The sequence below is a fragment of the Tachypleus tridentatus genome, chromosome 7 (assembly GCF_004210375.1).
Source record: "Tachypleus tridentatus isolate NWPU-2018 chromosome 7, ASM421037v1, whole genome shotgun sequence".
Taxonomy (NCBI): Eukaryota; Metazoa; Arthropoda; class Merostomata; order Xiphosura; family Limulidae; genus Tachypleus; species Tachypleus tridentatus.
Genome location: NC_134831.1, coordinates 149348039 through 149420127, shown reverse-complemented (window position 1 = coordinate 149420127; position 72089 = coordinate 149348039). Strand labels below are relative to the sequence as shown.

General features: G+C 34.5%; 2 protein-coding genes across 5 annotated transcripts; one reads left to right on the top strand and one right to left on the bottom strand.

Annotated features, from left to right (window-relative positions):
- Positions 1-7964: 7964 nt before the first annotated feature.
- On the bottom strand, positions 7965-10318 carry LOC143256887 (mid1-interacting protein 1-B-like). The gene has a single exon (XM_076514704.1). It carries the CDS (start codon positions 9872-9874, stop codon positions 9221-9223), a length of 654 nt encoding a protein of 217 aa, XP_076370819.1. The 5' UTR covers positions 9875-10318; the 3' UTR covers positions 7965-9220.
- A 15134-nt stretch (positions 10319-25452) lies between these two features.
- On the top strand, positions 25453-71140 carry LOC143256886 (UBX domain-containing protein 7-like). 4 transcript variants are annotated; one of them, XM_076514703.1, is made up of 13 exons: positions 25678-25779; positions 40096-40244; positions 54742-54883; positions 57446-57510; positions 62203-62271; positions 64765-64883; positions 65978-66124; positions 67306-67396; positions 68469-68522; positions 69177-69250; positions 69990-70356; positions 70592-70671; positions 70837-71140. In XM_076514703.1, the coding sequence occupies exons 3-13, from the start codon at positions 54768-54770 to the stop codon at positions 70999-71001; spliced, it is 1347 nt and encodes a 448-aa protein (XP_076370818.1). In that variant the 5' UTR covers positions 25678-25779; positions 40096-40244; positions 54742-54767; the 3' UTR covers positions 71002-71140. The 4 variants fall into 4 exon arrangements, with proteins under 4 accessions (XP_076370815.1, XP_076370817.1, XP_076370818.1 ...); XM_076514700.1 differs by lacking the exon at positions 40096-40244 and having other exon boundaries at positions 25453-25779; XM_076514701.1 differs by lacking the exons at positions 25678-25779; positions 40096-40244 and adding an exon at positions 28978-29011.
- The last annotated feature ends 949 nt before the right edge of the window (positions 71141-72089 follow it).

The window sequence follows — 72089 nt, the reverse complement described above, 5'->3', positions numbered from 1 at the left end:
ACATAAAATCTTATTCACCAATATTTCCATACTTTTTTTACAATTGTAAACATGTACGTCCATGTGAAGTTAGATGTGCAGCCCACATGAAATGACTTTTGAATACCTAAAAATAGTCATTGAAAAGTAATGGAAACGTCATAAAATTTAATTTCTTTATAGACCTCATTTATGTTCAGTTTCAGGCATGATGATGGGTAAAACAAAATGTACAGTCTATTTAACTAATGAATGAATATTTTCTAAAAAATATATATATATAGCTCCCACTTTGGACGCCAAGTCGTCAGTTGAATCCTTTTTTGGCCACACCTTTTCTCACATCTAAGGCGTTTTTGATTAGCTATCAGTGCCTTTCGTCAATACACGCCAACAAACCACAACACGTAAGAAAATGACATTCAATTGTAGCCAATATTAGCTTTAGGATTGCAACCCTATTATTCGGAACAGGTTTATACTTTACAGAAACAACCAGAAACTTTAAAATATATGGTGGAAGTTTTCTTATCTAAAACAGTGTTAATAATTTATTTTATAGTAACGCTACGGAATCTAGATTAACACTTTCTTGTCATCATTCGCATGCACTCGGTAGAATCGTATCAAGTATCACTAATTACGCTAACCGCTTAAGCAAATATCACGTGACGCTAAACACTTTTTAATTGGGAAAAATTCGTAAAATTTCATATGTATACTTAACAAGTGGCAGTAAATAATCAATAACAACTGTCCTTCCGCATGATTCTTTGGAAAACTTGAGCTAGAAACTAATAATATACTTTGCTTGGCCTAGCCAATACTTGTATACCTACACATCCTTTCACCCTGTGCTTTTACTGTTCGAAATAAGTAATCTTTGTTCCAAATGAAGAAAATTAATAATGGTCCACTTTTATTCTTAGGTGAAGCTGTAAAAAATTCAAACCAATAGCCTACGTGACTTTTTGCGTAGACGTACGCAAACATTTTGGACAATATTGAGAGGGTTTCGTTGAATAACTTTGCACGTGTTATATTTAAATCAAATCTGACACCTTATGGTAGGTTGTAATAATCTATTACTGTACGAAATTTGAAAAAAAATCCATAAAATTAAGTACATTTTTCTATTAAATAAAATTCCCGCATTTTCAGTACGAAAAAAAGGAAAAATTCAATCAAAATTGGAGATTTTATATATATGTGGTTCTTAAGAGACTGCCTTGAAATTTGTTATGTGAAGTTAGGGTCTAGTAAAGTACATCCACATATAGTAAATGTAGTTTGTATTACAACAGTCCGAGCTACAGAAAGTGGAAAATCACTAAACTATCAGTCCTATTAATAACACAGTGTTTCATGCAGGTTGTTTTGGCTGCATGACACACACTATCCTGTGTCTTCTGATATACATTTTTAATATGCCTTGTATGAAATAGTTATCGCGTGCAAAAAAAAACAAAACAAATCAGGCAATGTTCCTCTGCATTCACAGCTGTCGACAGTCATGTGGCGTGACTCTTTCGAACCAATCATATCCAACAAGAAGTTTGCGTCACAATTACCATGACAATAAATATAATGTTTATACAGCTAAGAATAGAGTTGATTGCAGTGTTCGCTAACATTCGTTTTTATTTAGCGAACTAAAGCATAACAGTGGTAAGCCTTTAGGATGAGAAATATTCACATACTAAAAACAATCATGGCAACTGTTGTTAAGAATGATTTTAAGATACCGAGTCCCTAAATAAGATATGCTCTTAAATCTGAATATCTTTGTTATCTCCCTCATTAAACCATGCACACCAAGACAGTTTGATCACCGTTTGTCTTTTACTTGGTGGATATTTTATTTTCTAAACATTTCTCCATATTCTTAGAAATGAGAACGGGAAATATGAAATACGACCTATTTTAGTCCTGTACATAACTCTAGATTTAAGTTGTACTAAACTTTAGCGTAATTTCAATACGGTTAATATCACTAAATATAGAAGGAAACACAGACGAAAGTTGTTTTTTTCTCTTTATTAACGTGGTGACATAAACTTAAATTTGTTAAATGAATGCCAAGTTGCCTGTACTTAATGGATTCAGCAGCAGTTTTCACTTACATCTATTCTATCAACAAGGCAATGTCTTAGAGGTTTATCAGCGAAGAATTAGAAACATACATTATAAAAGTTGACAAAGTACTTTTATTCCAAAACTATCCTCAGTTGCCCATCGATCAGCTTGTGAATATAATGCTAAAATTGTTGGTACAATCCCTGCAGTAGGTACTTTATACCTAGAAACGAACAAGAAAAAATACATTTTTAGTTTTGTATTTTTCGTCCGTATTTTGACGCGGTATATCGGCTCAAAGAATGGATCTGAGTTGTTTTTTTTGAAGTACAAACTATTAGATCATAGCTCCATCTCTTGACCGATTTGAAATCCATATATAGCCGCGGCTATTCAGGGCTCCCTATTATTTTTCATTGCTCTTAATTTTGGATTTGTGTTTATGAACCAATGCTGTTTTGGTCAGAGTTTTTTATACTAAATAATGATTTTTCCAGATACTTATTAGCACAATTATCCACGTTGGAATGATTTGGATCCCTCTTCGCAGCTCATTTACTCCACAGTTTTCAATAACTAAAAATTCACTCAACAGATAATTTCATAATAGTCTCCCTCATTAAAAATGTTCTGTAAAGTTAATTCTCAAATTACCAACTTTCATTTATATCGTTCACTACCGATGGGGTCCACATATTACATCATGTTGAGGAGGCACTTTAAACCTCTGCCAGTTACAACACTCGGTGCAAAAACTGCTTCCCCCCAGAAAAAAAGAAACTGAAATGGCCTATTTTCTTTACAAAATATATAGGTAGGTCCCAGCAGTAAATCAGTGAGACTTACTGCTGTACTGATATTTTTTATAAATTATTTGTTTGACTGATATATGTTATTAGCGTTATGTAACAATGCAGTCTTGGGCCTACAAGCATTTTAATGCATAAATCTTTAAAGAATGCCTCTGGAGAACTATTAATTTTAGACTAAACATACTTTCACACTTATAAATAAAAGTTAAAGCAGAGAACGTTTTAAAAAATTGTAATTTATTATTGTCTTTTTAGGTAAGTGCCCACAAACATTGCGACCTGGCATGGCCAGGTGAGTTAAGGCGTTCGACTAGTAGTCTGAAGGTCGCGGGTTCGAATCCCCCTCGCACCATACATGCTCGCCCTTTTAGCCGTAGGGGCGTTATAATGTTCGATCAATCCCACTATTCGTTAATAAAAAAAGAGTAGCCCAAGAGATAGCGGCGGATGGTGATGACAAGCTGCCTTCCCTCTAGTTTTACACTGCTAAATTAGGGACGGCTAGCGCAGATAGCCCTTGAGTAGCTTCGTGCGAACGTCAAACCAACGTACATTGCGTATTGCTTAATAATAAAATCTACAGTACCGCCCAGTTGAGGCATGTGCCACGGCTTACGTAACAACTATGTAACACGTGCTCAAGTGATATCGTTCCTTATCTCTCTGCCAGGTCTATCCTTTCTGTTTCAGACACGATATGTATTTTGAATTTCAACGTGTGAGCCAAGTTTAAGGTCGGTCTAGCACCGAATTGGAACAAGTGTGTGATTTGGGTCACACATGCTTGTCTCTTCTAGTGTAATGTCAAATAAAACTGTACAGGAACTTTCACTACACAACAAACTGATAAAGTCGAGGAAATAACCGAGTGCATTTGTATCGTGAAACTTCCTGCCTTCAGAGAAATTTAAATCACAACTATACGAAAAACTGTCACTGTTAAATGTAAAACGTTTTAAAATAACGAATAAACAAACAGGCGATTTTTTCTTTTACATCTTCGCTGTAAAAGCGAAGTGTCATCGATTTTTATTTTTAATAAAAGATCCGTCGAACCCAGGAGAAAAAGTAACAAGACAAGTCACATATATGTAAGAAAGGTGGGGAATTTCTTGAAAACATTATTATAGTTATATTTAATTTTTGTTCTTTTATTTGCATACCTACAATTCATAAATTAGATCTACAAAAAGAAACAAAACCTAACAGAATATCGTTGAAGTTATGGTGGTACAATAACGTCAATATTATTAAAACAAATTATTATTTATTATTAAAAATAAGTTTTTAAATGCTCCATTTTTTCACACTAATGTATGTGCGATACCATCACACATAATTTGTGTTGTTATTGTGAAGAAGTCATGTATTGTCATTTATAACTAATTTAATTTTTGTATTACTTTATTTAAATACCATAAATAACATACCGCTCTACCACTGGTATGCCTGTAGACTTTCATCGCTACAATCCGGGTTTCGACATCCGTGGTGGACAGAGCACGGATAGCCCATTGTATAGCTTTGTGTTTAATTACAAACAAAAAGTATATAACTTAGTTTTTAATGGGTTATTTAGTATGATACAGCGTAAATGTTTATTTCCAGTTTTCAACTCGCTTCACTATTAATAAACAGTAATTGTACGAAAGCATTAAACTGTTAGCAGTTTCTTTGTGTTGTGCCTTCTTTCTTATTTGTCTTGTATGACTAAAGCGTTGAAGATCCATATGTGCACATGCCCTTGTATTGTTTTTGTGGTTGACCAGCCAGAACAGTCATCGTCGAGTGACCGCCTCTCATGTTTGAATGACCAACACACAGCAGATGGGTAGTGCAGTGGTATGTGGATGTTTCATTACAACAGCTGGGAGGTAAATTTTTCTGATGTATTCTCGAGAATGTTTACAACGAGATACGGGTTAAGGCCAAATAAGGCTATCCCAGGGAAGAGTGTGTGTGTTTTCTTATAGCATAGCCACATCAGGCTACCTTCTGAGTCCGCAGAGGAGAATCGAACCCCTGATTTTAGCGTTGTAAATCCGTAGACTTGCCGCTGTACCAGCTGGGAACCCAAGGAAGAGAGAGTGAGGTGAAACTTAAGAAATGTATTAATGTAGAAGTTTCACAGTTTTTAGTTAAATGTAATCATTGTGAGTGTCAACATTTCAGATATTGTCAGTTTATTTTCGTGAGTACTTCCGTCACCTCCACCATCGTTCACGTAATGTGCAAAAAGGCATAAGCTGCTGTAATCATACCAGCAATATTTAATAAGCCACGGTAACCACGTTGTCTTTTAACCAACCACGTTAAAAATACAGTAATGTTATCAGTGTTGTTTTTGTATAAATTTCAAAACAATATGAAAGTTAAATGAATGAATGGAAGAAGCTACACTGTTCATTTGAAGAAACAAATACTATACTGTAATTCTCCGTTGGTTCCTTCATACTACGACTAACAGTGAACGACAAATTAAAAAAAGGTAGTGTCATAACAGAGAACAGTGATAAGAAAAAAACAATATTGAAATTCTTTTAGGCAGTATTAGAGTATATTAATTTATAATAAATGATTTTTCTTTTTTTATTTACTACATTTTTGTTCTCCAGCAATACCAAGCGTGGAGCGCGCGTATACCGAATTCTATTTTATTACACTTCAGAATCTCTACCATCCTACCCTCAATTTGAAAATCCTTTCAGGCAGGATTAAACTAATTTATGATACCTTGGGCATGGTCAAATATATCAATCGAAATGTTTGACTTCCCGAGCCCAAAACTGTTATTAGGTCTCAAATCGGTGAAGAAATGGAGGAGCTACGAGCAAAACGTTTGTACTTGTAAACAATAACAACAAAAAGCAAACTCAGAGCTGTTCTGTGAGCCGTTATGCCGCGGCTAAAAACTAGAACAGAATCAGTTGTAGTTCTTTCAAGCTCCTTTCTTCGAATAATTTTAACACTCTTTATATACTATTTATGTTTTGTAACAAGATACAATTAAAATATAATTTTCATACTTAAGTGTCTAAACGCATAAAAAAGACGCTATCCGTATTCGTGTATCCAGAAAAAGATCAATTGCCAATGAACGTAATTACATCACAAGAAAGGATCAGTTATTTACACATCGCAAACAGATATACGTATGAAAGAATACATAAACACCCAAAAGTGCTGAATATAGGTTAGTGTTAAAATCTGATAGGTTCGTCATTTGCTTAAAGTTGTTCTAATTTAGCGATTTTTAATGCTACCAGCAGAAAAAGCTACCTTTTAAATCTTTCATTGGTCACGAATCACTAACATAATATCCTATACGTTTTCATTTATTTTTTGATGATCACCATAAACGTTCACGTGAAAACACGTGCCAGAGCAGTAATCATCAGCTAAACTAATATTCAAATTAGTAATAACCATCTGTAATTATAGTTATATATATAACCCGATGTAAGGAAGCTCTGAGTACGACAAAAAAAAAGTAGATTTCGAAAAAATTACTGGTATTTCAAAACATTTTCAAACCTCAGTAATAAAATATTTTAATTTTTAATATAACAGGGTATTTAGCACAATATTAACGACATGTGGTAGTAAAGACAATCACCTAAGAATTTGGAGTCACAATAGTGGTAGTAGCTCGAACTACATTTCCAATATGTGTCACGAATTGTTTGATTTCGCGCAATCCTACTCAAAGGCTATCTGCGTTAGTCGTCCCCGATTTTAAAATGACAGGCCAGAGTGACTGCAGCCTGCCAACACGAACCAGCGGAATCTCTTGTCAGACTTAATGGTGTAGTTTCACTGTCACTCTAATAACGCACCCACAACTTCAGTGTTAGCTTTTTTATATTTGTTTATATTTTGCGGTATCTGGACACATTAACCACTGGCCGCAGTCGTCCCAAATGTTAAAAACTAGGAAATACAGTATTACAGATGAAGTACTAACTAATTTACTATTAACAATATCATTAAATTATTTAACACTGCAATTGAAATGTGTTATTTCTTACTTCCTATTATAAAATATTCCAACTGTTTATTCTCTCGTGCATTCAGCTGGGTTTTACTGGTTTCCATAGTAACATTATCCTTTGATACACACAAATTGAAGTCGTATTTACGTCTAAAAGGTATAATTTGGATAGGAACGCGAATTGTTCATTTATATTTATTGAATACAAAGCGAGGTATTTTTTCATTTATTTAACATAGTTCTCTTTATTTTCTAAAATATGTGCTTTAAAGTAATCCCAATAATAATGTTCACCACGTTCTTTTCGCCTCCCAACAGCAGCCTATCATTTTTAGAGTAACTACGTAGTTTTTCTGCCACCCTTCCCCCATCAAAATAATTTACTTATAACACTTAATTCTCATCATGGTCCTTGTTAGGCTGTTATTTTAACAATTTTGTTTTTTTAATTTATCCTTCGTTTTCTTTTATTTGTAGATTTTTATTTTTAGTTGTTGTATTTTATTATATATATATATATATCAACTTTATGGAGATGTGGAAAGAAATCAACTCTTTTCTTCGTGAGGTTTACTGTGTGTAATTGGCAAGACTAATTAAGAGCTTACCATTTGATATGCAAATACATGATACGAATTAATACTGATGTATAAAAATAAAAAAATGTTGCTAAATTATTACGTCTGTATGAATTGCTATAAAACATGTTTGTTTTATATGTTGAACATTTGAATTTCTTAATATTTTTAAATTATGTTTCACTCGTATAAACTCTCTACAACACACTCCATCAAGATCACAGAACCGCCAAAGCACAGTAACGTCACCGCGACAAGCCGCACAAACAAGACTAGACGTCTGTGCGCATAATCCTCCAGCCCATGCCAATAACCTTCCTAGATGCAGCACTCTGCTTAAACCAAGTGCACGAGCACCCAATCAGCACCATCCCTTCTTTTGCAATGACGCATAAGATGGCGTCTTTACGTTTAATAAAAGAATCATTTTAAATTACAATAATTTCTACCTTTACTGTATAACTGACAATATTATTACTGGGAAGGGTATGTTTCAATAACCGATATTACAGTCAATAAAATAATATATTTTTCCGATCATGTGAGACTCCGATTTTAATAGAACAATAACTAATACCAGATACATTACACTAATTTTCAATGAGCAAATAGAAGATCACATTAGTTTAAAAGTGCTCACTCGACATACTTAAAGAAATAACACAAGTTTAGCGTTACACATGTACAGTTGTATCTTCTGATTATGGAAATGCGAATTAATCGAGTAAATCGCAATCAGATGAGGAGTTAACGTTTAGAAAAGGATGTTTTACCTCAAAATATACTAGTGTGACTAAACCCAAATGCTTAGTTGTTTACACACACTCAACGAAGATATTGTTAAACTTGCTTTGTGACATCCTTATTGATACATTTTTTCAACGTCTTATGCATAACTATTTTGAAAATTCAAATACGAAAATACATACACACAAAACAAAAAACTGTGTAAGATGCAGTTTTGCAAAAGGAAAAACTCACTGAAATACCCCGCACCCACACGCACACAAAAGGAAAAATATCAGCTCGCTATTTTAGTATAGCGTCTCGATGAGTGATTTAATAAAATATTTGTGTTCCCTCTTAGAAGTCAGGCGCGAAAAATTGCAGTAAAACTCTAAAAAGTGCATTTCTAACCGAGTTGTAATAAATTTAAACTGTTAAGTTGAAATTCACAATTTAAATTACAATATACCTTTGTAAATATAGTTCTAATGTAATCAATTTGAACTCAACACAAATGGTCACCTAAAAATTTACCGTAATAAAATACTTATAGCATTTCACCTAGAAAACTCAAAATGCAAGCATCAAATGACGTTTGTTTATCTTTGGGCTTAATTTAAATGCATGTCTTTGGTAATGACAGTAGCGTCTTATTAATTTGGATCACAAAATGAAACTGGATCTTACATCCTTACTTTTATCAAATAACCTAAATACAACAGTAGATTTTATTTTCAACTTCTACGCTAACAACGCAAACTAACATTACTCAAAACACATCTAACAATTCTCTCTTCAACATTAATTAGTCTTTGAAACCGTTAATGTATTAAAATGTTTATAATAAATATAATGAAGAAGAAAAAATCTTTACGAATTTAAAAGAAATTTCTTAAGTGGAAATTAATGCACGTAAAACAAAGCATTAACAATTTCAGTCACTTTAAGTACTTTAATAAAAGTTTAAGCTGCCATAACATTAAGTAGGATACAGACACAAAACAGGGGCAGGAAGTGAGATTTTCTACAGTTATTATTAACTAGATTTATATTTCACTCTATAACACCGATGAGTCGACTTCCTCCTGATATCTTGACGACAAATAGTCGGCAGAATCGGCAAGTTGATGTAAAATGGTCTGGAGACTCTGCAGGTGGTAGCGGTAGGCTGTTGCAAGGTGAGTTGTCTGTGAGTCTCGATTAGCAGAGTCAGGATCATTAGTGACACTGTCTATGTCGCTGTCTCCCTGGCTATCGGAGTCTGAAATACAACTTCCACTGATAATTCCGGTACTTTCTGCAGAGGAATGCCGCGTATGCTTCGTGGTTTCTGTACCCGATCCTATCACCGACGGTAAACTGGTACTGGTACCACAAGTGCCATTATTGGCAGGTCCCCACAACAGTTCGTTTTTAATATCGTTTAGGGTTAAATAAAAGCTAAATAAATCAGAACTGGATATAAAGGGAGGAGGTCGTTTTTCTACGTTACCTCCATCAGTTTCCATATCTCGTAATCGAGAAGGAACCAGAACGGTGGAATCCATACTACTAACAGAGGTCACGAACCGATCCATTGCGCTAAGAATAGACTGCTGAGAACAGGTAAATGCGTCTTCGCCGGCTTGACGTCTTTTATGTCGAATATGCCTTCCCGACTCATTATGTTGCAGAGTCGTTGTTGGTCTAATATCACATATATTGTGTAACATATTTGCTCTTTTATATAGACTTGTGTAATATACAACAACGTGAACACCAATTCAACATACACTACTTTAAATATTCGCTTGATATCTTCACCACAACCCAACACTGTTCCCAATCTAAACAACACAATAACCTACTTTACCATACATCATCACAGTAAATAGCATTAGAACCGGTTCCCTCTTGTTACCATTACTAAGCGGTATTTCGTCACAATATGGGATCTACCATTACGGAAAACGAGGTGAAGATAATACGACTAATATATTGATATTTGAAAGTTAAACTGAAAACTTACATTTACACATAAAAGTATGTGTATTACACACTACTACACTTTACTTTGATCGCAGCATTTACGAAATTATGGCACTCATGGACTAAATAATGAGAAAATTACTTCATCACCCCTACACTTAAAACTTTGGAATCATCCACTTCCTTTTAACATGAGGTGATATCAGTATTAATGTTCTGATTGGACAGCGTATAACTATGGGTATTGCCAAAGTAAAGCAGCAAAACGTGTTCTTATGCGGCGGTGGGGATATCAAATACTGCTAACTGTGTGAAAAAAAAACAATATCACATATTTCTGAAACTTAACGTTTCGTTTGTATATCTGGAAAAAACGACCTACTATTCACACTTCCAGGTGGGTATAGGAACAATACGTTAAGTGAAATAAATACAACTTTGTTCTGGGGTCAAGTTTTTGTTTTCATTTTAGTCAAGCAAGAAGAGAGAATTGAATGTTACTGTTGTCAAATAATAAAAAGTGATTAAAAACACAGAGTTAAGCCAGTTTCTCAAACAATCAGGACAGAAAAACAAGCAACAGTTAATACTTAAATTTAGTCATTCACATTCCTGAGCTGCACACTCAACGTACATACCAAATCATAAAATAGATCCATATTAGAGTTAGATTGGTACATTAAATTAGCAGTATTAATTGTTGGTTGTTTAGTTAATTGGTTCTAAGACATAAATCTCCATAGAAACTACCTCACATTTTCCCACCGTGAATATCAAAACCCGATTTCTAGCGTTATAAGCCTCAAACTGACTGGTGTGTTTTGAATTTTGTGCAAAGCTGCACGAGGGCTATCTGCACTAGCCGTCCCTGGTTTAGCAGTGTAAGACTAGAGAGAAGGCAACTAGTCATCACCACCCACCGCCAACTCTTGGGCTACTCTTTTACCAACGAACAGTGGAATTGACCATTAAATTATAACGTCCCCTCGGCTGAAAGGACGAGCATGTTTGGTGTGACAGGGATTTGAACCCGCTACTTTCGGATTACGAGTCGAGTGCCTTAACTACCGGGCCATAATGCTAGATTATTTAGACGAAAGTCTTTGAATTACTTGGCTTCCAGATTCATAATTACTATCCATGGGCACCTCCCGCTAGTACAGCGGTAAGTCTACGGATTTACAACGCTAAAATTAGAGGTTCAATTCCTCGCGTCGGACAAAGCAGACAGTCCGATGTAGTTTTGCTATAAGAAACACACACATTGCACGTAGACTAACAAGAGTCCATAAGTATGCAGATAATTCTTTAGTAAAAAATTTCCTTTTTCTCTACGAAAAACTGTAATGTTTGCTAAGATCTCGCCAAATTTCGTGAAGATACACTTGGCACATTGAAACTTATAGTATATATACTTTCAGGGTTATCTGATGATTGTAGGCATGTCAAAATGACCAAACAGTCAATGAAATGTTAATTTATCACATGATCATTACAGTTGCATGAAGATCAAACGGTTAATTCCAGCTGTATCAGTAGGGAAGCCATTATCGGCACTTCGACTTGTTGCAAAAGTTGTCTTGTGTCTCACTGGTTTATTGTGATTGGTCAGGTAAGGACCTTTAGGTCTTCCCTCTTCTTTTACTGGGTAGGGGTGGTTTAAAACAACACTATCCTCTTCCTATAACTTATTAACCTCCTCCTCTGACTACTTCTCAAGTCAGTTTACCAAAGGTTTATCAGTAACGTACAGATACAGTTGATCAAAAAACACTGCACGCTTTTATGCATTTTGATTGTTAAAAATTATATATATATCAAACGGTCAACATATGGAACCATGAGGTAAGATTCTATCCAACAAGAGCAAAGCTGCTAACATCGTGCACCAAAAACACACTCAATCTAAATGCCTGTATATCAATTTCTTCAAGGTTTCATCACAACTCGTCTTTTTTTACGTGGTAATCTTTTCTAGCTGTTGACTTGCAAATTCTTGTGCATCAGCTAACACAGAAATCAATCACTTCACATAGTCTTGTGAACATTATGAGATGTCCATGGTAGGACCAAACATTACATTTACATGAAGCAAGATCTCCTTTTTTAAGATGAGCACGTTCAACAAACAAACTGTTTATTTCTGCTTAGTTACATGGTATATCATCAAGATGTGTGGCAAATGCTTGTCCCAGTTAGTATGTTCAGAATTAACAAAACTAGATAGAATATGTTTTCCGTCAAATACAACCAGTAAAACCGCTGATAGCTTTTAACATAAATGTGGGTAATATTTTGGTGCCATCCAGTCTTTGTGTAATGCAAAGATTAGAGAATCTTGCAATGCAAAACTCTGGCAACCACTGATTCCAATAAATGTTGAGAACAACAGTACTGTGATTGATAACGATTATACCATACACCTTCCACGTTGCAAGCCTGGGCAGTAATGTGTTACTAAATCACACTACTGCAATGCTATTCTACAGCATACTATTATATATTCTGGATTTTTAAAGTTCATTAACCATTTTAGCAATATATGGTACACTTGAATATTGAACTTGCTGTTACACGCAGTGTAAGTAGTTTTACAAAGACTACAGTAGAAAACAGTTGCTTCTCCATCATAAAGTATATGCATTAAGAAGCTGGAAATGTATGACTAATACATGCAATTACAAATTCCACTCTGTACTGCAATTTCAAGAATTCTACTTTCACTAGCATCAATATACAAAAAGAATTCATGACCATTTTGTTGATATGCTGCTAGCAGTGAGTCTTCTGCTAAAGCACGCATCAGTGACTTGCTTTTTCGCATTTCTCACTCCATCTGAAGGGACTATCAATTTTAATGATAACTGATAACAGTGTCGTGCTCTTGGATGTATGATGTTATACAGAAGAAACTGTGAATTTCTTGCTTGGTCACTGGTTGAGCTCAGTTTTGTATTGCTGATATTTTAGCAGATACACGGAAATACCATTTCTACTCATGACATGGCTGAAAAATTCCACTTCCATTTTCATGAATGCATATTTTCTGGTGTTCATTTCAAGCCAATCTTTTTTATTTACTGGAATACTATTTTCAGGTTCACAGCTACAGAATCAAATGAGTGATCAAATACGATGATGGTTGTTGACATAAGTCAGTCATTTAACCTATTGCAGTTTCTACAATGTAGGCTTTATTAGTCTCTCTAAAGTGGTGGACACAGGCTAAATGACATGGCATAAAATTAATACAAACCATCTGCATGTTACAAGAGTCTTAGGTCTGCTTTTGTCATTCATCTAAACTCGCCAGTATCTGGATGCCAGGTATAATATGTTGAGCCAATGAATTTTTCCCAACGTTGTTTGGTTTGTTGAATATGTCCACACATTCATCTTTTTTCATGATTACTGTGTTCACTCACCTTAGAACAATGCAGAACTTTAAGCATTTCCTCCTTCTTTCTGACAATCATTGTTAGAGGCAGCCAAGTACTCTTTGAACAATAATGATATTATCCATTAACATCTTCTGGACTGTAGCACTAGTTACATCTTTAAAGTACCAGAAGTAATTCTGCAGTGGTTTTAATTAGATGTGCATCAACTGCGTCTATGTGATGTTATTTTTTGAAATAATTGATCAACTAGTCTCACAGACACATTGACATACCCAGCCAATAAGCCACTGAGATGCTGCCACTACACTGAGTTAAGACTGTTAAATCCACAGCAAGTTATTAATTAATCAGTAACTGTGTATTTATTTTTAAAAATAACACGATGGTTACAACTCTAGTATTACCATTAGGTTTAGTTACTTTCACTTAATGTACCATACCAATGACACTGCAGCAGGAGCTGAATAACTGATTGTTGATAGCCGCAGAATAACACTGAGCTGATGCTGCTTTTTTCTGGAGATAAAATAACTAACTTATTCAATGAGCTCTGTAATTATGTTACACAACACCAATACCAAGATTTTGTCCATAGAAATCAACAAAACACACTATTTACATAAGTGGAAGCACTGTGACTTCCTGCAGTATGTTCATCTAAATGATACCAGTGCTAGATTTAGGATTGATGATGACTTCCCTCATTATGTGAGCAGTACTTCATAGACATAATTACATATTTAGTTATTCATTCTCTTCTATTTTAATAACACTCACCAGTAACAAAGAGTACGTCGATTGGCTTAAGTGTTGATTTTGCTTGTAATACCTTATATACCATGAGATCTGCTATAGTTCTGAATGCTCCTACATCAGCCAGGAACTTATTTCATGTTTTAGCATTCTGAGAGACATGTAAAAGATTTGTAAAGCCCTGAAACAGCTGGGTTGGCCACTCATCTTTTCACTTTTCACAAATCTAGTACACTTCTCCAAGTCAGCGACCAGGCCTAACTCAAACTTTGTTAGCGTTCCAGAGCTGTTGTGGCATTTTCACCACCTATTGTTGACTCTCTTGTGCCTTCAAAATCATCATTCGTTACTGACAGTATTTGCTACCCAGTTGCTCAGAAAAACTGAGGCAGCTCAATCAAAAGTGAATCAACACTTTGTAGGCAAAGTAATTGCTTGTCTCTTTTAGGATGATATCTCCCAGTGATATAGTAATATGTTTGCAGACTTATAATGATAGGGACCGGGTTTCGATATCCATGGGGGGCAGAGCATACGTAGACCAATGTGTAACTTTGTGCTTAGCTTAAAAAGAACAAACAAATAAATCTACGATAATGCCTGATTATTACTGGCATAGGCTGCAGCAGGTAAACCAAAGAAGAACCAGGATAGCCCTGCCCATTCACTGGGTACCAGTGTGGTTGCACTACAGCACTGATATGTATGGGTAGATGGTTAACTCTCAGCTGAAGTTCCTGGATAAAATTATTTGTTTGAGATGCTACCACTGCAGACTCTTTGTTTTCTCTTAAGACCAGTTCAAATCTACTACTTCATACAGATTGCTACAGAAACTATCTTGGTAAGAGTGAAAAGATCTGTCACAAAAAAGATGGTTGTTACCTTATTGCCTCATTGAGTATCCTTTCCTTGAACTTATCAATTAAGATATTTTTGTAATCTACCAAAGCCATTGTTTGGTAGGGTTTATCATGCAAATAAAATAAGTCATATTCATAGGCAGTAATACTCTCTGAGATACCAATGCCTAGAACATTGAACTTAGCCCAAAGGATTGCTCAATTTTCCACTGGATCAATCAAAACTTTGGTGTAATATGGCAATGACTGTCTTGCAGTTACAAAATTTGCCACACTAAAGTATTCAATTGATTCAGTTGTGTGCATAAAACACTTTAGAAAATGGTCCAAATCTTCCTTTGCTTCACCTTTGAAATTCTAAATGAATATCTGCTTTGCCTCACTCACAGCGACCAGAGAGTTTCTGACCAGCATATGAATAAAATGTTCTCGACATTGTAAGCAAAGTATGATAAACATACTCAGGGGGTCTTACTTTCTTGAAAGCAGCTAATCTCTAGTCCAAGGTGGCAAAGCTATTAGTTACTGTCAGAATCTTGTCTGTTGGCTCCACATAATGTTAGGGCTCTTTGCGATCCATTGTGGCCCTGGCAAGATACATTTTAATTCAGAGAGCTAACAGTAGTCCTATATTTTACCTTTTCACTAGATGATGTCTGCCGTCCACCAACAACACCATTCTCTAGACAGTTTTGACCAGAATTTGGACCTGGGTTATTCTAGCTACTAAAGGTCAGGGAAGCCTACATAGATTACCCCATTAATGTCTTGGACTTTCCATATGCCATACCATTATGACAACCTTCAGTTATTTGTGCTTTTCTTACATTTGGTCAGTATTAACAGGAGTAGTTGGGTTACTCTGGCTAGCAAATGTCTAGGAGTTATACATAAATTGCCTTATTAAGGTCTTGGACTCCCTACGGACCACATCACTGTGTTGATTGCCAGTTGTCTGTGCTTCTCTTACAATGTGGTCATTCTTCAGGGGAAAGCATGCATAGTCGTGTTGGGTGTTCTGAACATAAACAGTTCTTATTCCTGAGCCATTGGTTACTATGAGATCGAAATCACAGACCTTTACTCTATTGCCAAAAGTCCAATGTTCATCAAAATACTTCTGGAACCAACAACTTTCATTTCAGTGATATACTCTTTCTCTTCTTATAAGTTATTCTAATGAAATATTTTTGAACTTAAATACAAAAATGAAAGTAAAAGACAATGCACACTTCACTAGATAATAGAAATCCTACAACAAGATTTATTGTGATAATAATGTCAAAATTGATTATTTCCTATCCATTCTGTGGTATCCTCAGATATATCTGATTTCTTTCTGAGCAACAAAATAAGTTCACAGAACATTAGTATATTTGAGAAGATATAAAGTAAGTCTAGGTCCCTGAATAAGTGTGTTCATGGGAATGAAAAAGACTAAATCCAGTTATATAGAAATACAAAGAATAGTCTTTATCTACAACACAGACGCTGTTTGTGTACTTAGTTTGAATGCGTGACAGTTACTTGTACTGGATTTTAGCAGTTATGATCCCAAAGAACACTTGATAATAACTTTAACCAGACTCTCTGAGTCTAGTGTTACTCAAATAACTCAATAATATTGGAATTACGCAGAGTTACTAGTAGTAATACACAAGTGATTGTTCATTCCCATTTAAATATAAAATGGGTTGTAGCCTTAGGGGACCACCTAACCTACCATTGAAGGACACTGTCGTTTACACCCTTGCCCAAGGTGTTGATTTTACAACCATGTCTCCCATGAGCAAACAAGTATTACTCAAGAGAATGAGAAACAACAAAGGCATTTATAATGAAAGTAGCTTAATGACATTTTGACTCTAAGTTATGTAAAAACTGTGTATATTCAGAATAACTAATAAATTTCGCATTCTAACAATGGGGTAGAAAGTGCACAATATTCTTTCATACTATGCAGAGAAATTACCAAAACTTATGTCATCATAAATACGATAGTTTGAACAGCTATAATGTAGTTACATATATAGACTTACAACTGATACTTAACATTGTTTTTCTGAAAGTTCACTTTTATCATTTAGTTACGTTTTTTCCTTATTTTAATTATATTGCAATTTATCATAATTCAACCTATATATTTTGACACATGATTTGACTTTAAGTAAGAAAGTCATAAAAATCAAAAAGGTGTTTTTATTACACTCTACAGTTGTGTATTTTCTTATGGCAAAACCACATCATGCTCTCTGCTGAGCCTATCGAGGGGAATCGAACCCCTTATTTTAGCGTTGTAAATCCGGAGACATACCGCTGTACTAGTGGGGGAAAAATATATTTTTATTAATATGTAACAAGATATATTATAATACAGTTCAAGTTTAATGTTGCAATGTGATGAAAATTAATTATTTTCTGCTCAGATTATAATGAATTGCAACAAGATTTCGATTTAGAATGTAAAATAATGACAATAGCAGTCAGTAATCTAATCTTATTTATAATTATGTTGGCTACTGTTAACAGTGTCTTTAGCCATAATAAGCTAATATTAGTAGGTGGATATGATTCTAATAAAAATTTGTTTGTTTCATTATTTTTAAGTAACGCAACACGAAGGGCCATCCAATTATTAATTGAACTGATTGACTACATAAAATACAGCTAACCGACAACACCCATTGTTAACTCTTTGGTTAGTCAGTCCAACTCAGTCATTGGTCGGATTCGACTACCAGTCCTTTAAGACACCCACTGCTCCAAAAAACTAAATGGTTTGTGCAGTAATAATGGGAACCGCAATCCAACCACAATCCATTGAATTCATCATCTCGAAGACACAAAAAATATTGACTAGGCTCAAAAGAGATTTTTTTTTGTTTGGGAATTTCGCACAAAGCTACTCGAGGGCAATCTGTGCTAGCCGTCCCTAATTTAGCAGTGTAAGACTAGAGAGAAGAAATCATCACCACCCACCGCCAACTCTTGGGCTACTCTTTTACCAACGAATAGTGGGATTGACCGTCACATTATACACCCCCACGGCTGGGAGGGCGAGCATGTTTAACGCGACGCGGGCGCGAACCCGCGACCCTCGGATTACGAGTCGCACGCCTTACGCGCTAGGCCATGCCGGGCCCTCAAAAGAGGTATTTGAGAGTTAAGGAAGAATGTGACCTACAACCACAGAGACTGCTGTCACCATCACTGGTCAGGTGACAACTCGAAGCACAATAACTGGCTTGATAACACTGATAAATAATAACTGGCTTGATAAATAATATGATTTACACATTACCAGTTAAGCTTTGCTCTTCAAGTGACCCCGAGATTTGACGGCCAAGGTTTAATCTACCAATAGCATCCATCTGTCACTTACCTTTGATACAATGAGGATAAGTGATGTGAAAGAAGAAAAGCCCACACTTCCAACTAGAAGAGGAAGCCTTGTTCAGAGGTAGTACATAATTTTTGTAAGTGATATAATTCATTCCCTGTACTTATTTCTATGCGTCATTAGGCATACCTGGAGGTGTTGTATGACGTCATCATTAATTCTGTATAGTTGGGTGAATGAGGTCACACAACATATCTGTAGGTACACCTATTCATACGTAGAAGAGTGTAAAGAGGAGAAAATATTTCCTGTACATCCAATATTCATTCATGTTTTTGTTATCATCATTTTCACCAACAGCATTGACTCAGATCTGCAGAATGCCTTTCTATAAAAGCTGAAAAGTCATTCTTTTCTAGGTAAAACCAAAATTTTACCATGTCTAAATACGTGAAATACTCTTTGAAAAACAGCTCATTGTGTAGATTTTTATTTAAAAACAAACAAGTTACATTCTAGAATTTTGTATGACTGTGATGAACAAGGTGTATCTATACTTGGAATGTTTTCTTTTTTATTATAACATCCATCTAATTTTGAATATCAAATTACAAAAAAGTCGGTAGAATTATTATTTTTGAAACGATTGTCTAGTTTCATAGAAGACGTGATTCTTAATCCATTATGATATCAATTGACACCATTGATATACTGAAGTGACTTTTTTACGTCAATTCGTTTTAGGGGTTATTTATACAAACATATCTTACTAATGACAAACTAATACTCTCAAACTATTTTATCACAACAAGAAATATTAATATTACTCAATTTCTTTATTGTGACACTAAAGTCATTTCGAAATATTATATAGTTTTTAAAGAAAGTCTTAAGCACTCTTTTATATTCCACTAAGCTTCAAAGAAGACAAAGTGCTTCTCTCTTTTAAAGATCGAGAACTAAATTTAACGTTAAAGTCGTAACGTGGGAATGCTATACTAGGGCTTATTTTGTTACGATGTTCCTATTTAACTCACAGTTATTATGTTACTTTTCATGTTCCTATTTACGATAAATATATAGATTTTTCAAGGATGTGTATATATATTCTTTTACTATAAATCCCTTTTCTTCTAAGGAATTTTTCCTTATATATATATATATAATAGTTTGGCTACATGATTACTCTATTTTTACACCCGGGACATATCGAAATGCTCTAAGCTCCAAAAATAAATAAATAAACAGGTACAGGAAACTAGATGAAGAAACTGAGGAAAGCAAAGACAACTCTACGTTTCACAAATATTTCAATTATTATTACCATTGTTTCATCAGTGTAAATCGTCAGGTACAGATAGAAGAAGCTTGTAAAGTTACACACATATACATATAATTATAGAACGGTTGGGAACCATGATATTCACCTCGAGGCGAGTGGAGTGGGAAGGAGCTAAAATCGATTTGAACATGAAAACTTTGTCTGTATTCGTTTTCAAACTTTTATTTATTTTTGAGATTTTCATATGTTTACTTTTTATATCCTTTTCACAGACATGTAAAAAAACTGCAATTTTTTACGGATGAAATTAGTTTTTAGTTTCCGTAAGGTACGTAGTTTCTTGAATGTTCTTTGATTCTTGTTTCTACCGAGCGTCCTATCTGTACTATTTATACATTACTGTAGCCTTAACATGTTAACCAATAAAAAACCACATTGGCTATAGTGTTTAAATTTGTCTTTCTTGTTACACAACATATTCAGTTTCTTTGTTCAGTAGAAGGTCAGTCTATGTATTTCTTTGTTCAGTGTATTATATATTTCTTGAGAAGTTTTCCAATACAGCTTATATCATTTCTTTCTGTGTTTGTTGTCATTTATTACGATATATGGATATGTTTATTAAACAATAAATAAACTTATATTTTCTAAATAACAATGTGTAAGTTAACTTTCCTGTATAATCATTATTGACAGTAATTTATGTTATTGTTTTAAATTCACTTTTATAATAATCCGTGAAGACGAGAAAAACTCACTTGTAGGGAAAAATATATATGTAGAAACGACTGGTATGGATAGAGAAAGCACTATGTAGAGGAACGAACAACGATGACCGAAAAAGGTCAAAACGTTGTTCGCTCTTCTATATAGTGCTTTTTCTACCAATACCATCCATTTTTACTCATATATCATTTTTATAATGTTCACTCCCTAGTGTATGTCTGCCGACTTACAACGCTAGAAACTAGGTTTCTGTATCCGTGGTACGCAGATCACAGACAGTCCATTGAGTAGCTTTATGCTGCTATCAAATTTAACAAAGTGTTCAGACGACAATGATACAACGTAAAAAACTATGGAAAACAGCTAGTTTGTGAGAAATTTAATATCTTGAAGCAGCATTTATGATATTGTCTTTAAGAGCCGGATTTTAGCAATCCAAAAAACATATACCTATTTATACTGTTTTGATAGTTATATATTAATTTAATCGCCAAATAACTCCTTTTCTAAGATGTCCATAAAAACTTCTACATGAAAAGAGAGAGGAGATAAACCACAACTAACCTGTCATTCTGTTTATATATTTGGTTGCCTCCAGTAGCACAGCGGCATAACTGAGAACTATTTGTGCTTAGTTTTAAACAAACAAATATACCTGGTTATTAAATTTGTAATGTTAGTATAGTTTTGATTTACGTAAATGGTTATTGTTGTTTATAAGTCCTGGAGTCTTAAGGGTTTACTTTTACTTTACCCAATAAATCACTAACAATTTGTTTAAACCCTTTTACAAGAATAGTGGTGAAAGAAGTAAAAACATCAAATGAAACAATTTTCACGTTATTTATTATATTTACATCTCAACATTTTTATTAAAAGTGGCAGAAAACTTTTATATTGCACTTAAGTTTGAAAAAGGTTAGGTATTTAAAAGTACTGTGTGTTTTCTGTGCTAGTTTGTAAGCGGAACTATGAATAAAGGAAACAACAAGCCTGATAAGAATATTCGCTTTGTGCAGTTTAGGAAGTTTATACAAATATGAGCCAACATATGGCCATGCCCCTTGCTAGTACAGCGGAATGTCTACGGATTTACAACGCTAAAATTAGGGGTTCGATTTGCCCTCTGTAGGCTCAGCAGATAGCCTGATGTGGCTTTCCAATAAGAAAAAACACACACGTACATATGGCCATAAAGGTTATTAAAACTTTGCGGATTTACCATGGTTGTCATTAAGTAGATTTTTTGATATTGTTCAACATACCTCCACAAACCGTAGAAAACATTACACACACACTTAGACATAAAGCAAAATCAACCAACAAAAGTAAATATATCTCACGAATCAAAAAATCACGAAACCATATACTGCTGCATACCATATATTCCCGACATCAGCAAAAAAATATCCAACATTTGGCAAAAACTAGTAACAAAATATGGCATTCCAGTTAATACCAAATTTATTCAAAAACCAGGCACAAAACTGAGGTATATACTGTGTAAAAACTACACTGACAAACACCACACCAACATTATTTATAAAATACAATGTGATAACTGCCACGACTTCTATATTGGAGAAACAAGTAGAAAAATGGAAACCAGATTTAAAGAACATAAAAAGTCACCTTCACACGTTTTCACACACTGTAAGTCAAATAAACACAACATAACCATAGAAAACACTCAAATACTAAATAAAGAACCAAACATTTTTAACTTTGTATTTTATTGTTTTAATATGATTGGACTCCTGATCACCTCTTCTTCAAAATAGTTCTCGAAAGAAATTTGAAACATTAATTTATTCATACTTAAATATTCATATATATGTAATGACATAGTTCCTTTAAAACTTTCATAGAAAAGACTTAAAATGACACTATCATACATGATTCTTCAAGACATCCAGTGACTCGCAAATTAGCTGTTTTCCATAGCTTGTTACACAAGCTTATCACTGTACTCTTGTTATCTGAAGAATGCGCAAGTTAAAAGCAACAACATAAATTACTGTCAATAATGGTTATACAACTAAGTCAATTGACACATTGTTATTTAGAAAATAAAAAAAAGGCTATTAACTTAAAATATATACACACCCATAAATTGTAATAAAAGATAAAAACAGAAAGAGATGGCACGTAATAAGTTACATTAGAAACTATTCTCACTCATCAAAGAAAGTTAAAGACCGGCCTTCTACTTTACTAACAACCTTGGCAAAATGTTGTATAACAACAAAGATAGAATCGAGAAATGCAGCTACAGTAGTAAATATCAAGACTTTAATTGCATCTATATAGGACATACAGGAGACCCCTTAGAAACAAGAGTTAAGTTAAATAATATTCAAGACATTTGAAACCGGGGAAAATCCACTCAATATTTTCGTTCCATTTTCTAAACTTAAATATCAATCTCAACTCTGTATATATGTAAGATTTTGCGTGACGTCAAATAGGTGAACAATTAAACAGTCTGGAAATCTTGGAAATGAATAGAAGTCGAAAAACGAATACAGACAAAGTTGTAAACAACCAGATTTAACTTAAGTTTTTCCTCAGTCGCCTCAAGGTGAATGTCAAGGTTATAAACTGGTACCTTAGTTAAGCGTACTTATACCTGTTTACAAGCTATTTCAGTCTATACCTGACATGCATTTACTGGCAAAACCATGGCACCAATAAATGAAGTTTTTGCCACATATACCCTTGTCTATATTTCTCCTTAACTCTGTAATTATGGAGAATTCACTAAACACTAACAGATCTAAGTATTGATTATATAAAGATGAGGGAAGTGTCTTTAGTTAATTTACTTTCAGTAGGAAAATGAGTAAATATCTATGTTTATACTGTGCATGTCTAAGGTTATAATTAAAACATAGTGGTTAGGACGATCGATTGTGATTCCAGCAAATGTGTTTCGCATCAGTTTACTGCGTAAATGGAGGATATAGTTGTTCTGTGAGATCGACGGTCGAATCCCACTAATTGACCAGACAAAAGTATCCGCAAGAATTGACAGTGGGTACAGATGACTAACTGCCATCCCTGTAGCCTATTAACTTAAAATTAAGGATTGCTAACGCAGGAAACTCTTCTATAGCTTAGCCAAATATTCAAAACAATTGTTGCTGTTTTTCTTGTGTGTGTGTGTGTTCAAGCATAAAAGAAACGAAATCTTATTATGTAAGCTCTGAAGGCTACCATTAGGTCACTGGGAGCATCAACAACAAACAAAAAACTTTAAAGTTAACTGTTGAAAGAGTTAAAAGTTTGTAGTTAAATAAAAAACCTTACCAATTAGTGAAAAAGTTATTTCAAATTTGTGACATTTATTTAAAAATATCTACATAAATAGATAGCATTGAAGGAGTATTTCTATATTAAATCACACATTACATAAACAATTTTGAGCTGGGATACACAACATTTTTTAATACCTAAAAAAACACAACTGATGCTTTTGTTATTCAGGCTCATTGATATTTATAAGATAAATTTAAAAATGTCTCCTAAATGTGGTTCCCGAAAATGATATTCAGAAATTAAATTAAATGCAGATAGCAAATGAAAAATAAACATAATATGATCTTTATTTATTTTGAATTTTTCGCAAAGCTACACAAGGACTATCTGCGCTAGCCGTCCCTGGTTTAGCAGTGTAAGACTAGAGGGAAGGCAGCTAATCATCACCACTTACCGCCAACTCTTGGGCTACTCTTTTACTATGAATTGTGGGATTGACCGTCACATTATAATGTCCCCACGGCTGAAAGGGCGAGCATCTTTGGTGTGAGGGGGATTCAAACCCGCGACCCTCGGATTACGAGTCGAATGCCTTAACCACCTGACCATGCCGACCCTTGTAAGTCTTTAAGTTACTGGCTAGCCTACGGTTTCTTATTAATTTTTAGTGGCTGCTAGAATTAAAGAAGACTTCCTTTGAAACATCGTTCCAGGCTAAAGGTAAAAAGAATTCTGTATACGGTTATACAGGTCAAACATAAGAGAAGTTCTATGAAGAAATACAAAAGAAATTAGGATTAAGCGCACGAAATTCAGACAAAACATGAAAAATATGATGTACTACAGCCCAACATTGCATACATCATTAACTATCTCAAATAGCATTTATGGGGTTGCCCGGCATGGCCAAGCGTGTTAAGGCGTGCGACTCGTAATCTGAGGGTTGCGGGTTCGCATCCTCTTCGCGCCAAACATGCTCGCTCTTTCAGCCGTGGGGGCGTTATAATGTGACGGTCAATCCCACTATTCGTTGGTAAAAGAGTAGCCCAAGAGTTGGCGGTGGGTGGTGATGACTAGCTGCCTTCCCTCTAGTCTTACACTGATAAATTAGGGACGGCTAGCATAGATAGCCCTCGAGTAGCTTTGTGCGAAATTCAAAAACAAACAAACAAAAGCATTTATGGGTGGATAGCAGATATACTACTCATACTAATCTGTACATGTTTCTGGGTTACCCATTGAGATGAGCTGGCAATTCTCCAAGGGGGGCGAGAAAGAGGACGATGGTGATATTCATTTCTAACTGTTGGCATATGCAACCTTTACTTGAATGAAAGGATTAGTAAGTGCGAAATGTATGAATTTCATACTAGATGCAGAACACCAGCATGAAAACTTAGAAAAGTTTATCTAGATACATCTGCATCTGTTGTAAGCTTAGTTACTGGTAAGAAAGTTTATAAACGCTATATCAGTACGTTACTTTACCCCAAGAAAGCAGGTTAGACTGACAAAAAACTGCAATTTTTTATTAGATACGTTTCTATTAAATCATAATTACGCAAACTGAACAGCGAATAAAGAATATTTTTGTGAATGACTCACAAAGAAACTGTATTTTTATCAATGAAATGTTTTTATAATATAATGTTGAAACGTTCATGAATTTCCTAGCGCAACAAAATTAGACATTATTTACAAGCTTTTAAAGCATTTTTGTGTCGACAGACTTCATTGTTATTTAAAAGTTAAAAGATTATGCCAATAAAAATCAAGCTTTATACGCATTTAATTAAAACTAGCGCATACTTTTAATTGTCAAATAACTGGTTTTGTTTCAATAAATTTAGTTGTATTACTGAACTTCGTAGATTTTATACACCTATTTAAATCACCATTCGAAAGCCTTTCTTTTCATTGGACATTTGATAGTAGGAATTTTCAACCAAGATGGCAGCTTGCTCATCAGTTGTTTCCAACGACAAGGATATGAAGACTTTGATTGAACAATTTTGTGCAATTACAGGTAAACAAATATATGTAATTTTATGTGTTAGTACATTTATTAAATAAAAAATGTTTGCAAAAACTACTTTGCCATCGAAATTTGAAACATTGTTAGTGTTCCATAGTAATCTAAAGTTTACCCTAAACTAAGTTGTGGTCTACACAACAGTACCACTAATTGTGTCGTGATACTTCCTTACCTAGCTGAACAGTATCAACACAGACAATAAGATCGAATATTATGAATCGTCATTTAACAACTTTAGGGTACTGCTCTAAGCTTATTATTCGTCAGTTTCGCTGATTCTGCGAGAATGTATTACACTTTCATGACTAAAATAGTTAAATAGTGAAGATTTTACATATTCAAATGGGAGTTACAGAAACTATTTGGATTGTAGTAAGAATTTAAATAATATTGTCTTGTATGCACAATATGCTAAGATTAAAATCATTATTCATAGTTTCAAGTTACTTATCTGGTTTTTAATTTTAAATGTATTAGTTCATTGAACCCAAATAGAGCTTTCACTGTCCTAGCATCTTTCTGAAAATCCCAGTTTAACTACCAGGTGATGACAGTGCCCTATAACATTTCTTTTGGCTGCAAACTAATCCATACCATGTTAGCATTCACCTTATGTAAATAGACTAGAAATTTTATAAGGTATGGGAGTAATCATTAGAATATCATGAAAGTAATTCTGGCAGAATGCACAAGAAATTGTGGGCTTAAAGACTTACCAAAGTGAACATATTAGATGTTAAACTTATTTTTCTTCCAATATACAACAATAATTCAAGAAGTAAAGCAAACAATTTTCTTCTTGCTCTGACCTTTGTACTTGGTTGCTGCTGTACGTAGGCTGCTAAGCCTTTTGAAATTGTGTGTGGAGGGTATTGAACAAAATTTTTTTGTTTTTTATGTTTTTATATAAACAGATGGATAACCAAAAAAATCATAACTATACTGATACCATAGAATTCCATTAAATTTATTAATCTTAGTAACTAAAATGTATTTAGATTTTAAAAAAATATTAATCTTTGAGCAGACTAAAGACACAACCTACTTCTTTGAAAACTTGGATTGAAAGAATGTGGTAGCCTTTTCACAGATTCAAATGGCTGAGAAAATCATTCCACACTGTTGATTGGTTATTCACATGTCATATACTGTAGTGAGAGTATATAAGGAACTTTCAAAAAATTGGAGAGTTAAATGGGGTCACTGTGATTCAGTATATAAGCCATATCTTGACAAAATAAGAAAGATGTGAGGTTCTTACTTTATATTCTAGCTTGTCAATATTGGTAAATTCAATTCCTGGATGTAGTATTTTGACATCACAAACATCTAATGTTAAACACTGCTGCATTCAGCATACCATGTGACTGACTAAAATCTATATTTAGATGTGTCCTTTTAATATTAACTTTTAAGAAATTAACTCGTATATAATAAAATTTTAATTATAATCTACAATGTGATTTAAAAATTTATATACATAAATTCATAAAATAGTAGTTTAATATAACTTTGAATGCAAGTCAACAATATATGCACACAAAAAGTTCATACATCTAGTTTCTGATGTGAAGTGATTGTCTGTGCTATATTTACAATGTAAAGTACAAAGCACTCCTTTGACTTTTCCTTCTATGATAACTGTGGAAGTTGAACTTTGAGATTGTATGTGGATTTTGTTAATGTTTCTGTCATGCCTGCTTAGGGTAGAACTAGTGTTCATTTTTTTCAGAACATGATTTTTCATTTTTGTACATTAGCTTTCAGATATTCTGTGATCATCCATGTTAAAGAGGTTAGTAATACATTTTACCATTGTAACTGCATATTCTTAAAATCAATCAGTACAAGTAACCTTCTAGGAAAGAATGAACTATGTAACTGTGTTGGCAACTTGCATGTCAGTGGCAAGTACATTTTGGTTAGACTATGCAATGACGATTTTCAACATAAGGGAATTCCACCTCATAGTGATTTTGGTTTTTCAGCAGCCAGTCTGATTACTGTTTGTAAATAAATTGTGACTTAAAACTTTTAAAGTAATTAATTTAAGCTTAAAGAGGTTTCATTGATGAGTTTAACAAACTTGTATCTCAGTAAATCAAAAATATAGGAGGTTTTCATTTTATATTATAGCCTGTTATTTTCTGTAGTTTGTGTCTGTAATTGGTTGGATACTGAGTGAAGAAGGGAAATCTTAAAACTAGAATTCAAAGCAGTGGTATGTTAACTGACTTATAAAGATGAAGATTTAGAACTTATTTAATGGAGGAGGGTTTGGAAACCAGTTATTTAGGGTTATTTTGATAATCTTGAAGCTAAGCACAACTTGTAGAGTAAATCGCTAAATATTAACAAATAGGACATGGTGATATCTCTGGATTATACTATGATAGTACCATGTTGCACATTATTCCATCCTTCTTGCCTCCATTGGAGAAATGGCATTTTTAATTTGGAAATCTCAAGAGAAATTATCTTGTAATGCTCCTGCTTTAGCACTACAACTTTGGGCTTTACTGTGCTTTACTAACGACTTCCTTTATGTGATTCTAGTCCACTTTTTGAAAAATATACTATCATGCCTGTTTTTTATGCTTTCCTGTCAATACAGTAATCAATTAATGAATGTTTGGTTCATCTGGTATGTTAAATTTATTAAGATAGGTTATCTTAATTTTTTAATTTTTCCAGTGTTAATAGGTATATGGTTGCTGAAATGCATACTGAGTCTTTTGGGTTTGCCCTGCTTACTGGTTATTGAATTTTTTCACTGTATGTGATAAGTGATGTTGTGCAAAAGCTTTGTTTAGTAATTTTACATTGTTGTTGTTTTTTTCAGTTTCTAGCTTTTACGAACTTGTGCTAAACAATGACATCCATTCTGTGATGGGTTTTAGCTTACTTTTTGCACAAAGATATCTCAAGATTTCTGTTCTTCCAAAAGGAGACAACAGGAACTTAAAAAAAAATTGTCTTAGGCTGTTGTTCAGTTGTAGTGGGTGATTTTTTTTTTTTTCAGTATACCAAAACTCTGTAAATCCATCACAGGTGGCAGTTTTTGTAGTAAAGGTATGGTGGTCTGTCAGTGGAATTTCTGTATAACTTAGTGTATAAGGGGGGTACAAATATAAGTTTTGGCAGAGCAGGATTCATCTTTAGCTAATTTTATTTTTCTAATAGGGTAGGTGGACTTCAGATGTGATGGAAACAGTAAATTTAAGTGAGTTTAACAAATTATCTAATAAATATATGAATGATAAGGACTGGTTGTGAAGATTTTTTAAAAAATAGTTTTAGTTTAGTGCAAGGGACAGACTAAATCAGGGTTCCCCAAACTTTTTTGACTGTCAACCCCTTCGTGGAAACCTTGACCTTTTATCAACCCCCTCCATTCTTTTTAAGTAATAAAAAAATCTACAAGTCAGTTAAAGGAAGAATAACTTAATAAAAACATTAATAATTATCTATTATGATAAACCAACTTTACATTTTAATGATCATCTGACACCTTTAATGGGAAGTGATGTGGTTGATTATCTTTGAGAAGAGCACTAATATTTGGTTGTAAATTGGTGAGTTTTAGTCTTAACTCGCTACACTCTCCTATGTTCAGTTTGTTCATCTGCTTTGTTAGGATTGAATTTACATGGCTAAAACCAACTTCAACCATATAGGAACTTTGGAATGCAAGTAAAAAAAGGGTTCACCACTGCAAAAAGTGTTTGATACTTGTTGACAATATTTACATTATTCTGGAAGTTACTGAGGGTTGTATTTTTGAACAAACTTTTAGCTTCAAGATCCATGGAAAGTTCAGCAAGTTCATCTTGTAAATTAGATTCAATAATTACCTTTTTCCCCTTGGTGTGGATTCCTGTACGTGGTGAGGGGACCTCCCAGGGAAGGTTCTATTTTTTATGGTTACCTCCTCTGGGATCTAAACATCCACCCACATGTTTGCCGTGCGTGGGGATCCGTGAAGGGGAGGAGAGGATCCTGGCGGTTGAGGGGCCCAACCCTAACACACCACTTTGGCCTTGAATTCCTGTAGACGGGTGGCCTTTGGGTGGCACCCCCCTTGGGTCAATTGGCTAGTCCACTTGGGCTAGAGTCAACCAAGTACCAGTGTTGGAAGTGCTCAACGGGTGTTGTGGACATTGTGTCTGATGCTGGTGTTTGGGTATAGTGCTCACGAAACCCTGGCATTGCTGCAATATCCTTGTATGACATTGTAGTGCATCCCCTCATAGGGCTCCATGGTGGGTGGGGTCAGTGGGTACCGAAGTTTTCCTTTTTTCCTATGGATCCTCCTACGAAAAATTTAAATAAAATAGTGAAAAAACAGTCAATTGGTAAATGACCACGTCTTGAAGACTGAGCAGCAATCGTCAACATCTATAACACACGTACCTCATTTTCTTTTATTACATTCTCTTTCAGAAAAACCTTTAGGGCAAATGTCCCCATTTTTTATTCAGAAGGTTCTAGAGAGACTTGCTGGCTCTCCAAAGTCAGTAAAGAAGCTTTGATCTGGAGATATATTGGTTGAAACATCCACATCCCAACACAGTGAACTTCTCTTGAATTCAAAGACAATTGGGGATGTACCTATTGAGGTTACCCCTCATGCTACCTTGAATTCTTCATGAGGAGTTATTGTTGAGAGGGATTTCAAGAACGTTTTTGAGTCGGAGATTCTCGCTGGTTTCTCCACTCGAGTTTCTGCAGTGAGGTGCATCTCCACTCGCAAAGATGGAGTTACACTGCTGACAAATATCCTCATTTTGACATTTACATCACCACATGCACCTGCCACCATCAAGGCAGGTTATCTAAATTGCAAGGTACAGCTGTACATTCCAAACCCTCTCCGATGTTCCAATGTCAGAGGTTTGGCCACTCAAAGACGTCATGTTGTGGTTCCCTGACATGTGCTCGTACTGGTAGCAAGGACCACGATGCTTATGAGTGTGACACGGACCAACATTATGTCAACTGCAATGGTTATCACTCTTCCTACTTTCATTCTTGCCCTAAATGGTTGGAGGAAAAAGAGGTGCAGCGTTTGGAAACGACTCATAACATTGGTTATCCTGAGGCTTGGAAATTGCTGTCTGCCACTTCATCTTGGACATATCCTGCTGCAATTCATTCCACAACTATTGTGGAAGTGCAGACAAATCTCTCTCTCTGCCTCCAAGAGAATCATTTTCAAAACAAATGAAAAGCCTTTTGACTTCCGTGGTTAAAAAGGTTGATTAATCGACTTCCACACCCATCTCTGTTCCTCCCGTACGTTCCAATAAACCTCAAGATCCACGTCCTTCAATTTCAAATACAGGCATTTCTTCTGATACACCTTTTTCCCCCACCCCACGAGGCAAAACAATCATTCGTTCACGTTTTCAGTCACTGGAATCCCCTTCCAATAACAAAGACCTGCCCACTCGACCCAGGGCAGGATCCACGGAGGTTGATAGACCTCCTCCGACTAAGGACAGTAAGGAAAAAAGACGTGGCCATAAACAGAAGGGTTCTCCAACCACTTCACCTACCCATTCCAAAAAATGGCCACCTTGATACAATGGAACTGTCGAGGTTTACGTTCTAATCTGGACGATATCAAAACACTGATTGCTTCCTACCATCCTGTTTGTCTTTCCCTACAAGAAACATTTCTAAAACCTGCTGATACAGTCTCCATTCGGCAGTTTTCTCTGTACAGAAATGACAGGCTGTGTGATGGACAAGTACATGGAGGGGTGGCACTATTGGTTGACCAGCATGTGCCCACCCTGTTTTTGTCACTCAACACACCCTTGGAGGCCATAGCCATCGGTGATTCCTTGGGTCATACCATCACTGTTTGTTCTCTCTACCTGTCCCCTTGAGAGACATATGATCAGTCAGACCTTGATGCTTTTGTTGAACAGTTGTCTCCCTTTCTAATCCTGGGGACTTTAATGGACATCATCCCATCTGGGGAAGTGCTGTTATTAATAGGAGGGGTCACTCTGTTGAGCGTATGCTTTCTGATCACAATCTTTCTCTTTTCATTACTGGTTCTTCCACATAGTCAGTCCTTTACCACTATTGATCTCTTGGTTTGCTCCCTTTCATTATTCTCCCATTTTTCATGGAGGGTTGACAATAATCCACTAGGCAGTAATCATTTACCTGTACTTTTGAGAGAGACTGGCCGTGGTCAATGCCACCCTACCCAGGTGCCCCGGTGGAAGCTGGATCAGGCAGACTGGTCCACTTTCACTGCTCTCGCAGAACTTAATCCTGCCATTGTGAGTCAGCCATCAATAGACGACTGTGTGGCATCTGTAACTGACTGTATTATACAAGCAGCTGCTCAGTGTATTTCTAAAACCTTGATATGTTTTCCACGATATTTTTGTCCGTGGTGGAATCCTGCCTGCCACATGGCATGAAAGGCTCAAAAACGGGCCTGGGATTCTTTCCGTAGATATCCCCCGCTTTCGAACCACATCACTTTACAATGGGCCCGTGAACATGTAAGGTGGGTAAGACGTCAAAGCTAGAAGGAATCTTGGATTAAGTACATAACTAGCATCTCTTTTACCACCAGTTCCAAGGGCATATGGGACAGGATTCGAAAGGTCAGTGGGCACTACAATTCTGTCCTCTTCTTGATCTTATTTTCTGATGACCAAGAGGTACCTGATGTCCAGAGCATTTCCGATACTTTAGGTGAAAGCTTTTACCGGGTATCTAGCACTTCTGCTTGTTCCTCCACCTTCTTGGCCATCAAGACTCAGGCAGAGCGTTCACCTATTTCTTTTCAAACTGTCTCTTTGACTGTAATCGTCCCTTTACTCTGGTGGAACTGAAAATGGCCCTTCATTGGTCTGGCATTACATCTGTTGGACCTGATGATGTACACTATGACATGCTGTGCTATCTCTCTCCTACTTCTCTTGATATTCTTCTAATTGTTTTAACCCGGATCTGACAGGAGGATGTTTTTCCTAATGCCTGGCACCAGGCTATTATCTTACCTTTCTCAAAACCTGGGAAAGATCCCAAGATTCCTTCAAACTGCCGTCCAATTGCCTTGATGAGCTGTCTCTGTAAGACCTTAGAGAGGATGGTTAATGCTTGTCTTGTTTGGTTCCTCGAATCAAACAACCTCCTCTTGCCCACTCAGTGTGGGTTTCGATGACAGCACTACACCATGGACCACCTAATTCAACTTGAAACATCAATCAGAGAAGCCTTTCTCAAATGACAATATCTTGTATCAATATTCTTTGACATTGAGAAGGCTTATGACACAACATTGAGGTATAGCATTTTGCGAGACCTCCATATATGTGGGTTATGTGGCCATTTACCCATGTTTATTAAAATATTTTTAATGGACAGGAGATTCCAAGTTCATGTGGGTTCAATACTTTCCGGTTTTTTTCTACAATAACTTGGGGTCCCTCATGGCTGTGTTTTGAGTGTCACACTTTTCGGTATAAAGATAAATGCCATCACTGAACAACTCCCTCTCACAGTTGCAAACAGGCTTTATGTCAATGACTTTCACGTGTCATGTCAGTTATCGAACATCAGATTTATTGAGGGGCAACTACAAACTGCTCTCAATTTTGTTATGGACCACGACGAACGGCTTTAATTTTTCTCTCTAAAACAGTTTGCATGCAATTTTGCCACCGACGGGATATTCACCCTGATCCTGACCTTAGTATTGGTGAAGATTCACTGCCAGTGGTCCCTGAGACGAAGTTCTTGGGGCTTATCTTTGACTGTAAGCTGACCTTTATACCACACTTAAAGCAGCTACGGGTCAAATGCACAAGAGCACTGAACATCTTCCATGTCCTCTCTTCACCAATTGGGGAGTGGATAGATGTTCTATGTTAAAGATATATCGTGCTCTTATGTGATCGAAACTCGACTATGGATCAATGGTCTATGGCTGTGCCAGACCCTCAGCCTTGAAGATGCTTGACCCCATTCATCATCAAGGACTTCGACTCTGCACTGGGGCTTTCCGCACCTCCTCTGTTCAAAGCTTATATGTAGAATCTCATTAACCTTCTCTGCATCTTTGCCATTTGCAACTGTCTTTACTATATTCTTCAAACCTTCGTTACTTACCAAAGCATCCCACTTGGGGATGTTTTCCTTTCTCAGTGGGCCATACTTTTTCAGAACAGACGATCTGCCATTGCTCATTTTGGCCTTCTCATCCAGGTGCAATTGAATGAATTGGGTCTGTCCTTGGATAACATTGCAGAATCCACTGGTCAGCCCATCCCACCATGGCTTATTACAGTCTCCAAATGTGACCTTTCTTTAAGTCATCTGAGAAAAGCAGATTCTCCTGATTGGAAGTACCGTCTTTTATTTACTGAATATCTATCGAACAATCTTTCCATTCCAATTTATATGGATGGTTCCAAATCAGGTAACTCTGTGGGCTCTGCCATGGTTTGTTGCAGTTCGGTGGTTGCTTGCAGAATCCCCTCTACAGCTTCTGTGTTCACTGCTGAACTGTACGGCATATCTTTATACTGACTCTACTGGCCCTGGAATTCACACCCTGTTCTCGCTGATATTCAAAACCGACTGGCCCATTTCTCATTAACATCTACTTCTATCCAGTTTTTCTGGATACCAGGCCATGTTGGTATTTGCGGGAATGAGCTTGCAGACACAGCAGCTAAATCTATCTACTCTGGCCCTATCTCCACTGTGCCAGTTCCGTAAATGGACTATGGTCCTGTATTTAAGGCTCAGCTTCGTGCCAGCTGGCAGTCCACTTGGAGTGAGCAACGTGACAATAAGCTTTTCCAAATAAAACCCTATATTGGGGTTTGGCTGTCTAGCTTCCATAAGGTTTGGAAGGAGGAAGTTGTTTTAACTAGACTATGCATTGTTCACAGTTTTTTAACCCATCGTTTTCTTTTATCTGGAACTGTTGCACCAGTGTGTAGTTTATGTAACACTCAATTCACTGTAAACCACATTTTACTTTCTTGCCATCGTTACAACTCTCAACGACGGCACTATTTTAAACATGTTTTGTCCCAAGGTGTGTTTGTAACATTGGACTATGTTATTGGTGATGGTGACACTGTCCACCTTGGTAGCGTTTTTAGTTTTTTAAAGGCCATTAATATTTTTAATGCCATATAAGTGTTTGATATTTATTCATTACATCTTTTTAATTGTGGTTCCCTTTTCAGAATCTCAATCTCTCTTGTTCAATTTAAAATTGGAAAATGGCCAGAACATTAAATAACTTGACACCAGGACTGGAAAGGCCAACTTCAGGTGACTAACGCTGCTGTTTGAACAACTATCCGTTAGTCGTCCTGGCGAGTTGTTATTACAGATTTGTTGCACATCTTTTAACACTTTTATTACTTTACCTTTTGGTACTGGCACAATAATGACACATAACCCGGAACCAGGACTGGAAAGACCAACTTCAGGTGACTGACTGTGGTTCTCGTACTTACCTGTTAGTCTTCCTGGCGGGTTATGATCATTACCATTTTGCTAGAAAGTCCTTTACAACTTCTCTCACTCTGCTTTCTCTCTTAAAATTGCAGACTAGGTGTCAACATTGGTTTTATGCTTTTTCTGTTTTTCAGTGCTGTTTTGTTTTACCTTCATTTCCCTTTATATATTTTACTACATTTACTTTATTTTTACCTTTTTACCGGGCATGTGGTACAGATAGCCTAGCTGCTTTGTGCCGTAAAACACGAAATCAATCAATCAATCAACAATTACCTTTTCTATTTCCGAATCAAATGACTTAATGATCCAGTGAGATACGTGCACTTTCTCCAAGTTCTTAAAGTGCACTCACTTTTTCAAGGTGCTTTGTGCATATATCCAGGTCGTCATCAGAAATTAATTCTTTAATTGATGGTATTATGATCTCCTCTACAATAGTGTATGGTTTTCCTTTCTTTGCTGTATTGAAAGAAATATTATATGATGTCCTTAACCCTCCTTTGTTTTCAATCTGAGCAGGTGTGTTCATAAATGACATTTGTATTTGGTTGATTTTTATATTTTGCTTTCAGTGTTCTAAATAATCAAGATCTTTATCTTTCTTATCAGGATGAATTATTTGAAGGTGATCTTTCATCTTTGCAGGTTTCACAGCATCATTAGTAAAAACCTGTTTTGTATCAGAGGCACATAAGCTTTGTTTCATTTGTAAGCGAATGTATGAATCCAACTTTCAAGTAATCTAGTAAATACTGTTAGCACTTCATTTTAAGATTTGCAGCTGTCATTACAGTTAATGGGGTCTTAGCTAAAATTAAGTGAACTTTATCATCAGGCTACAAAAAGCACAGATCAATGTTTTAACATTTTCAAGTATAAGCAAAAGTACATAGAAATGTATAAAGTAATAGAGATTGTATTTAATTTTTATTGCTATCGAATTACATGACCATGTGGCTCAACATTACACACTTTCCGTAGATCTGAAATGCAAAATTTTTTTATTTACTTATTGTAAGTACAGTACTTTGATTTTTAACCTTTAAAATACTGTTTTATTATTTATGATACATAATGTCCTTTTTAAACTGAACAAACTTGCACCTCTACTTCTGGATTCTGCAAACACCTATAAATAATTAAAATAACCAAGAAAACTATCATTGGTAATCATTAGGAATGTAAGCCAGAATGAACCTAAAACATATTGAATACATCACGCTCACAGTTTGCTGATTGGCTCAATTACAATCATCAGTTGGGTGGGTGGAGAGAAAACAACTCTCTTGTCCAGACTTATAAATGATTAATGCATTTTTGTGTAATAAATTTACAGCTGGTATTTTTATTTCCTTGATTATACAACTCTTGCTTTCTGCTCAATATATTATGTTGATTTGACCAACAAAATTTAAGTCGTGCAATGATGCTTCTGTATTAACAGTTTTTAACTGATCCCCAAGTGATTATCAATCCCTGGGGAACCCCTGGACCAGATGAACCAGTAGGTGTCTTCTTGTCCCAAAATATTAAAAGACTATAATTTAAAGAGACCATGATATCAGAAAAGTTAATTTGGATAGGTAAATAATCAAGATCTTTAGTGATTCAGAATTCAGAACTGGCTGTCCAAATGAAAAAATGTCTATTGAGCATTTTGAAGTATGAGGTTTCATTGGGTTTGTGTCAGATCTAGCTTTTTGTATGGCCCCTAATTATGTTGGCTTAGTTAGGAGCCATCTTGGTATCTTTTAATCTGAAGGGAATATTGTTGAATTCAGAGTTGCTGGAGATAAGGAATTTTCAAGGTTGATTACTTTTTGAAATATGGATGTATTGGAAAGGTTTAGCACAGTTTGTACAATGAAGGATGAACCTGAATCAATGACCACACCATGGAAAACAGTTGACTTAGGATTGAATAATATAACTTTAAAAGGTGTAATTCTGAAATTATTATTGGAGTATGTAAGGGTAGGTGAAAGTTGTGAATTAGCTCTGTAGGTATTATGTTAAATATAACACTGACATTTTAAACAATTTTTCATAATATTCTGTTTGAAGATTGCACAAAAAATGATGTTAATTAAGAATTATAACTTTCAAATTTACAATATTTTAATTTTGTGAAAGAAAAACCTCTCTTCATAAGGACATGTCTAAGGACATGAAATTTTGTTTTCTTTGTACATAATTTAAACCCCCAAATTCCCATAAAAACAGCAAAACACAAAATGTGAAACTGTAAATTTGCAAGTATCTCCTCATGAATCAAGTATCTCCTCATGAATCAAAAAAAAAAAAAAAAAAAAAAAAATTGAAAATTTGTGTTATTTCCACATGGACTTAATGAATCTTCATACCAATTTTGGTGAAGATATATCCACACCCTGCAAAGCATTTAGGTGGACATACAACAGACAGTACTATTTTATTTATACAGAGGGTATCAGTGCATTAGATCTGTGTATGAAGTACTCATGATGTCATATTTATGCCCTGATAATGGAATAAAATAAAATTGACTAGAAATGAGGAGAAGTGAGAAAATTGTGACCCCTATTGCAAATGTACATTCACACAGAATAAAGTTTTTTTCCAGTATCATATAAGCGAGAGTTTCATTATAGTAATGATGGTATTATTATAGGCCATCTGATCAGACAAATAATGCTAGTGAGAAACTGTATGATGACATCAGTGTTGTTGATAAGGATACTAACATTGTAGTAATTAAGAGAGACTTTAATTTAACATGCATAAGTTGGAATACTATGGAATAAATTGGTGTGGAAAAGGTTTCTTGAAGTTATTCAGGATAGTTTTGTATATCAATGGTCAGTGACTACCAGAGCAGTTGCAATTGTAGATTTATTTTAACTACTAATAATTGATACTGGACTTATGGGTTAACGGTCATTTAACAAAAAGGAAAATTTGTAGGAAGAAATTTAATTATATTTTGGAAATACAAAACAAATTAAAAACTATTTATCTTTAAGGACAGACAAAAGTTACTGTATACAGGAGTTTTCCCTTGTATATCCCATGCATACTCAAGTTGCAAACTTGAGTGCATTGTTTCCACTGTTGGGAGCCTTCAGTAGAGGTTGAAAAGAGGCTAAAACTGTATTGCACTGGTATCAGCAAATACGTGTTTGACTGTTGTGATACTGAGCTATTCAAACAGCAATTTAAAATTAGTTTACAAACCAGCACCATTCAGTTATAAACCCAGCTGTCAGCAACTTAAAACTAGCTTGTAGAGAATTCAATATAATTTGGATTACATGTTTAATATATGGATGAGAATAATCTTAATTGAAAATCCACTTGTAGTGTTTTCAAAGACTTAGAAATTAAAGGAATTAATTATCTATACTAATCACTAGTTATGCCTCTAACATACAGAATAACATTATGTTAATGTAATAGTAAATTAACAGACAATGACGTTTAACCATAAGTAGTTTTATTTCGGGGAAATGTATCACTGCATAGAAATGGTTATCTGTGAACTTACAATTTGTCAGACCTCACTGTACAGTTTTAGTTTTTATTTGAGAAAGGATATTGTCTTGCTGGAAAAAGTTAGAGGGTTATTACTGGGATGATTTTGGCTATGGAAGTATTATCTTTCAAGGATAGGTTAGGATTCCTATTTTCTCTTGAAAATAGAGGAATAAAGGGTAACTTTATTGAAGCCTGTGAGATTATCCATGGGATTGATAGGATAAAGGATAGATTTGATTTTGTTATATTTTAAAAAGAATAGGGTAAAGAGGACACAAATTTCAGATTTGAAGAATACAAGCTAGATTCCAGTTAGTTATATTTTTCATTGGTGAGATTTGTCATCAGCAGTAGTGTAGTACAGCAGTTTACAATAGTTTAAAAAGATAATCGTTAATTTCCTAACAAAAAAGGAGTGGGTTTAAGTTTACTTTTTCTGAGATAGCCTTGAGAGATCAAAAGGTCCCTTTTTGTCTGTTTATGTTATTCTTGAGAGCAAGGAAATGAATATCTGTTAGTGAATAATATTTAATATATTTGTATACCAAAACTGCTGAAATGAAAATAATATTCTGTAATTTTTAATTATCTTGAGAAGGAAATATTCATTTTTAAAAGGAAGCGGAATCAAAAACAAAAAACTCGTTTTGGAAGGTGAAACATTCAGATGTAAGTTTTGTGGTATGTTAGGTAGGGAAGAAAGAGAAATGAATATTTTCTTCTCATAAACAAAAGTGCAAAACCAGGTACATCTCTATATGTCTTTGACCATTATTTCTTCACTGATATCTAAGGTTATGCAACTATGTTGAGTGAAATATTCAGTAGTTTTTATATTTATCTTTAGATTGATTTTTGTTTAGCTATTCATAAGTGATCTGTAAAATTCATGCTGATTGATATTTATAAAACTACAATCAGTTCTAAAATTTAAATATTGTTGGATTTTGAATGTTTTAAATATTTAAACATTCTTTTCTGTAAAGACTGGTGTACTTGATAATGATTGCACTAGTGATAAAACATTGTATCTTTCAAAAATTAATCTTTCTTACTAAGACAAAGTGTGAATTGCTCATTTTAAGACCTCCAATTTTCTTTAGTGTCAAAATATTATAGACATTTGGCATATTTTTATAATATGCTACTCAAGTATTAAACTGAATTTCCTGTTGCCCAAAATTTATAAAGGACATGTTTATTCCTTTTTTTGCCATAGGTGCACTGTATCTACAATTGCTGTAAGATTTTGTTATATCTGTAACACTTTATGATTTTTAGAATAACTTTTTCTGTTGGCTGAAGCAGTTGCAACCAGATCAAGACAATAGTAGGGCCTAGACACCTTCTGTTTGTAGGCCCTACCAGCCATCCAAGTTAAACCAAAAGTATTTACGTGTATAATCTATACTTGCTGTTTGTGTGTGAATGTAAGTACACAAACTAATGCATATATACAAAAATATATTGTATAACTTAAAAATGTAATAAAGTTTTTACAGTAAAATGTGTATTTCATTTTTTTATGCTTATTATTTTTTTGTTCCTCTACAATTAACTTTTAAAGAAAATTTTAATGGACCCATAATTTTTTATAGACCTTCATATTTTTGTAGGCCATAGGCACTGTGCCTATTGAATAATCCAGCCCTGATACAACTACATACAAACAGAAGCCAAGCAAAACAATAGTGTTTTTGTTTTGTTTTTTTCCTATTCTTCAATAGCAAACAAGAGATAGAAAAAATGCTGGTTGATGTAAATAACTTGTTTGAGGTGCATTATTTTGAAATACAGTTTGCCAATTTTGGAAAGATAAAGATTTATACTGTTAGGGTTTTTGAATAATTTTATTATTAATATTGTTATCTGTAGTTAGTTCAGTTCATTAACGTAAATGTAATTAGATTAGTTGACATTCATAGTTGAGTTCAGGTTTAAAATTAGAGCTTAATTTTATCCTTTGTCCCATAATGTTAAATTAGGCTTAACATAGGCCTTTGTTACTTCATGATTATTTGCTATTCATCTTACAGGTATATTGTAAATTAGGTTAACTTTTTTTTTCACATCATCACATTTAATAAATATGGTATTGTCATACACATTTACTTAATTTTGGATTTAGATCAGAACCAATTGCTATATGTTGTCACATATGTTGTGTAGCTAGTATCCATCATCCTTTTCCTGCTTAGATGTCATCTCCTGGCATTTAAGTTTTGAATTTAGAGCTGACTCACTTGACTTGATGCTTTTAGGTACACTTGTTGGTTGCTTCTCTTCTTCCTCTTATGCAAACCCTCTATTTCTTTATGCTGAGAATGTTTGTTTTTGCATTTGAAGTAGTTTGGCCTGCTGTTTGGTTTGAGTTGGATAGCTCTGCTCATGTGTTCCTTGTACCCCAGTTGGTAGTGGGAATTTCTCCCTCTATTCAGCTCAACATAAGATACAGATGGTATGTTCCTCTTGTTCTTCTACATGGATGTTGGCACCTAATGGTTGATTTTTGGATTGTACTTATGTATAATCCATCACACCCTTTCCAATCTACACCATTATGCACATCCATTCTTCTACCAACCTTTTTTTTATCGGCGAGATTGCAGTTAATATATATTGTGGTTAAAGTCACTGTTCAACTCTTTTCTATTCAATTGGGTTGTGCTACTCACATTTTTCTGCCTGGATCTGTCACTTTCCACATCTGGGTGAAGAGTATATCTTGTGTAGAAGTGGTGTGTTCTTCCATGTATAATCTTAGAGTTCACTCATTAGGGTGTCCTTTTGGATGATTTTGAAGGATGTTTCTTTCTCCCTTGCATCAATCCTTCCACCTATTCAGTGTAGGATTCTAGCTGTGTAGGTAAACAGAAGTAAGGTACCTAGTCAGAAGTTTTATAATTTTACTATACTGAAAATATATTTCTGACATATACTTACTTATGCTCACCCTTCTCACTTTTCCTCCTCGCTGTACATCAGTGCTTAAACTGCTGCCTAAATTTGAAGTGATAGTTAGGTAGAATAACATAGTCACCTGAGTCACGTGAGTGTGTATGGTGGTAATAATTGTGGAGGTTTGTTGCACAATAATTTACATCTGAGAATCAGTTAAACCATATGAATTGATGTGTGCATAGGAGTGAAAGGCTTATGGTATGCAAAAACATTTTGCAAATAGAGAGCAGCACTAAAAAGAAAATAGCTATGTATGTGAATAAATTAAGTACCTGTAAGAAATATATTTGCAATGTAGGAAAATTATAACTTAAGAGAAAAATATTTTACACCATAAGTTACTGTGAATGAACTACATTATAAAACCATAAATATAACATACTGTTATTGGTTTATCCAGATAATATGCTGTAACAGTACTTAGCAGTTAATAAGAATTTCAGTTATTGAAATAAACATCAAATTCAAATTTATACAATTGCTTAATACCAAGATTTACATGTAAGAAATACATAAAAACTGCATACTCTTTGTGTTCATTAAATATAGAAGATTTCATGGGTATTGCTATCATTATTTTCTTATCTATAGGATCAACATAAAAAAATCTTATCAGTGTTGAACTGTGCACTAAAAATAAGGAACTTGTGTAAAGTAAGTACATTATGTTTGTGAGTTTTGTACATTATGTATCCTCTTAATAGAATATCTTTCCTTGATTATCACGACCCTTTATCAACACAAATTTTCAATACATGCTGCTAGCTTTCCACCTCCTGCTTCTACATGTTTATATGCAAATGATCATCCAGTAGCTCTTCACCAATGGGAGTGTGATAATTCATCATAACCAGTGCCTTTTTCACATTTGCACTTATAAATCACTTCAATTGATAGTAATATTGTGTAAATGTGCTCCTTTTTCCTCATAGATTTGTCGACATTTCCCTTTACACTAGAGTCTTAGTTTATCTTTACTGTCTTATTCAATTTTCATGCTTTGGAATTGTGCAAGCTTTTTCCAACTTTCTTTTTTACTTTTTTCCATAGCTTTGTACATTTCGAAATGCTTCCAGGTGTTGGTTGTGTTTCTCCATTCTATTTTTATCTATGTCTAATCAGTTAGTTTTAACTCTTCTTACTGCAGTCCTGATGTACAAATCCATATGCTGCTAGGTTTTGCTTGTTTGGCTCTGTAAACATTTTTGTTCTGCTTTTCAAACTTGTTATTGCTTTAATCTTTGTACTGTTTAAGGTGATGCAGTCCTCCCAACTCTCCAATGCATTTTCCCCTCCTTTCTTGTAGTGGAGTATAGGAGTCCCTACCACTTGCCATTTCCTAGCCACTGAGGTGGTGAACAATGGTGGCCTGTCCTTCTGAATGATGACTCACCTCACTCGTTTGAGAGTAGGGTAATGGCATTTGGCAGGTGCTGATGGCATATATTACTTTATACCATAGATATGATTTACAGTTTCAGATACTGCATTGGTTTTGTTGTAGCACTTTGCTATGATAATGTCTCTATAATTTACTAATTGCTTTTTCTTACCATGGCCTTCTTCCTTCTTGCAATTCTCCAGATGTATGTTCCTGGTGAGTCTGGTGTTGGTTGGAGATGGAATGGTCATGTTTAGCATCATGCATCAATAATTTGATGCCTTTCCTACATGGAGTTGATGTATAATTTCAGATCCTGCCATGTTACTCCCATTTACTATCATCTAGATATATGATAATTGTGGGTCTGCTGCTGGTTGGAGAATGTAGCCTAAGTCCTTATATGTATGCTGACCAATATCCTGCCTCCTACTGCACACTGGATGACAAATGCTCACTATCACCACGGTTTAAACTGGAGATGCACCCCATCTGCTAGATGTTAGGTCACAGTGAATCTGGTGTTGGTTGAAGCTGGATGCAACACATTTTCCTGCTTTTTCATGGTTGGGTTTCCTCCATCTACTATAGACTGGATATACAATACCCATTGACACCAGATTGTAGACTAGAAATATCATCTCACTAGGGCATTCCACCTTTCTATAGTCCATAAATGCTGGTTCCGAGCATATCTGGTATTCTTTGTGTTTGTGAAAGTGTACCCAGGTGGTGATAGTGTTTGCTACAGAAGCTCATCTTCTCTACTAATTCTCATTTTGAGGTAAAGAGGTAGGTGATTCTTTACCTATTACATATCTTATGCACCATTCCAGATGCCATCTGGTGTTGGACAAAGTCAAATTACCATTGTGGCCTGTTATACCCTTTCCACTCAAAACCTGGGGCTCCATGAATTAGTCTTGTGTATTCTGAGGTTCCTTCATATTTTTTCACCTTTTTATATTTACAATATAGGCATAAAAAAGTGAAGATAAACCTGGATGACATGTGGTGTGGTTTCCAGCTGAGGTGTGATGTTTTCTCTTTTGATTCTGTACCTCTTATTCTATACTTGGGTGCTTCCTAAATGGGGTTCATTTTTGCATTTTTACTAGCCCTCCACCAGTTCATTTTTGGATTCTAGCAATTTTATGAGAGAAGATGAAATACCATATCAGAAGTGAGCATTTTTTGGCACTGAAAATGTACTTCTGATAGGTACTTACCCCATTTTCCTTTCTTCCTCTCTCCAAACCCATTTATCTTCAACATTTTGAGTATGTAGTTTCAGATCTTTTGGCCAAGACCACTATCAAGAGTATTTTACCCCTGTTCATGGATATTATTAAAATTTTTTTGGTCAACAATAAAACAAGGGATTAGCATCTGTGTATTGACCAGATGTCTCTCAACCAGTTTCTAGTTTTCGCATAATTCTAAGTAGTTTCTTTTTCTCATTTTTCACTTGATCTGTAGATGATCAAAATCTGTGTGTTAGATGCTTGTATATAATATATATTCTGATTGTCCTATCCTTCAGACATTTTTCTTGTACTTGTTGAAGGGACCTCCCAGAAAAGGTTTTGTACTTTCATATTACTTTTTCTGGGATCTAAACATCCACCCATGTGTTTGCTGTGCATGACTACCCAAGAAAGGGAGGAGAGGATCCTGGAGATTGAGGGGTCCTACTCCAATACACCATTTTGGCCTTGAATTCCTGTAGCTGGGCAGCCTTGGGGTGGCCTCTGCAAGGTTAATTGACTGGTCCATTTGGGCTAAGGCTAAGGGAGTTCCAATACTGGATGTTCTGAAAGGGTGTTGTGGACATTGTCTGATACTGGTGTTCAGATATAGTGATTGCAAAACCCTTGCATTGCTGCAGTGTCCCTGATTGGCATTGTAGTGCATCTTCTTATAGAGCTCCATCGTAGGTGGGGTCAGTGGGCATCAAAACGTATTGTCTTTATTATGGATACCCCCATTTGTTTATATAATTAAAAATGAAAAAAATTGAAAAACCAGCATATTATAAGAAAACGACCACTCATGGACTACTCTGCACAAATAACATAGCAGTCAGATTCTGTACCTCGGTACTAATTATCCATTCCCTATCTGATAAATCCTAAGTTCAGATGTACCCCTTTTTTATTCAAAAGGTATTAGAAGGGCTTACTGGCTCTCCTACATCAGTAAAGAAGTTGCACTATGGAGACATTTTTGGTAGATACATCTTTACCACAATATATCAAACTCCTCTTGAAATATAAAGCTATTGGGGATATACCCATCGAGGTTACTCCTCATGCAACTTTGAATTCTTCCAGCCCCTCAATGTGGATTCCTGTACATGGTGAGGGGGCCTTCCAGGGAATGTTCTGTTCTTTCAGTTTACCTCCTCTGTAATCTAAATATCCACTCATGTGCATAGTGACCTGTGAAGGGGAGGAGAGGATCCTGGTGGTTGATGAGTCCAACCGTAACACACCACTTTGGCCTTGAATTCCTGTAGATGGGCAGTCTTTGCGATGGCAAAGACCACAATGCTTATGAGTATGAAATGGACCCCCATTGTATCATTTGCAATGACTCTCACCCATTCTACTTTTGTTCTTGCCCTAAATGGTTAAAAGTAAAAGAGGTGCAGCATTTTAAAATGACTCATAACAGTACTTATCCTGAGGCCCAAAAGTTGCTGCCCACCACTTCATCTCGGATGTATGCTGCTGCACTTCATTTTACGACTACAGTGGGAGTGCAAACAGATCTCTGTCTCCAAGAGAATTGTTTTCAAAACAAATGAAAAGCCTTTTGACCTCCATGGATAAAAAATTTGATAAATCACTTCTACACCCATCTCTGTCCCTTCTATACCCCAAGATCCACATCCTTTGGTTTCAGGTATAGTCATTTCTTCAGATACATCTTCTTCTCCTACCCCAAGATGCAAAACAATCATTCGTTTGCATCCTCAGTTACTGGAATCTCATGTCAACAACAAAGACCTCCCTAATCGACTCAGGGCAGGATCCATGGAGGTCAATAGACCTCCCCTGCATAAGGACAGTAAGGAAAAAAGACATGGCCATAATTAGAAGGGTTCTCCAACGAATTTGCCTACAAGTCATTAAAAATGGCCACCTTGATACAATGGAACTGTCGAGGTTTATGTTCTGATCTGGATGACATCAAAACACTGATTGCTTTCTGCCATCCTGTATGTCTTTCCTTACAGGAAACATTTCTGAAACCTGCCAATACAGTCACCTTTTGGTAGTTTTCTTTGTATATAAATGACAGGCTGTGTGATGGATGAGTGCATGGAGGGGTGGCATTGTTGGTTGATCAGCATGTGCCATTCTGTCTTTGTCACTCAACACACTCTTGTAGTCTATAGCCATTCATGTTTGCTTGGGTTGTACCATCACTGTTTGTTCTCCCTACCTGTCACTCCTAGAGACTTGTGATCAATCAGACCTTGCTGCTCTCATTGAATAGTTGCTGTCTCCCTTTTTAATCCTGGGGGACTATAATGAACATCATCCCCTCTGGGGAAGTGCTGATATTGATAGGAGGGGTTGCACCATAGAGTTTATGCTCTCTGATCACAACCTTTCTCTTTTCAATACTGGTTATTCTACTTATTTTTGTGGAACCTAGTCAGTCCTTTACAGCTATTGATCTCTCAATTTGCTCCCTTTCACTATTCTCTCATTTTTTCATGGAGGGTTGACAATAATCCAAGAGGCAGTGATCATTTTCCTATAATCTTGACATAGAATAGCTGCAGTTGATGCCACCTGATCTGCATGCCCAAGTAGAAACTGGATCAGGTAGTTTGGCCCTCTTTCACTGCTTTTGCAGAACTTGATCCTTCCATTGCCTATAAGTCATTAATAGATGACTGTGTAGCAGTAACTGACTGTATCAAGTTTTTAGGAATACACTGAGCAGCTGCTTGTATAATACATTTTCCACAATATCCTCGTCTGTGGTGGAATCATGCCTGCCACATGGTACGGGAGACTTGAAAACGGCCCTGGGATACTTTTTGTAGGTATCCCACTCTCTCACATTGCATTGCTTCCCATGCTATTGTAATCCCTTTTCCTTAGTCTGGGAAGGATTTCAGGATTCCTTCAAACTACCATCCAATTGTTTTGATGAGCTGTCTCTGTAAGATCTTTAGAGAGGATGGTTAATGCTCATCTTGTTTGGTTTCTCAGATCAAACCACCTCCTCTCACTCACTCAGTGTGGGTTCTGATGACAGCACTCCACCATAGAGCACATGATTCGATTTGAAATGTCAATCGGGGAAGCCCTTCTCAAGCGACAACATCTGTATTTTTTTTACCTTGAAAGCTTGTGAAACTACATGGTGGTATAGCATGTTGCATGGCCATTTACCCATTTTTATTTAATGTTTTTTAATGAACTGGCAATTCTGAGCCCATGTGGGTTTGACACTTTCCTGTTCTTTCCCACAGAAACTTGGAGTCCATCAGGGCTGTGTCTTGAGTGTTATGCTTTTCATTGTAAAGATTAATGCCATCAGCAGACAACTCCTGTTCTTACTGTTGTAAATTGTCTCTATGTTGATGACTTCCACATTTCATGTCAGCCATTGAGCATGAGATTTATTGAATGGCAGATACAGACTGCCTTCAGTCACTTACTGAAGTGGACCACAGCAAACGGTTTTACTTTTTCTTGATCCAAAATTGTTTGCATGCATTTCTGGTGCCAACAGGGTATTTACACAGATCCCGAGCACCGTTTGCATCACATAGGAGCTATTTAGCACATGAACTGTACTATTTATACCAATTCATTTAGCTCTCTGGTAGCCCAGGAATTGCTTCATGCCATCTCTCACCCTATTTTTGTCGATATTCAAAACCGACTTGCTCAATTTGCTCTCTCATATACTTTGGTCTAGTTTTTCTGGATACCAGGCTACATTGGTATTCATGGGAATGAGCTTGCTAACATTGCAGCTAAGTCTGTCTGCTCTGGTACTATCACTGTTGTACCTGTCCCATACATAGGCTACGGTTCTGTATTCAAGGCTCGGATCCACACTAGTTTGCAATCAAATTGGACCGAGCAACACAAAATAAGCTTTTCCAAGCCAAAACTTCTATTGTGCTTTGGCTGTCTTGCATCTGTTAGTATCGGAAGGAGGAAGTTGTTGTGGCTAGGCTCTGCATTAGTCACTATTTTTTGATTTGCCACTTTCTTTTATCTGGTACTGATGCACCATTGTGTGGTTTGTGTGACACTCAGGTCACAATAGCCCATGTTTTATTGTCATTACATCATTACAAATGAGAGCAATAGCACAATTTTAAACATTTTTACTATGGGTTCATCCTTGACACTGGACAGTGTCATTGAAAATGGTGACACTGTCCACCTAAATTGTCTTTAAATTTTTAAGGGCCATTGGTCTTTCTAACTCAATTTAGGATTATAATTTGAAAATTGGACTGTTTTGTTTTAGTATGATTCCTTTTTACATATAGTGATTTTTCTTTTTTGCCTTTTTTTAACAGTTGTTTGGTGCAGATAGCCCAGTTGCTTTGCGTTAATAAATGTTAAACAACAAATTAACCAGACATTTTCCATCTATTGGAATTGAGTCTTCCAGTTTCATGCACTTTCTTTTGGTATTGCTTATGCTCTTTGTCTCTAATCAACACTTCAGAAGCATTCATCTTCCATATTTATGAACTGGGGCTGATGTTCCATTATTACATGGATGATTAGTTCTTGTCCTTTTTTGGCAGAACATTTTTTCTCAAGCTTGCATTCTTTTGCAGAAGACCAGCTACTAAAGTGTTCAAAGTCTTTTTATGCCTACCCAATACATTGGCAACCTCCATCTTGGTTGGACTCAGTTTTTTCACTTTACCTGTGAGCAATAGAATATCTGGTCATCAAGATTTGTGCTTTTTGTTTATATCCTGTGTTTGTGGTTCTTTGAACTTTGTGGACTTTGGATTCTCTGGAACCACTTATTCTTTCTGGTCTTACACAAATGTTCTGCTTTTAGTGGAATCTAATTCATGATCTGTTGTCCTAGATTGTGAGCCTATCTTCTTTTTTTTTTTGATGATTTGTTTTGGTAGTTTGAACATGCCATTATGATGGTAGGCAGCCCCTTGCTGCCATTCCAGCTGGATGTTGATCTTTTCATTGATGCTTTCTTGTTGAGCTGGTATGCATTTCTCAATGACAATATGACTTAGGGTGTGTTGACACCAGAGGAGTTTTCATTTTGCACCAACATACCCAAACTTCTGATCATTCTTTAGGCATGTATTTCTTTTCTCATGGATAAGTGATACAGATTCATTTTGACAATTCTTTGGTAATTTATCAATCATCAGGGTGGTACCTGCTCCACGATTCATTTTCTTTGCATTGGACTTGTTTTTGGCTCATTCCAGTTAAGGATGCACAACATCTCATTGCTTTGAACCTGGTGGAAGATTGCCTATCTGGGCCAAATTCAATATGTGGTGTGGTCTTTCCACTCTTTTTTTTTTTTTTTTTTTGGGGTTATCTCAATTAAGCATACATTTCATTTATGTCTTTGCAGCTTCTTTCACCACAAAACTTTTACTTTTCTCTCAGACAGGGCTGATTGTACTTGTTTTTTATATGTTTATTCTTTTCTTTGTCTCCTTTCTTATGCCCTGTTTTGATATACAACACTTTGCTGGGTCCTGTTTGTTGTGTCTTTTTGGTCAGCACAACTCTGGTTCCCTCTACTATATCAATTGATGTCCAGGTTCTCTTCCACTGCTCTGTTTGCCCTTTTTCTTGCTATAACCTCTTGTCTTTTTTTTCACCCAGGGATATCATTCCTTCATATTCACATGTGAGAATTGTCCAGTCGTTTTTGCTGTGGGGCTGATCTGTTCTATCATTTATTTTCTTATCTTAGTCCTGTTGTCTTTCAACATTGCCCATCCATCAGTGGAAATGGCATGTATATTGGGATTGGTCCATCTGTCACTTATTTACTTTGGGTAATCCTGCTGTGGCCCAACTTTTAATCTTTTTCACATGGTTCTTCATCCTTGGATTGTCAATCTCTATCATAGTTAGTTATAGAGCAGCTTTGTCAAAAATATTTTTGTGTTCCCATTACTGCTTGTTGTTTTCATTCCCTGTGCTCTTTACTTTATTCCAAATCTTTACCAACCCCTTTCCTGACTGGGGCCTTGGTGTGATTTTAAATACTTTCTCATGTACTCTGTTTGAGCTCCCCTTGGTGTGGATTCCTGTTCGTGGTCAGGGGACCTCCCAGGGAAGGTTCTGTTCTGTCTGGTTACCTTCTCTGGGATCTAAACATCCACCCACGTGTTTGCCGTGCGTGGCGACCTGTGAAGGGGAGGAGAGGATCATGGTGGTTGAGGGGTTCAACCCTAACACACCACTTTGGCCTTGAATTCTTGTAGATGGGCAGCCTTTGGGTGGCCCCCTTGGTCAGTTGGCTGGTCCACTTGGGCTAGAATCAACCAAGTACCAGTGTTGGAAGTTCTCAACGGGTGTTGTGGACATTGTGCCTGATGCTGGTGTTTGGGTATAGTGCTCACGAAACCCTGGAGTTGCTGCATTGTCCTTGCTTGACTTTGTAGTGCACCTCCTTGTAGGGCTCCATGGTGGGTGGGTTCAGTGGGTACCGAATATTTCCTTTTTCCTATGGATCCTCCAAAAAATTTAAATAAAATTGTGAAAAAACAGTCAATGGGTAAGCGACCACGTCTTGAAGACTCTGAACAGCAATCTTCAACATCTGTAACACATGTACCTCATTTTCTTATCTTACATTCTCCTTCAGAAAAACCTTTAGAGCAATTATCCCCCTTTTTTTATTCAGAAGGGACTAGAGGGACTTGCTGGCTCTCCAAAGTCAGTAAAGAAGCTGCGATCTTGAGACATATTGGTTGAAACATCCACATCCCAACACAATGAACTCTTGAATTCAAAGGCAATTGGGGATATACCTATTGAGGTTACACCTCTAGCTACTTTGAATTCATCACGAGGAGTTATTGTTGAGAGGGATTTGACGAACGTCCCAGAGTCAGAGATTCTCGCTGGTCTCTCCACTCAAGGAGTTTCTGCAGTGAGGCACATCTCCACTCACAAAGATGGTGTTACACTTCCAACAAATACCCTCGTTTTGACATTTACTTCTTCACGTGCACCTGCCACCATCAAGGCAGGTTATCTCATTTGCAGGGTTCGGTCATACATTCCAAACCCTCTCTGATGTTTCCAATGTCAGAGATTCGGCCACTTAAGGACATCATGTCGTGGTTCCCTGACATGTGCTTGTTGTGGGGGGCAAGGACCACGATGCATATGGATGTGACATGGACCCACATTGCATCAACTGCAATGGTTCTCACCCCTCTTACTTTCATTCTTGCCCAAAATGGTTGGAGGAAAAAGAGGTGCAGCGTTTGAAAACGATACATAACGTTAGTTATCCTGAGGCTCGGAAATTGCTGCCCACCACTCCATCTCGGACATATGCTCCTGCACTTCGTTCCACAACTACAGTGGGAATGCAGACAGATCTCTCTGTGCCTCCAAGAGAATCATTTTCAAAACAAATGAAAAGCCTTTTGACTTCCGTGGTTAAAAAGGTTGATGAATCGACTTCCACACCCATCTCTGTTCCTCCCGTATGTTCCAATAAACCTCAAGATCCACGTCCTTCAATTTCAAATACAGGCATTTCTTCTGATACACCTTTTTCCCCCACCCCACAAGGCAAAACAATCATTCGTTCACGTTTTCAGTCACTGGAATCCCCTTCCAATAACAAAGACCTGCCCACTCGACCCAGGGCAGGATCCATGGAGGTTGATAGTCCTCCTCCAACTAAGGACAGTAAGGAAAAAAGACGTGGCCATAAACAGAAGGGTCCTCCAACCACTTCACCTACCCATTCCAAAAAATGGCCACCTTGATACAATGGAACTGTCGAGGTTTACGTTCTAATCTGGACGATATCAAAACACTGATTGCTTCCTACCATCCTGTTTGTCTTTCCCTACAAGAAACATTTCTAAAACCTGCTGATACAGTCTCCATTCGGCAGTTTTCTCTGTACAGAAATGACAGGCTGTGTGATGGACAAGTACATGGAGGGGTGGCACTATTGGTTGACCAGCATGTGCCCACCCTGTCTTTGTCACTCAACACACCCTTGGAGGCCATAGCCATCGGTGTTTTCTTTGGTCATACCATCACTGTTTGTTCTCTCTACCTGTCCCCTTGAGAGACATATGAGCAATCAGACCTTGATGCTCTCATTGAACAGTTGCCATCTCCATTTCTAATCCTGGGGGATTTTAATGGACATCATCCCATCTGGGGAAGTGCTGTTATTAATAGGAGGGGTCACTCTGTTGAGCGTATGCTTTCTGATCACAATCTTTCTCTTTTCATTACTGGTTCTTCCACTTATTTTCATGCACCTTGTCAGTCCTTTACCGCTATTGATCTCTCAGTTTGCTCCCCTTCATTATTCTCCCATTTTTCAAGGGTTGACAGTAATCCATCAGGCAGTGATCATTTTCCTATCCTTTTGAGAGAGACTGGCCGTGGTCTGTGCAACCCTACCCGCATGCCCCAGTGAAAGCTGGGTCAGGCAGACTGGTCCACTTTCACTGCTCTCGCAGAACTTGATCCTGCCATTCTAAATCAGCCATCAATAGATGATTGTGTGGCAGCGGTAACTGGCTGTATTATACAAGCAGCTGCTCAGTGTATTCCTAAAACCTCGACACGTTTTCCCTGATATCCTCGTCCATGGTGGAATCCTGCTTGCCACTTAGCATGGAAGTCTCAAAAATGGGCCTAGGATACTTTTTTGTAGATATCCCACACTTTCAAACCGTGTCCTTTTCTAACGGGCCTGTGCACATGCTAGGTGAGTAAGACGTCAAAGCCAGAAGGAACCTTGGATTAAGTTCACAACTAGCATATCTTCTACCACCAGTTCCAAGATCATATGGGACAGGATTCGAAAGGTTAATGGACACTACAATTCTATCCCCCTCTCGATCTTACTCTCTGATTGTCAGGAGGTGACTGATGATCGGAACATCGCTAACACTCTAGGTGAAAGCTTTTGCTGGGTATTTAGCACTTCTGTTTGTTCCTCCACCTTCCTGGCCATCAAGACTCGGGCAGAGCGTTCACCTCTTTCCTTTCAAATTGACTGTTTCTTTGACTATAATTGTCCCTTTACACTGGTGGAACTGAAAATGGCCCTTCACCGGTCTGGCAGTACATCTGTTGGACCTAATGATGTTCATTATGACATGCTGCACCATCTATCTCCTGCTTCTCTTGATGTCCTTCTGATTGTCTTTAACCGGATCTGGCAGGAGAATGTTTTTCCTGATGCCTGGTGCCAGGCTATTATTTTACCTTTCTCTAAGCCAGGCAAAGATCCAAAGATTCCTTCAAACTACCGTCCAATTGCTTTGACGAGCTGTCTCTGTAAGACCTTAGAAAGGATGGTTAATGCTCATCTTGTTTGGTTCTTCGGATCAAACAACCTCCTCTCGCCCACCCAGTGTGGGTTCCGATGACAGCACTTCACCACAGACCCCCTAATTCGTCTTGAAACATTTATCAGAGAAGCCATTCTCAAACGCCAACATCTTGTATCAATATTCTTTGACATTGAGAAGGCTTACAACACAACATGGAGGTATGGTGTTTTGCGAGACCAACGTTGGAAAGGCCAACGTCATGTGACTGACAGTGATTCTTGTACTTACCTGTTTGTCTTCCTGGCAGGTTATGAAAATTACCATAATGCTACAGAAAGTCCTTTACAACTTCTCTTACTGTAGTTTGTTTCTTAACATTATAGACCAAATGTCAACATTGATTTTATGCAATTTATGTTTATAAATGCTGTTTTGTTTTATCTTTATTTACTTTTATGAATTTTCCTACATTTACTTTACTTTTACCTTCTTATCGGATGTTTGGTGCAGATAGCCTAGCTGCTTTGTGCCATAAAACACTAAATCAACCAACCAACCAACTCTCCACTTTCTACATGTTTCATCTTATAATGAAGTTATTTTGAGTAAAAGTGCTTATAGGAGTCACTGTGCAAGGGCCTCCTTTGAATGAAGGACTATTATGGCATAATGATGTCATCATGCATGAGAACAGTTCATGTTAAATGTAATTTTTAGGTATGTAGCATGCAAATCTCATAAGCAAATGCAAAAGGGATCAAACTATTCTGTGTATAGAGGTATCTATTGGGAATACATATTTTGGGTAAGGGAAATGTTAACATCTTTAATACCTGTAAGATTAAATGAAATTATCACGTAAACTAAATGTATTAAATTTTCACACTCGCATATAATAAAACTTTTACCCTTGATGTAATAATTCAGATGAACTACTTGTTTTGTATATTATATCATTTTTAAATAAAAAATCTTACATAGTGATGTTTTACCAACAACTGTAAAAAAGACTAAAAGTACCATTTTTTATTATTATTGTTATATACAGATGCTGAAGAACCTGTGGCAAAACAAATGTTAGAAGCATGCAATGGAAATCTTGAAATGGCAGTCAACATGCACGTGGATACACAAGCAAGTGAATGTGACATAGAAGAAACTAGTTCTAACCCTAGCACTTCTCAGTCTGAGTGAGTACACCAACTTAATTGCAACTGAATTATTGATAATAGATAAATTAGTAAAAAATAAATAAAATGGGAACACACTACATATTTGATATAAAACTCAAATCAGGTAGTCTTGATCTCTGAAATAATAACCAAACTTTCTATCATTGAACTTTGACCTCATGCTTTAAAAATTGCATGTGATTCAGAACTTCTGAATCTTCTTTATGCAATGCAGATATGTCATTTATTTATAGTTAGTTGTCCTTTCTTCTATTCTCTGTGAACAAAAGTTAGTGTCCAAGATTCAGGGAATTTGTACAAGAGTTCCTTTTTCCTGCTAATATTTACATTTTTCTTGTTGATAGTTGTACTGAACTCTACTACTATGTTCATTTTGATGAATATCTTTGTGTCAATATCAGAAATTCTATAACATTGTTGAAGGCCTGACTCATGTAGTTTTCCTGTACTATTGTAGCTGCATTGTTAACCATGAATGCTCAACAAACATGCATTTGTATAAAAACTGGCATTTTTGGCAGGTATCACACTCATGAAGCTGCTTAATTTGCATAACATTCAATAATTTCTTTTAATTTTTGAGGAAGGTCTACTATTGGCCAGGCTTATTTGTCTTGGGTCTTTAGAGCAGGATATGTCTCTTAGTCCTGATTATCCCTTCTCATTTTTTTCACTTTCAGGTGTGGTTTATTTTCATTATTGAACCTGTTTTTGTTATATCTGGAGATGCTTGTGGGATACATGATTCAGTACTTGATTCTATTAGTTTTCCTACTTTCTGATATTGGGAATATTGTCTTTTTTTATATATTATCTCTGTATTATACACTTTATATTCCCTTTCTCATGTTTTATGTCAATTTCTTAACCCTTTGTTTGATTATTTGAGGGAGAAGGTTTTTTCACTTGACTCTGTTAATTATTTAGATATTTCACACTGACTGGTTTCCATGATGATGAGAAAACCCACTTGTAGAGAAAAATATATATTTAAAAACGGCTGGTATAGGTTGAGAAAAATTTTTATGCAGAGGAGCGAACAACGTTTCGACCTTCTTCGGTCATCGTGAAATATAAATATATTAAATCAAAGTTTTGACTGCTCTCAATGCAAAGAAATTTTTGTGTTAAGTTTGAAAATACTTTTCTTTCTCTGAAAATTTTCAAATTTTATTTGCATAACCTATAAAACCTTCTGAATAAATATCAATCCAATCCCTCCCCTCAGAAAACTTGTATTTTCTGTTATATTCTCTACCTTATCTCTGTATGGGATCATTCAATTTTACTAACCTTGTAACCACCATAAAACAGTAAGGGTTAAATTTGAAAATAAATTGAGAATATAGTTCTGTCCCAAATATATATATTTGGCAAATCAAAAAAGTGGGAGGTTCTTATTTTATTTTCTAGATTGTAAATGTTTAAAATTGATGTTTTAATTGGTTATGCACAATATATTTGAATATTTTGGTTTGAATTAACAAATCGAAACGTTAAAATTTGAGTTAATTTACATTGATGTTAATTTTATTGATATACAATGCTAATAAATTTGTTTAATTAAATTCTGAAAATAACTCTTAAAATATGCTATGTATAAATTGACTTACAAAGATCATTGAGAGAGGGTTAATGTTGTCATTTTTTCCTTATTAGTGCAGTGGTGACTAATATTCTGCCAGTAGTGTTGTGCTAGTTTTGAAATATGGCTTCTTTTTCAAGCTTGTTAGCTTTCTGGTTTAGCTTTACCTACCACGTGGCTTGATATACACACATTTAGGTGATGATCTTACCATGCAGTTATCTTGTTTTCTCTCATTCATCTGGGGACCAACTACTCTGAATTTTATGAAGTACTTCATATAATTAATTTGTAAATATATTATGTTGGTAGCATTGTATATTTGCTGCTTGAGAGAAATTTGAATCATCCACCAACTTTATGTAAGATGTAGTTGTAGTTTCTCGTAGGATTTTCTACATCACTCATTTCATTTTGGGTTTGAATTAATATTTACAGATCTCATTAGTGGTACCAGATGTTTATTACACATAGTGTTGTCTGAGAGCTAGTGATAACTAATTATCTTAGCACCTGCAGACCCATAATTTTGTACTGAGGTACCTAGTATGCAATTCCCTGTTTGGTGAAAATCTTTGACTGTTATAAAGCTGGAATGTATCAGCTGAAAAGTATGTTGGCTCATTGTCAGAATACATGGTCTTTACACTGTGAGGTTAATGTGCTGCTAAATGCTCCTAAGACTACTAAAAATGTTAAGTTTTAGAATTAAAATACCAGTTAATATTTTGCTTCATTTTTTACCTTTTAACTGATTAGTGATTAAATGATATTTGTTAAACACCTGCAAGCAACACAATAAATTTATTTTTGTCATATAATTTCAGATATTAGATATAGTTGAAACTGTTTAGTAACATTACAGACAGAATTAGATAAGAGCAGAATTTTTCTTTTGTGTGTGTGTGTGTGTGTGCACAAAGAACTTGGAAACCAGTGTATAAAAGTAGTTTTCATTATATTTTATCTTTCAGAAACAGTGTTAGATCCCCAATCCCTCAGACTCGTGGAATTCTAGTTGAAGATAGATTTGTTTATAGTAAGTTCAATACTACCAGTTAACATGATATAAACTTGTACACAAGTTATAATGAATATAAGTGTATGAAGTGTGAAAAAATAGTGAATATTAGCTTACAAATGTTAGTTAGAAAATGTTTGTCATTATATTTGCACCATGTGGATTAAGATATGTTCTTTCTTTTTTAAATTAAATTTTATGTAGAAATCTGCAAATGTTGTTTTTTAATATAATTAGAAGTTCTGAAAATGTATCACAATAATAATCACTATCATTCCACAAGTCAGATCTTTGCTAAACTTATGAAATTTTCAATTTTACTAGCAAGCTCTGCTTTTATGTGTTTAAAAATAAAGTGAAACAAATAGATGGGGGGCACACTTAGGTTTTCAAAATTATACACTGCAAAGGATAACAGTAAATGATGTTATATATTGACTTTTAACTCAAAATGCTTTAGAATTAATATATTGTAATTTTGCAGCATTTATACAGTGTGATATACAAAACAAAAATGTAACCCAAGTTCTATTTTTGCTCATTCCTAATATTGTATTTTATATTTTTAAGGAAGTATCATTCAGCAAGAATATAAGTATCTATGTGATTTTTCATGTGATTTTTCCATTTGTGTTACTGATTTTATTGGTAAAGGTTTTATTTCCCCATTTTATGATATTAAACAGTAATTAATGAAGTACAGTTTTTAAAGTAGCTGCAGCAAACATTATTTTTAGTGTGATTGGAGAATAAATAAATTGTCTGAACAGTAATTTATGGTATTGTGAGAAAACAACTAGATAAATCTCCTGTGAGGACAAAGTGTCTTAAAGAAAGCTTAGAAGACTAAAAGAACAAACCACATGTATTATATTTTGTTTCAGAAAATGTTTTCTTGGTAAATTATATCTGTTTAAAGATATGGAAATTTGTTTTCTATGACAGGCCATCATGTAACACCATAAAGAGCTTATTTGATTTACTGTAGCAAAATAAAACAATTTTGTGGTACTAAACCCACAACTTTTCATAACTGCATACACCCATCCCCCCAGGAAAATACAAGTCGTTTTGTATAGTAATATATTGCTTAGTGACAGCAAGGGATTTATCACTCATATAGTTATCAAACTTTCTCTTAAAACTTCCTTAAATTGACTACCTTCACAAATATCTGAGAACAACTAATTCCACAGGTCAACCACCCTGTTAAAAAAGTAGAACTGTCTCAGCTGAATATGATTTGTACCTTTCCAAAATTTGTGTTTTTGCACCCTAGTCCTACTATTTTCACCATTAAATATGGAAAAAGATGATGGGTGTATGCACTGTATCTGCATCCCCACTGCAATGTGGGTCCTACTTCTGCAGTCACTACCAAAATGTGGGATACATTTTATAATCCCACATTGTAGCTTGTTCCCTAAGATCCTTTTTTTTTGTTTTAAAACGTGCAGCATATTTTAAAAAAAATTCATGTTAATATGTTTTGGTTTATGGCTTGACAATTTTATGGTTCTAATTGTATTAAAATACGTACGCACGTGTGAGTGTCCTTTGTATGACTCTTCATTATTGAAAATTGAATAATCAGAATCATTCTGTTCTGTAATTTTCTTAGTATCTTGTCATACCAGTCAATTCAAATTTCATTTGTGATGTTTATCTTTAATTTTATCCCTTATACCATATGTGAGCCAACTTTGTTTTTTACTTGCAGCTACCCTTTCCATTATATAAGGTACATGTTTGTCTTGAATATTTAAAGCATTTAATCAGTATAAAAATAAATCAATTGCCAAGTTCACAATGGATAATTCTTGTAGCATCCCATCGAAATTTGATTTTTTAAAATTGATAACTAAAATGTCATTATTCCTGATTTCCAGATTCAACAAAACCTCAAACCTGATAGAGCAATGATCGCTTGCACCCAGATGCTTCTAGATTTACACTCATTCAACAAGTTCTATGTTAGAAGTTAAGAAATCTAAAATAGCATTGTTGTTGGTGAACAAAACCATCTTGAACAGTATCCAAAATGTTTTTCATTTTCTAATCTATATACCTGAAATTAAAATTACCCATAATTATGACTTAATTAACAACTGAAATCTTAATTTTGCTGTGCAGTTTACAACTAATTTCATCAGTATCAGCTTTATATCAGCTCATAGAAACCAAAAGGTATTCAGTTTCCTCACTGTTATCTTTGATATTCTCAACTTCAACAGAATGTAACTCTCATTTTACATACAAATTTACCCTGACCTATTAAGTAACCTATAATCGTGTACCTTATAAAAATGCTTAATTTCTACCACTATACTTCTAGCATTACAATAGTAAATGGCATCATATTTAGGTGTTGAACTTTGGTTTAGCATTAAACTGAAAGTACACATATTTTATTTTGAAACTTGGCTCTATTCATATTAAAAATAACATCATACATAGAATCATTTTTGTGCAGGAGATGACACTAATGCAGTCAGTTTAGTGAAATTCTACAAGACAAATACAAATAATTTGTTGAAAGATTTGTGTTGTAATTTAAATAAATTATGAATTTTGTAAACTTAAAAATATGTGCATCTATGCTTGACCAAATACATTTCAAGCTGAAATCCATACGAAACATAGGATCCATCTTAACATACAGGTAAGTTAAATAGCTAGATCAGGAACCAGTAATGGTAATTTCAAACATTTTGTTGTCCAAATCTGCACCTTCAAAGTAAGATCTGTATTTAAGCTCTAGGTGCTTTTAATGCAGTTGTCATCTACATAAGCATAAGACGTAGATAAGGTTGAAAATGCAAATTACCATCCTGCCTGAATTTAACAACTAGTTATTGAATATTCACTAAGAAACGTATGTTTTAATAAAGGAAAATATTAAGTTTTCAGGAGTGCCATTTGTAAAGGATGAAATAGCACAATGCAAACTAATTAGAGAATTTTGTTTGCCTATTTACCTCACATGCTATCATATCTACATGCCTTATCAAGGAATCACTTATAACTATAACCTCCTTAATATTATCCTTCTCTAACCCTTTTGGACTATTTTCTCTCCAGTAGTTCTTCAACATAATCCAAGAAGGGAAATCTGTTGCTCAACAGAATAGGCTCATTACAATTAAATTTATTACTTTTAGCCCTAATAGTACTCTTTTCAATTTCCTGAAAGTCATTGTTAGCTGATGTATCTCATGCATGTAAAAACTTAAGCTCCTCCTAAAATCCTGCTGACATTTCCCTCTGACTTCTATCTATTGCTTCAACTCTAATTAGGATAACTTCCAACTTAAAAATCCTGCATATAAATTGCATGTCTTCACTGCTAGCTTGCTTAAAGTACACATTAGTCCCAAGTTGCCAAGTAAAACCCCACTTTATTACACCCATCACATCTAACAATGTATGAATGTTTAACTCTTACACTAGTCTTAACCCTTGTATTTCTAGTATGGAAATAAATACTAAACTAAATACCAGTATCTTATTGCAACCTTGAAGAAAATGTAGTACTTTAAATTATAATAATTTTTTTTGTTAACACTGCAGTTTTAAGTAACAAACTAGTTTGAGCATTATAGGTATTATTTATTGCATAACACTCATAATTGTAAAGGTCATTCATCTGAAAGATATTATAAAAGTTAACATTACGACCTTTGAAGTTTAAAGAAATAAACATATGTTGGAATATTTTCTACAGTTAACATTATTCTTGTTAATTCTAACATTTGAGTTTGAGCTGTTAAGCACTGAATAGTTTGAATTACAATGAAATTATTGTTCAAATTTTGACTGTATAGGATATCTTATCTGCATAGGAAAGCATCAGCAAACTTTTATTAGGAAAATGTCGCCATGTTTTATTTTTAAAGAGATTGTTATGCTGACTGCTTATTTCATTCTGTGGTAAATTAATTTTTGTTAACCTGTTGTTTGCATTGAAAAAAGTTGATTTTTGTTGTTTTTTTCTGGGGAATTGTGTACTTAGTGGTGTGTAGTTTTCAGCAAAGCTAGAAAAGGCATAAGCATTCTGACAAGCTGAGCAATTCAGACATCACTTTGGCTTCTAGAACCTTTTATAGTACTTTGTGGTTCTGATGTATCTACAGTGTCACATTTATCTCCATGGGGTAGCATTATATTTAAAACTCAACACTTAAAAGCATGTTTTAACAGAATTAAAATGTAAAATTGTAGTGAATCATAGATAATCTCAGTGAACTGTTACAAACATTTCTGTTTTGTAAATTTAGTGTCATGCAAAAAAGAGGTTTGAACTTCTTAACAAAAAAGTGATATAATTTGTTTGTTTATAGATTGTTGGAAATATCAGACATGAAAAAACAAATAACTGGAAGTACTTTACACAATTTCATTTTAGTCCTTTATAATCTCCACCCGTATATGTATGTATGCTATACACAATCTCCAAATGTCTTGCATGTAATTTTAAATGCCTTGCACAACTGGTTTGTTGTGGTCAGAGCATTGTTGTGGTAATGAGAAAAAGAAACCTTTCATGGATGATAGAGTTCACAAGAAGCATTGATATAAAATTATTTTCTTAAATCTATTAATTTGAATAATTTCATAATGATATCATTTATAAGTTGACTTTCTTGTCATTTCATTGCTTAGTTTTATATCACTGTTGAAAGTGAGTGTCCGTATTTGAATCTATTACAGAATTTAGACCAAGAAGAACACATTCACTATCAGTTTTTGATGCTTTTAGAGATTTTCAGAGTGAGTCCAGTAAGTAACAAAAGCACAAATAATTATATTTGTTAAACATGCATCACTTGTGAGTTATGTATTAGGTAGTCCAAAGTTATTATTCTTCTTCTAATATTTAATAATTAAGTAACTAAAGCAATAAAACTATGCAGTTTTCAGTGTCTTGTAGTCTTGTAGTGAGTAGTACAACCCTATAAAATAGCAACCATACAAGAAAAGGTTCAGTGTGTCATTTGGCTTGCAGAGACTAAGTCAGTGACTGTGATCTGTAAAATTACATATGCCAGTACAAAAAAGAACTGCAATTTAAAATCATCTGTCTGAGAGTGGATGAAGAAACATGAGCATTGTGTTACAGCAGCTTGAAGACCCTTTGCCAGTGATGAATGTATCAAACAAGTTCATTAGTCATTTCAGTATAGCCCACAAAAAGTAATTCATGTTTCGTGAGAACTTCACATGTCAAAAACGTCTCTGCTCCATGTTGTTCACAAATGATTTTATCTGTATGCCTACAAACTTCAATTGGTATATGTACTACAAGGTGATGACAGACCACAATGCAAGACGTTTACAGTGAATCTCCGTGATCATTTTGATGCTTTGTCTTGCTGGCATTTATTGGTCAGAAGGATTGGTTGGGGTGGGCCAGCTCTATGGCCTTTGCATTTGGCATACATTTCTCTACTACACTCTTTTCTTTGGGAGTATGTTAAGGACATTGTGTATTGCACACCTATTTTAAAAGTCGTGGAGTTAAAGACCAGGATAATGTATACTATTTCCACTGCAACTGTTGGTATATTACAGTGAATGTGGATTGAAATAGACTTTCAGTTAAACATGCTGATGGTACACATGTAGAAGTCTACTGATATGATGATGATAAACTGTTTGAATTAGGCTACAACATTCTGATAACTGCATGACTAATTCTTTAGCTATTTAATTGTTCAATTTTAAAGTAGGAAAGATAATTTTAGCCAGTCTGGTATGTTATTTTTAATATATATATGTTGAAATGTTTCAAACATTTTTAGTGCACTTAAGTTTTATCTCAGTTGCTTGTTTTAAATTTTATGTTTAAAATTGTTTAACTTCACATTTAAAATTAGGAGAAATTTTCTAGAAAAAATTAATTGTGGAACTACTTACACAAAATTGGATTTCATATGATAATAATAATAAGTACAGTATATATGTAAAAACAGTTTGGGTTAAGAAAATTTTTTATGTGGAGGATCAAACAACCCAAACCAGCTGTTTTTATATATATATCTTTTTCAACAAGTGGGTTTTCTTGCCATCACTGAATAATAAATGCAACATTTCTGTCTTTATGATTGAAATGTAGAACATATTTTTCTTGGTGAACCAAAGAAAGTTTCACAGTAACTTGCCACTTAATATTTATGAGCTTTTAAATTGCTATGCTTTTACAGATTATTATTTTATTTTATAACATTTTGTGTTATGTTCACATGTGCATGTATTATTGTAAGTAACTACATGATTATGGTAAATACATGATTAATTTAATCTTCTATGTATAAAAATGTTTCAAGAAAAAATAATTTGTATTGGTTATTTTAAATTCTTTATTTTTTACAAAGGGTTAGATTTTGGACATTATGCTTATAAATTTTGTTTTAACTATATCTAAAAATTATCCAATTTTAATTTTGTTTTTTTTTTTAAATTACATTGTGTACTAAGGGCTTCACATTAATGTTAGCCCAGTAGCCCAGGACAAGTATGAAATACATTTAGATGAGTTATTGATGTGATGCACTAGTTCCATGGAGCAAATTGCCTGACCCTTATGTGACTGTAGTAGAGGGGATTGCCAATATCCCTTGATTGTTTTTTCCCTTCCCACAATAGAAGTAAACCTAATTGCATGAAACTTAGCATAAATTGACCAAAGAGTATCTAATTTTGGCTTTAAAGAATTTGATTTTAGTTTATTAACCTTTTTGTATATTGTGAAATTTTTAAAACTATGCAGGACATTTATTTTAAAAAACAACTTTTTCTTCCATTTTAGAATTTTTTATTGTTGTTCATCAAAAGGTTCTATGTACTTTTTCTGAAATTTTATTTTATCAGTTGCAGTAGTCATCACATCAGACTGTAACTTGTATTAATAAAAAACCTTGTAAAATGACAGATTTATCAGTGACCTATGACCTGACCTTTCAAAACATTTTCATATTGGTCTAGGTAACAATATTTGTGCTAACAATGTTCAAACAACTGTAGGTTTTTGCAGTATTTTCAAATTAAATTTCAAAGGTAAACTTGCAATGACAAGAACAAATCTTCATGTTGTTTTAGGGGTATCTTGAGCAATGCACATGCTGATTTATTTTGGGAAAAAATTTCTATGTGGCTAACCCTGTGCTAATGGTTTAAAAACTTAATATAGAGTCTGGCACTGTTTAAGTTTAGTTGGTGTATGAGGTTTTATTAAACAAACAGAATTTAATTTTATACTCTCTTCCATTTAAGGAATACAAGAGGAACAACTTACTGGAAACAAAGATGCTCAGTACAGTAGAAAAAGAAAAACACTTGAAGATCTTTTCTGCCCACCACTAGACCTCATACATAGAGGATCTTTTGATTCTGTAAGCAAGTAAACTCATTTGTCATTTTTGGTATATGCAAGGATGTTTACGTAAATTCATCACTGAAGGTGATATCTGAAAGTGTTGTTATCTTAACATCATCAGCCTTAACAAGCACTGCTTATTGTTACTGATGCTACAGGTCTAATAAAAGGTATGAAATCAATATCAGTAATATGTCTGATAGTTCTTGGTGTTTATTTTTGGTAATACAAGTAAAACTAACAGTGTTAGAATCATTTTCTGTTATTTTTTCTTAAAAACTATGAATTTTTGCAGTAGCTGTAGGTTATGAATCTGGAAATTTGAGATTATGGATGTAGTAAATTTGTTTTAAGCTGTCAGTAAAAATGAAATACTTGTATTGCTAAGATCTGATGTTAGGATGTTTGTGGTAAACACCAGGAAAGTGAAAAAAAATTGAAGTTTTAAACTAACTTCAAGATTAAATGTAAAAGTGATGAAAAAAGCTTTGTAATCAGTTTAGAAAAAGCATCTCTTTAGATTGCACACTATTATATTAGTTTCAGAATTAGGTATTTAGCACAAATAGCTCAGTATGTAGCTTTATACTTAAAAACAAACAAATATAACTTTAACTTTTGAGATAAGCTCATTTTCAATGATTGTTCTTTTATCAAAAACATTTTTTTAAATGTATGATGTAACCTTTTTGGTATGGACAGATTTACACACATTTATAGGGATAAAATGAAGACACTATTTGGAAAGACTGATAACATTTTAATAAATGAATGAAAGATAATATTTGTGAGAGAAAAAAGATATTGAAAAACCTAAAAAACAAACAAGTGAGGAGTTTATAACATCAGAGTTCTAAAATATTCTTATTTCCAATTTCTGACACTGAAAGTAAACAGGAAAGGAATACACACAGATAAATAACCTGGAGTTAGTAATTTTCTTTTTATGAGAAGTACAAAATTATCTTCAGGTTCAATTACTGAAAAGCTTATTGACACTTTATAACGTTACACTGTTTTTGATAGAATTTAACCTGTCAAGACAACTCTGGAATTAGTGGTTCACAGAATTATGAAAATTGAAGTATTTTCCCATATTTATGATACAAGGCACGTGACATGGGTAAACACACAAACAGGTGGCTGATGGTCAACATTCAAGACATACAAGAGTTTCAATGTCAAGTTCTCAACAGGGATGTGTGGAGTAGCCCAGCTGTGAAAAGTATTGTGTCTGAGCATTTTATTTTCTGGCAGGTGAGACCTGAGAACCAGAGTTTGCTCTACTGTTAAGTTTTTATTCAAACAAGGATAAAATCACATGAAAGATTTTTTATGTATTCCATAGATTCAAAATTGTTACATTTAAATTTTTGCTCTTGACTTTTTTTTTAACTCGGCAAATAAACTTCATTTGAAGACTAAATACTGTGGAATTATTTATTATGTGCCCTTCTTAGAATTGTGTCACAACAAAATACTTTTTTCTCATTCAAAGTTTGGGTATAATTGTAAGATGAAATTACAAACTTTGAATAAACTGGATTGGAGTGACGTCTAAAGACTGTAGAGTTATGTCACCTGCTTGTGAAAGTGGGAATCGTAAATGTTCTACTATATTGGGGATGGTTTTCATCTAAATTTTTCAAGCCATTTTGCAGTTTTAACCAAACCTTTTCAGAATTGTTGGTAAATGGTAGATGCATTGAAAAACTGCTTTCTTTTGTTTTCACTTTTAAAATACATTGTAGAAATATCCATTAAGTAATGAAAGTTATAGTTCTTTCTAATATATATATATATATCAACAAGCATAATGTAATTTCTAAAGTAACTACCATGTTAAGAATGAATCTAGATGAAAGAGTGCGGGATTACTAGTAGTATAAGATTTACCAAATAATGTACAGTTTAAAAAGTGTGTAAGAATACAGATGGTTTTTGTAACTCATTTGCATATTTTCCTTAATTTGATTCCCAGTTAAAATGTGGTGCTAAAACTACTGACATGTACTATTATAAAGAAGTTAAAATGGTTGAAGAGATAAATGCTCCACGTTTTGAGCTCATACGTGTTTTTTCTCATGTCACAGTAGTTAAAACGTGTAAAGTTAAATTCTATGAGCATGATGTGTCTTCAGTTCTTGTCATGCACTAGCCTTTAACTTTGATAAACTTTGGGAACAATAAGATAATAACCTTCAAGAGATACTGTACCGTCTTTAAAATGGCAAAAGAGTTAGGAAAACTGTAATCCTATATGTTTAGATATTTAGTTGATTGCTTCAAAAATGTGATCGAAGTTTATATTCTGTAAATAAGTCCTTGATTTGAAGTCAGTATAAAGTTTCAACTTTTTCCTTATGCCATACATATGTTGTTTATAAGTAAATTTGCTAATATTTTCTAAATAACTAGTTTTATTTTTATATCATTAGGTTTATCTGGATAGTGAAGAAGGAAGTTGGTATGCCCAGTTTTATAAAGTCAGTCAATATCCTTATGTAGCTATTTTGGATCCTAGGACAGGTATTTAGAATATAAATAGTTCAGTGTGTGTGTGTGAAACAAATTTTTGTTTATTTCTGTGATTACCTTAATAATTATCAAATTACTCTGTTCCATAAGCAATAGTTTGTGTGATGTAAATAGATTTGACTTATTTCATACATGTGTGCTCAGTCATCTATTTAAAATAATCTGAATTTTATGACATAATTATAAAATCTGTGTGTGTTTTTTGACATAAAAGTGAATGATGTATGCACCCTGGTCCCTCAGTGGAACAGTGGTAAATTTATGGACTTGTTATTCTAAAATCCAAGATTTTTTTACCCTCCAGTGGATGGAGCAGATAGCTGTGTGGCTTTGCTTTAGAAAACAAATGCACAAGTATATATTCTGTTTGTGATTTCTCATCAGAATGGGCCTTTTTGTAATAGTTGAGCAGAATAACATTGAATAAAATTACCATTTCTCAAATTTTCCCTTTATTTGCTGATTTATTTGTATTTTCAGTACTCTTCATCTCTTATAATTTCCATACTTGTATAGAATTAACGTAATACACACTAAATTATAGTACTGATTTGAAAACTTTTCTGTGGTTAGTGAATGAAAAAAAATACAGGATATGTTTCTTTTTTTAATATAAAAATGAAAGGTAAATAATTAAAGATCAAATACTAAACTGATTTCACAGAAAACTTACTGAGGTTAGTAGGGAAATGTGTAAGTCAATAATATATAATGACTTTTGGCTGAAACCATGATTACTATTACAGAATGTGTGTGTGTCATATATAAAACAAATGAACAACTCAAGTGTTGTACATAAAAAATTAGTGTTAATCATGTTTGTTTTTGTATATAGCTGTACTTTCTCAGTAGTATAGGAAATTTTTAAATTTGTGAGGGTATAAATCAGTTTCACTAATGATTACTTATATTTAAAAAAAAAATTTCAGGTGAAACACCTATAAAATTTCTAATCTGTTTATGTAGCTAATGATATATGTAATATAATTAGTTGCAGCACTTATATTATCACCTGTAAGTTTCATGAAGCATATTTTGATAACATATTTTGTTTCTTTTAAAGGAGAAAATTTAGTTGTATGGAATAAAGTAGATCCAGTTTCATTTTGTGATTTGGGTAAGTACATGCTTGTTCTTTTTTTAAGTTGCTTATTTTAAACCATCACATTTGCATGATTTTTTCAATTGTGTAAATTTCATTTTATTGTACTAATGTAACTTACAATGAAAGGTTTCTGTTTGATAGATTTTTCTGATAAGCTTTCTCTCAAATCTCAGTAGTTCTATTTTCTTTATTGTTGGGTGTGTATTTGACTATCAAGATAGAAATAGATGTTTTATGAAAACAAAAAAAAAATTAAATTGTGTGAAATTGATTTTTCAGTTGTGTAAATAATATTTTAAGTTATTTCTTAGAAAGTGTTAAATGTAATGTTTGACATTTGGGTATCATATTCAAAAGAATTGGAAAGGGATTTCACAACAGATAATTTTTAACTTCAAAATAATCAGTTGTTTGCAATTATACATGGTTTGTTAGTGTTGAAGCAATTTAATTTTATCCAAACACCTATTTCAAAAATATTTTTATCAGCATTTCTAAGACTAAAATGTAACTGTTTTTCTTAATGTGCACCCACTATTATTTTTTTTTTTGATAATTAAGCTAAATTCATAAAGCATTTCAACTAGCATTTATCATATTTTAGATCTTAACCTTGTGAAGAATTGTATCATTAATATAAATTGGGCTTAATTATTCTTTGTCTAGTGACCAAATTTCTTTATGAATATCCCACACCAGATGGTTCTGTTCCAGGCCCACCTATAAAGAAATCCAAGACTGTGAGAATTACATTTGGTTTCTTTTCATTAATCTTGTGTTCTTTAATTTTGGGAATTTCAATAAAATTTTTATTGATAAGTGTTTGTTTTCAATACCTTAGTAAGTATTTGCTGTAGAAGTTTCTTTGGAAAAAGTTTGCCAACTAACATTTTTTGAGAATCTGTACTTACAGGCTAGAATGTTATCTCAAAAACAAAAATGTATATCAGTGAGCAAATTCCATTAGGTTTCTAAGATAATCATTTTGAGTTTTAAGCTTACTATTAAAAAAACAACTTTTTCTATAGTTTTCATAATTGAAAGATTAAAAAAATATTTTCTAGATTTTAAAAATTATTTTGAAAACCTTAAGTTGTTTTATAGCATAAACAAAAGATTATATAGTTATTAGTCAATGAGTGATTTTTGAAGCACTCACATTAAAACATTTTCTGCTGAAGTCAACATTTGATCCTTCTACCTAACTGAGAATTTTCTTTTCATTATTTTTTATGATCTTAATATTGACATAAACTTTTTAATATTTGCATTACTTTGTATTTGACTGTTTGAAACATTCTCTTAAGTGGCATCAAGAAATGTTTGTCAAATTTGAAAAAAAAATTGTAATAAAGTTCAAGCCAAAACAATTATTATTTTTAAAACTTCAGTGAAACAATTCATTTCTTTGTTATTTTATTATCTTTAAATAAAAGAATCATATTGATCAATAAATCATGGTTTATATCTATCTATCAGGATAAAATACTGGACCAAAGTGAGGAGTCTCAGATGAAAGCAGCAATTCAGGCTTCACTTGAAAATATTTCAGATGTTTCAGTTTTTGCTGAGCATGAAATTGGCTCAGAAAGAGGTGATGAAAGTGTCATAAAGACTTGTGAGTTACGTTCTGTAAGTTCATTGTCAGACACTACTAAAACATCTTGGAATAAAAACACAAGCACACTAGAGCCACATGTTGTAAAAAATTATTCAGGTGGAAGTATCTCAAATTTAGATAAAGAAGACACAAACCACAAGTTGAAAAAGAAAATGGATGATATTGAAATTACTGATGAAAGTAATCCATTAGAACAGTGGGAAGACTTCTTGGGTAGCAGTGATGGTATGTCTTTTAACACTTTTTCAATCAAAGGTTATATATTTCATCATTTTTTAAAGAGTGATATTTGGAGAAATGTGAAATGATAATCAGTTGTTGTTTTAAAAAGTATAATATTTTTGCTTCGATTTATTAATCATAAGTTTAATTTAAAAATTGTGAGATTTGAGTTCTTAATGTCGCAGTTTTTGTTTTATGTGAAGATAATGTTTGTTGTTTTAAAAATATTTTCTTTCAGATCCAGAATCAAAAATAATGTTACGGTTTCCTACTGGAGAGCGTCAACAAAAACAGTTTCCATCTTCTTCTCAGTTACAGGTAAGAAAGAGAAAGGTTTTTTGATAAAACAAAAGATAGATACATTAATCTAAACATTAAACATTACAAAATAAATTATAATTGTTTATTAATTATTTCTCTTGTTCTGGTATTTGTTTCCATTAATAATTAAGATGATTTTGTTTTGTCTCTGTTTCATTGCAGGCTCTTGTTTTGTATGTGGCTGCACAAGGTTTTCCAAGAGAGAACTATGAATTAGTGACAAATTTTCCTCGTCGTAACCTCAGTGAATTGAAACCAAGTGAAACATTAAAAGATATTGGACTGTTCCCTAGAGAGACAGTTTTTATCCAGCTAAGAACTACATGAGAAACTGAGTAAAAGTTATTTGCAAACTAATATTAAAACCAGTTTAGTATTCCAAAGAGAATCCTATCTGAAAATATTTCAAGGATTTATTGAAATGTAAGATAAGAAAAAAAAATAAAATAAAAATTGCTGACATTCAGTAATGATTGCATAATTGCTCAAGTATCAAAATTAAAAATTTCCTGGTGGAAAATGTTATATGATACTCACTGCCTAATGTAAAAATAAATCTAGCATTATAAAACAATAGTTTCACACCTGTTATTGTTGTCACATTTCTTTTTCTTGCACAAGTGGAAATAAATTAGTCCTTTGTATTGTAGTTTGTTCCTGTTTTCAGTTGTAACAAATAAAAAAAATTCATAGTAGGGTCATTCCATGTCAACTCAGTGAGATTAGGGAAGGTTGGTTGCCTGACAATCTCAGAATCTCTGGAAACTATTTAGAAATGATCTTTGGCATCTGAAGCTGACATCTGGTAATTTTGTAGCTGAAATTCCAACATTGTCATAATTTTTTGCCCAATGGAAATTTTCATTAAATCACTTGCAAGTTGTAAATTGAATGGGAACCCACTTTCAGATGTCTATATCTCTTGAAATATAAGTCCTAGTGTCTTCAAATTTTCAGAAGATGTTCAGATGTTTCTGGTAATTGGAGAGAATGCATCAAATGCTGGCAAACAAGCCTGTTTTTTGCTTATGACTTCTCAAAACCAGGATTTGTACAAAAATCGCAAATAAAGTGGATTTTCAAAAATTTAGGAAAAATATATCTCTAATATATTTGATCAATTTAATTGTAGGAATAATATCTGAATTACATCACCAATGATTAAAAAGCTGTAGTTCTGGAGTATAAAAGGGAGTTATGGCCAATCAAAGTTGACATTGGTAAAAAAAAATTAATTTTCTAATGGCCAGATGGACCTCTTGAGTAATGGAAAGGTTGATGAAATTTATGGTAGCAAAAGATGGAAGTATTGTCTACTTGTGTGCCAATATCCTTCTGTAATGCCTTCATGCTAAAGTTATTATACTGCTGACCCAACATGTGCGTCCACTCATTGTTGGGAGTATGGGGCCAGT

What these genes read in the sequence shown, in the direction of transcription:
- LOC143256887 (XM_076514704.1), bottom strand. Translation starts at nt 9,874, where the DNA reads ATGTTACACAATATATGTGATATTAGACCAACAACGACTCTGCAACAT.
- LOC143256886 (XM_076514700.1), top strand. Translation starts at nt 25,704, where the DNA reads ATGGCAGCTTGCTCATCAGTTGTTTCCAACGACAAGGATATGAAGACT. An exon ending in ACAATTTTGTGCAATTACAG is followed by an intron (nt 25,780 to 54,741) that starts GTAAACAAATAT and finishes TGTTATATACAG; the next exon opens with ATGCTGAAGAACCTGTGGCA. An exon ending in AGATTTTCAGAGTGAGTCCA is followed by an intron (nt 62,272 to 64,764) that starts GTAAGTAACAAA and finishes CTTCCATTTAAG; the next exon opens with GAATACAAGAGGAACAACTT.